We start from the raw sequence: 72,089 nt of genomic DNA on the forward strand, positions 1-72,089 counted from the left end.
CATAAGAATCTAGACCAGTAAAGCACACATGCAAAGAGAAACTTAAGCAGAAACAGGGAGAGAGGGGATACCAATATAGCCCTTAAGAGCCTTAGGGTTGTACTCAAGCTTGAGCAGCTCGACAGTGCTAAACACTGCTCCCAAGTATGAGAAGAAAGTGCACACCTCTCGTTCCCGCGTGGGTAAGTCCTCGAGGTTTCTGGATTTCTTGAGCCCAGATTCCTTCACCCAATAAAGAGGGAACCCATCCAAGAGGGTGAGGTCTGACTTACTGCACCGTATCTTGAAGAACTTCCCTTTGAAGCCCTTATACGATTGCTGGAAGAGGGTCAACAATACCCTTCCAGTGACCCCATTGAAATTCACCCATAGCTTCTTCCCTGGACTCTTGGCCTCAAAAAAAGAGAGGAAGACATCCACCGACGGCGTATGGCCAAAGTGGTCGCAGAGAATGGAGAATGCCCTAACGAATGCCCAGCTGTTGGGATGTAGCTGGGCAGGGGCCACATTGACTTCAGTAAGAAGGGCGTGCTCAAAGCCAGTAAGGGGTAGGCGAAGTCTAAGTCTCTTGAAGACTGTTGAGTAGACGAAACAGAAGGGTCTCTCTGGGTCCGACGACTCGTCAGAACACACAGGTTCATCTAACCTACAGGGCACGACCCTCACGTATCTATCGTGCTCCTTCCCAAAGACGCGGGATTTATGGCAGATTCTTCATATAGGTTGCTATGCTCGCAAGGGAGGTAAAGCTAGAGGTTTCGGCTAAGAGATCGTCAGGTTCCCAACGATATAAGGATTTATAGTCGAGAGAAGGAGTTGGGTTTGGAGTAGGTTTCGGTGGAGCCATCTTAGGAAGAAGAGCTAAAAGAAGGAGAAGGAAAAAATAAGAAAAAGGCAAAGTTCAGAGAAAGAAATGGTGCACTTCAAAGCATTCGAAAAGCAGAGAAACACGAAAGCGAAGAACAAAAATCATAAAATGCAGAAAACCTAAATAGTCCCAGAACAGTTAAGGCAAATTAAGAACGTCGAAATGGTAAAGCAAAGGCAGTTACGAAATTAAAACCATACCTTAGAATGATTACGCTTCGAGGAGTTGAAGTGAGTAAGGAAGGGAGACATAACATTCTGAGAAATGAAGGGTTTCGAGAAAATGCTTAAGAGAAAGTAATGGAACAGTGAAAGGAGCGTAAGGTTTAAGGGGTTTAAGTTATCAGAGAAGCGCAAGCGGCAACGAGCCTCGACCGTTGATCTTGCCACGTGTACGTTGGACAAAAAGTATGGTAAAATGTCACCTCAGCGCACTGTGCACGTCCTGTCGCTCGTTCGCCACGTAGGTCATCGTGGGCGATCACTTAGCCTCTTTGTTGAAACAAGTTATAGCTCGAGCCTGGGGGGCTTGTGTACTGGACAAACGTTAGACATCAGCGTCAAACATCGGCATCAGACATTGACATCGGACCTTGATGGTTTGGTCGCATTAATGGGCCACGTAAGTGGACCCCCAGAAATAATGATGAGTTATCACCTAGACGTAAGAATGACCTAAGTCATGGGAGAGTTCATGCATGTGGTGTGTATAGTACGTTCTGGTCTAGCATAAGTAAGTATCCCTTGGAGGCGCCCATAGAACATATGGTCCCACATCATTGGTGCATGAGTTGGTACCCTAGCGGCCATACTGTTAAGATTTTGCACTCCAGAAGAGGAAAGTCCTGTGCAGCGGCTACGCTAAGATTGTACAACGCGTCACAAGATGTCTCGCCAGTAACCCTAATTTCACTTAAGGAAAGATTCTCGTGGGACAGGGAGTTGACCTAGATACAACGAACATAAAGGGTGGTAAGAACTCTAGAAAGGTACGTTGTTTCTAAGACTGAAACTGCTTTACATACTTATTGTTTCTTAGTCTAGTATTGACTAGATCATCGGAGTGCAATCAATAGGTAGTGCCCCCTCTGTTTCAACGGAGCCACCCTTGACCACCCAAGGAGAGAGCAGAAACCACCAAGAAATAGAAGGAGTCACCATCTGCTTTTAAAGTCAATGGCGGTTGGATCAACCGGCGAAAACAATATTCATTCCCTTTTTACAAAAAGAGAGACTCATCTATTTATAGCCCCAAGTTTGGGGTAAGAATGTTGTCCAATGAAGTACAATTATCACTTAATCATGATTTTTGCATAATTATTGTATAATATTCGCTAACCAATTTCTCTAGCAAGACATGGTGCAAAATAAACCGATAAGTCGAATGACTATGACACGTGTACACGAATGTTCGACCTTTCGGTGATACATTTATATAATAATAATAATTTAAATTTGCAACATAGATAATTTATAACAATAATAATTTAATTTTATTAAAATAATAATAATTTTACAATAACAAGTATAATAAAATATAATCAACAAAAAATTAATTACAATAAATAACAAAGTAATTCTTTTTTCTACACAAGTAGAATTAAATATATAATGTAATTAATTATTTTCTCATAATAAAATACATTAAAATCGCTTGAATTATTTTTCAAAATACATCATAAAAATATCATAAATATTTTAGTTTAAAGAAAACAGCATACAACATATTTTTTTTAAATGGTGCTACAATTCTCTTTTTATTTTAATAGAATTCAAGAAAGTTAATTTAATTGTGCCTACAACAATTTACACTACAATTTACATATAAAGTAACAAATTATATGTAAACCAAATTACTAACATATATATTAAAAATATTTTATATATAGTAAAAATAAATTTACCGTAACATATTAAACCTTTTGGGGAAAAAATCGTATTTATTGAATTTAGATATTGACAACATAATATATATTTTTATTACAAAATATACACCCAAGAGTAACTGTAACAATCACTATCACATTACAAAATCATTGTATTAGACATTACATAATTTTTAAGTTTAATCAATTTAAATAAATCTAAACAATAGCATGCTATAACAAAAGAATAGTGTGACAATTTCTTTTATCAATTTACTCTTTTTCAAATAATTTAATTTCCAAAACTACATTATTAATCAACTTTTTTATATCCATTTCTTATTCTAATTCTAATTTTTATGTACTCAAGTAATTTAATAATCCTATTTAAAAAAACACATGATTTCATATTTAGTAAAATCAAAATTCTATTATAGTTAATCCAATATAACATATGTATGTCCACATTTTTTTATAATGTATATAATTTTGAAGGTTAACTTATCATATTATTTTACTAAATAATCACAAACGAATTCAGATGTCCTTTCTCTCAGTTTTCATATTTGTCAAACATGATGAGATCACAAGAGAAAGAAAGAGAGAAGAGAGAAAATGTGGAATAAGACATCACCAGATTTATTACTGTGTTTCATCAAAATCATACATTACCCCCTACAACAGAATCCAGTGTTTCAAACAGAAAATATCCCCCGACAAGAGAAAACTTCTAAAGATACAAATTGTGACACATAACATCACTGCAGTTGTATCAAATAATCAATCAAAATGAAATCATCAAAAGCAAAAACAAAGATAAAACCTCTTCTGATGTAACTGCAGACTGTGCTAGTAGATCAAAGAAAGGGGGAAATTATGACAGAATCTACTTAATATATTGAGAGACCCACTGGAAGCCATCTCCATATCCCATTTTCCGGACAATGCTGCACATGAACACTTCCAGAGGCCGAAGGTTGGACTCTGTGAGGTTGACCTTCCCCTTCCCTGTGGTGAAATTGGTCAGCCCCAGATGATAACGTAGCTCTTCTTCTGATGCAGCATATGGAATGTCAATCTTGTTCCCTAGCACAAGAAATGGAACATTTGCCAAAGATTCATCCGAAAGCAAGGCGTCAAGCTCCTTCTTCGACTCCGTGAACCTCTCTTTGTCATAGGCATCAACCAGGTAAACTACTGCATCCACCTGGAAAACCAAAGTGATTGTGAATTTGTGAATTCTAAAGCATTTTCAAATAATTCTAAGCACCATTCTAGTCATTGCACATCAGGTATTTGTTTACAAACAACCATCATCAATAAGTTATAGCTCAATGGAAGACTAGCCATGCACGACACACTGGCAGAAAATAATTGTGAAACAAAAACGTATATACTCGAATTGGGAACGTTGATAGGTGATGATTTAAACAACACTTCATAATAACCATCGAACTAACTGCATGTTTATCTTACTGAATATCTCTCTGCCCTTGCGACTGAGAGAATGTATCAACTTAGAATTTTCACTGCTTCATAACTATATTGATCTACTTATTAGGAAATGTAATACCTAAGCTCTTCCAGAGATCTATAAATTCCTTATTTGTGTGCTCTTTTCTTTCTAAATCATCAGGAATGTGTTAGACATATCAGGAAATATACTACTAAAACACACCCTACAATGTTGACACAAGTGTTGTCTGTAAAATGTTCACAGTCAATATTTACCTCTCATGAATCAGATCATAAACACAATATGAAATCTAAATCAGTGAGCCTATATGAAAATCAAGATAGTTGTAAGTTGAGTTAAAAAAATTACATCATATCTTCAACAAGAGGAATAGATGAGACAAAGTTGTACGAAGCCATGATCTGATATAAACTAGGAAGTTTAAAGGGTTTCAGAACAGCAACAACACATCAGCAAAATATGACAGGAAAGTGGAGTAGAGAAAAAGCAACTCGTATAAAAAGCTGGCAGGCACATCAAATAGGAAGTGAACAATAATGAATAAGCCAACCGTACAGCCACTGGATCTACAAAACATCAACAAGTCGGCAAGTCCAAAGACCTTCCATTTAGGAGGAGAGAAAACGTTTGACCAAGAATCAAACGACAATGTTGCATCACATCCAACAGAAAGCAAAACAACACTATGAAATTATCCAGAAACATTTGAAAACATGCATATGTATAGCAGGGGGAGTAATTGGTGACAGAGGGATAACAAATGCCCCCTCGCCCCCTGAAAAAATCAACCCCTTTTCTTCAGAAGAACATAAGAAATACAATTTTCCAGACGCAAAATATAAAGATTTGAAAAGAGAAATCACAAATCTACACATTCAATTCCAACTGAAAGCAAATAGTCCCAAGGCGCTAACAACAACAATGCATAAGTATATTACATAGTAGGGGACACAGATGATATCCAAGTAGGTCCAATTATTAATGTAAGGCATACCAAACCAAGTCTCGTTTTTAACAAACTAAAAAAACCCATTTGCATATTACAAAAAATTATCATTGAAAAGGAAAAGAACAATCCGAAATTGATAACCCAAAATGATTGAAGACATTGACCTTGGCATAATAGTCTTTCCAGACTCTACGGGCAACTTGATGACCCCCCAAATCAAAAGCCTTAAACTTGATCTTCCCAATGCTCAATTCCTCCGAAGTGGGGTGTTGGGTCGGCTGGTGCTGAACTAATCTCTGCAATTGCATCGAAAAGATAAAAACTTTTTTCAGTAAAGAAAAAGAAAAAAAAGGGTATTTATTTGATGCGAGGGAAAAGGAACCTCGTCTTTGAGCATGTGAAGGAGGGTGGTCTTTCCAGCATTATCGAGACCGAGGAAGAGAATCTTGGCTTCTTTCTGCCAAAGGCCGAGGGAAGCTAGAATTCCATAGAACCAGTCGAAGAGGAACATGCTTGAATTGCAGATGTAGGTGTGGTGTCGGTGTTGATGTTGGGGAGAAAAGAAAAGTCCCAGATCGAATAGGAGAAGGGAAGCTAACCTAGATCCCACCGAACCAAGTCTTAGATTAATTGTCTTTTTAGGCAATTAATTCAGCGTTTCAAACGCATGTGGTAGGAATGCAAATGCTCCTCTTTTTTCTTTTTTTCTTCCAAACACCACATCTAACTAAGAACACGAGGGAGGGACCCATTCCTCTAAAACAACCTCTCTCTACTGTTAACTTTTTTTTTCATTCTATGCAAATAAAATAACATTATCAATATTACTCCATTAAATATTCAAAACAATAATTTTTAATTTAAATTACTAAGAGGTTAAATCTATTTAATTATTCATAAACTATTAAAAACATAACTCCTTCGATTCAATCAAATTTCTTACTTAATTAAACTCAATTATGCTAATGAACAAACTTCAAACTTAATACAAATTAATCGTTAAATTATTTTAATAATATAAAATTGATATGTGATTTATTCGATAAAATTATGAAATTAAAAACAAAAAAAAATAGAAAATATTTTTTTTAATATTATTCCCAAAACAACTTCAGATTTAAATTAACTCTCAGGCATTTCACAAAGCATTCAAATAAAAAAATATTGTAATCCTTGGGCCCCAAGCATCTTGTTCTCATGGGCCGAAAGCCCATGTATTCCCTTACCGTAACCCACTCCAGTTGCGATAAGCAAAGGGTACTATCGTCATTTTTTCAGTGATCTTAGGGTTTTGCCTCAGCAGGAGGTAACATATATAGCTATCTATTCTTCATCAAAGTTCTGTTCCGCAGAAAACCCTAGCGCAACCGGATCTTCACGATTAGGGTTCGATTTCTTTAATTTCATTCGCCATTTTCACACTTTGTGTTCCCTCTTCGTTGTGTAACTTTTGTGCATTGAATTGCAGAGATGGCAAAGTCGAAGAACCACACCGCTCACAACCAGTCCTACAAGGCCCACAAGAATGGCATCAAAAAGCCAAAGAGGCATCGCCACACTTCCACCAAAGGGGTACTCTCTTCTTTCACTATTCTGGCTTTTTCTTTCTCGACTGATTTGCATTTACGTATTTTCCGAAATGTTTTTTTTTTTAATGGTTTATTGTTGGCAATAACTGTAGATGGATCCCAAGTTTTTGAGGAACCAGAGGTATGCGAGGAAGCATAACAAGAAGAGTGGTGAAACAGCCAGTGAAGAAGAGTAAATGTCACTCTCCGATGGGGCTAAGATGAATCTCTCCTTTGATTTGTTATCGAAGCCTCGTGTTGATTTGTGTCAAATTTATCTTTAGTAGCATAGTCATTTTATGAGTTAATTTAATCCAGAGAATTCAGTACTTACTCTTATAGCATCTTTGCTTGTTTTTGTTATAAGACTTTGAAATTTTATCAATGGATTACTATTCGGTTGCTTATGCTTTCTGTAACTGCTGTAGTCTTGTTCACCTTTAATATTATGCGTGTTAATGTTAAACTTTATCTGGGCAGATGAAAAGATTATATTTTGCATATACTGGAGGAGTTTGATTATTCGTAAGGAGATGCTGTGTTATTTGTCAATTTCATTAATAGTTTGCTTTGTTATTATAAAGCTGAGGGAAGAATCGTTCATTTCAAATTGTTATTTGTGTCATGTTTTCACTCTTCAAGCTAAAGGGTGTTTTGATTCAGGGGAATTTAGTTTGATTCCACTCTTGAACCAAGAGTGGTATGATATTAAAGGATGAGATTAACCATTAAACCTAGGCTAGACAGACTACTGCAATTTTTGTATTAATGTTGAACAACTTATTTTCATTATATTAAGTTTGTTTGTTTTTATAATTTTAAAAGCTTTTGAACTACCAATAGATTTTAACTGTAGTTTTGAATAAGTTTGTTCACCTCGATTTAGTCTTTAAAGTATTATTTTCTGAAATCCTTAATATTTTTCTAACACTTTATCCATTTGACTGTAACCTATTCCTTAATTTTATCATGATCTCTTATGCTTAAATTTTTATGCCATTCTTCCATGAAATTTTAGTTAACAAACTTTTATATACGCTAACCTTTATAATTATAATTATTTTAAATAATCATCTGTACTTACGTTGAAGGATTGTTGTAGTGTGGAAAAAACAAAACCAATGGAAATATATTAAAGATTTATCACACTTTAACCAACCAACGATTTATAAAAAACTCAATTGTGATCAGGACTTAATTTATGCTTTGGAGAGGGTGGGAGTGGAAACGTAGGAAAAGAGGCGAAAGAGAATGCTAAGTTTAGGTTGTTTCGATTAGGAAAAAAATGAGTGAATTTGAATGAAAAATTTGTAATAGATTAGATTGATATGTAACTAATAAAGATTATATTTTATATTGAATACTACTAATGTGCCCTAGGATAATTTTAGAAAAAATATTTAAATAACATTTGAATAGTAAATAATCATGATAGAATATATATAAGAGAACCAAATTAGCATAAGCTAAAAAGAGTTCTAAGTGTAATTCTGAATGAGTAAAAGATAAGGAGCGAAGAAGCAAATGAAGTAACACTGCTCAAGATTCGGTGTAAGGGGAAAAACATTTGGAAGGATTTGCCTCTTATGTTGTGGCACAAAATTAAGGCAATAAGGTCCCACTGAAGAGAAAAAAAAAAAACTTATTTCGTGGTACAAAATTAAGGCAATAGGTCCACTGAAGATGAAACAAAGTTCTTATAATTGGAGGCACAAATTTTATTATTTTACTTACATATATAACACACAGGGTCATAATCTACTTTTTTTTCTTTCAATTATAAGCATGGTAGTAGAATCGAGATACAAGTAGTGTATCGGAGAGCTGATATTATGAATCGTAAATCGTTTCGTATAGTGAATTGTAAGATTCATAAACATTAAATTTTTTAATATATACTTAAATATATAAGATATGTATACATACAAGATACAATAAATTATATATATATATATATGTACCACACAATTTCACCAAAAAAACCTCTAAAAAGATAATGTGGTGCATACATGTTATTAAACAAATTCTGTCTATCTTTTTTTATTTACTCATTTTTTAAAATTCACACTGATTCACACACAATACGGAATCGTTTTGCGATTCAGCGATTCTTCGTGCAAATCGCACGATATATATAAGATTCAGGGACGAAAAAGATTCTTCACACGATTCGTATCGTGAGAGGGTGAAACCGTATCGTTTCGTACGATACGTATCGTGAATCGTAAGATACTAACTACTATGATTATAAGTGTAGATGTAAATATTCTTTGAGATAATTTCGTCATTCAACATAAATATATAAACTTTCATCTCAAATTGATTCAGTGGTGACAAAATAACTACCCACCCCGTCTTTCTCCTCTCTCAAATCAGCAAATCCAGACAATCTCCGTTCGAGAGTCTTTCAATACCAGTAAACACCTCAATCCAAATACAGGTTTAATATTTGAAATTGCTAATCCTTCCTAAAACACTCCAGTAAAATATTTTTGTCAAGAAATGTATAAAAGGTATTTTGTGAAAGGTAAACAGTTTAAGTAGATTTGGAAACAGTTGATCTCTCAAAACAGAATATTTTTTTTATTTTTTAATGCTTAAATGACAAATAGGTGGGAAAAATACTTTGAAGACAACATTAATTATCTACTCTTCATAATAATTATCTTAAAAGTTTGAATGTTAATCGGGGCCCTTAGGTTAAGGAATTAAAAAATAAAAAAATAATGATGCAGTTAAAAGTATTTTTTGTATGATTTCGTAAAAAAAATTAATCAGTGTCCGTCTTTGAACTCGTAATTTTATTTTTTTATGTAAATTATCGTGTGTATTCTTTTTATTAGATTGCAAAGTAAATAAAGTACACACACCTTTGAAAGTAACAAGTTCTTTTTTTTTACACATTTACTAACACACATTAACAATACTATTTAACTTAATTAATATTTTTTTTCATTTAATAAAGAGTTTTTTTTAGAAATTACTCTAAAATTATATCTATTAAGAATTTATGTTCGAGTTTAATAAAAAAATTGCGTTCACATTTATAGATAAAATTATTTTGAAATAGTATCATTGAATAGGGTCTAGGGAATTAAAACTTTTTTTTTATATTTGTCTTTTTTCTCATATTTGAATCTAAGGGAGTAGTATTCTGTTTAAAAAAAATTATTAATAGATCAAATGTTACATAAGTAATTGAGAGGAAGCATTTAGGCATTTTAAAATGATTTTGTTGTTCTTTTCATCCATAAGAATTAAACAATATAAGGGAGTTTATAACAGTTCACATACCTACTCAATCAACTGAGATAAACTAATACGATTTTGCTAATTAATATTTTCAAATGCTTAAATAAAATATTTAAATGTTTTATTTCTCTTTTATTCTTAATCTTGTCTTTTGGGATTATTAAGCAAGACTTTCTGTAGTTGAATCTGATAATATCATGAGCAACTTTTAACAAGTTACAAACGAATAAGTAAATGGGAGAAAGTTAATGCTTATAACTCATAAATCAGAGTGGTTAAGTGTGTTTGGAACAATTGTAATAATCATTTATTATATCAATAATAACTATATATAATTTATAATCAAATTTAGTTTTTGTTTAAATTTGTTGAAAATGAGTTTAAAAATATTATTTTCATTTTGATAAAAAAAATAGTTTTAAATAATATAAGGTTAAATGTGTTTAGCATCCCGTAAAATACAAAATATATTAAATGTGTCTCCAAATTATTTTCATATTATCTTCGTCCTCTAAAATTTACTCTACTATTCCTTTTAATGTATGGCATTTTTGAAAAAAAAATATTTAATTTATATTTACAAAGTTCAAGATAATATTAATTATTTTTTTATCAGTTGTACTCTTACCTTTTACTATTAGTTTAGATATATATATATATATATTTAGTGATTTAGTGTGATACAGTGATGAAAAAGGGTAAAATCTACTAAATAGTTTATTAAAGTAAAAAAAAAAAACTATTGCATTTCTTAATTTCTCAACAAAAATAAAAACTTTAAACGACACTTGAAAAGGAATCATTTGTCATTCCATCATATCATATGCAATACCAATAAATAAATATTACAAACTGATACTAATGACAACATGGATATTGAAAAAGACAATAACCAATTCAAATCTTTACGTGGTGAATGTATCAAATAGCATAATTTCACCAACATCTTTGAAGGAAAACTGTTAATGGTACACACGGATTCGGAGCAAAGCTAGAAGCACCCTAAAAAAATAGGCCGTTCTCAAAAAGGTTTTCTCATTGACCATAATTAGATGAAGTAAACTAGTTAAAAAAATGCAATAATAATGAAGATAAGCATCTTTTACAGGCACTGAGAATAGCAAGTAGAAAAGAAACCAGTACATCTATTCTTGGGCGCTTATCCATTATCGGGCCATTATTGATCTCCCTCCTCCTACAGTTCCCCTCTTTTACAGGATTCTGAATGTGTTGTCTTCCTCCTGAAGATGCATTATATTTTGGAAGTCCCTAGTACAATTAAATTTCTTCAAAATTTTATCCTTTGTTTGGGAAGATTAGACTGCAACTTGTTCACTTACTGGGCTAGAAGCTTGTGCTTTAACCTGCCCCAGTAATATAAAATGGAACGTATTAATGCACCGACCATAATAAACTAGCTGTCTATGCAAGTCTAAAGGTGTATGTTCTATATTTCAACTCTTAACTCCGTAATAATAATCCCCCCTCCTGCCCCCCGTTTTCCCATATCTTCTGTTAAGCTTAAATCAAATAGAAAAATTCGCAACTATTAATTCACTTACACCAACTATGTCATTGTTTTAGGCAAGAATGGAATACAAAATATCAACGATTAGCTTACCTTTGCTGATTTGAATAGTTCATCAAGAACCTCGGACAAGGTTGGATGTGCATGAACTGCAAATTTTATGTCCTGCAGTGTACCACGAGGTTGAAATTACCAAACAAGCAGCATAAGAGTCGAAGACTTCATGGCCATTATTTATTAATAACTAAATGCCAGGCACATACATAAATGACAGCAATGGTAGAAAATTTTACCTGAATACGTGTCCCTAATGCTATAGCATTGGATGCTTCATGGATGAGATCTGCTGCATGCAAACCAAAAATATGAACTCCCAGTATCTCTCCATTGTCAGGCCTGTATATCAACTGCAAGAAAGCATAAATGATAATTAGCAATGTCAAGTTGGTGAGAACAGATAAATAAATGCATCCACAGAAATGAATGAGTGTAGAACAAGTATTGTGATGAAATGAGTACGGCACTTCTAAAGTGACTAATAGAGGGCTCGCCAAATTTCAGAACTTTTATAAGCTTCTATACGGGAATAGCATTAAAAGAGGAAAATACAAAATTATAACCTTGGCAAGTCCCTCTCCTTCGTTTTCTGCTAGGGCCTTTGTGTTTGCTTTAAAACTTGTCTTGGCAACACTTACTTCAAACCCCTCTTTTTCACCTTTTTCCCTTGCTTGAGGCTGCAGATTTTATGTTTGATCACAACACGTAAGAATTCAAGTAAAGAACTACAAGTAGTAATTATATTGTACAAATAATAAAAGGGGGAAAAAGGATGAAAGAGTAAAAAGAATGGAAAGAAATTTAACCACACATGAAAGATAACTTATTCATTATATTATGTTGCAGTGAATGACACATCAAACGAAACAAAATTATGATATACCTCTGTTAATCCAACCATGCTGATTTCAGGATGAGTGAAACAAGCAGCTGGGATGCTTAAATGATTCAGCACATTATCTCTTCCAGAAACTTGTTCAACCACTGTTGGACAAATTTTTCATCAAATGATATTGAAGCAAAAACTAGAACTTGTGGAAAAATTACATCAGTTATCACTTACCTGAAATTCCTTGTGCACTGGCAGCATGAGCAAGCATCATCTTGCCATTTGCATCACCAATACAGAATAAATGTGGCACCTGTCATTCCAAATCCTGTCAGTAACAATAAGTCAGAGAGGGATAATTCGAGAGATTGAGGCAGACCAGTTTGCCATTTGCATCAATTACACGCATGCGCTCATCCACAGGAACAAAGCCACGCTGTGTTACAACATCAATCTGCAGGTACAAGTTACCAAAAATATTTGATTACTTTGTCAGAGAAAAACTCCTAATATCAAAAATACATCTCTGATAATTGCTTACATTCTCCAATCCGAGATTTTGGGTGAATGGAGCCCTTCCAGTTGCTATTAGTGCAGCATCCACCTGTAGCAAAGCAAAGACGTCAATTTGCAATTAATCTGAAGTAATTAACTGTGCAGGTAAAAGAAAAGGGAGAACAATCTTCAGCTGGTTACATCCTAATCCGAATTAGTTAAGGAAACAGATCATAACATATAATGGAAAAAAATTACTCCTAAGTAAACATCAAAGATACACTGTAATATTTTTTTGTCAATGATGTTTATCGTCTATATGATGCAGCCCAAAAGTTGACATCTCTTAACACTGACCATGATTACATAATATCCTTTATTACACAAGCCCAAGCAATAGTGGAGGAGTTGAAGATGTTCCTAAAAGCTAATTCATGGGAAGCAATAAAGCAGAAACATGATCGTGCTCATGGTTTTTATTCTATGGTCTATGAATCCATACTTTAATCATGTTCATGATCAAATTCTGACTGGCCATGAGATACCTCCAAATGAAAGTTTAATTACATGACTTCTTTGTGTGCCTACTCTTAAAAAGAATGAAAATTCTGTTGAATCTACTAAATTCTTCTACCATGGTGTCTAGTTAGGGTAGATGTGGATGTGGAAGTCAAGGTCGACATGGTGGCAAAAGTGGTCGACCTCAGGAATTTTTGAAGATGAATATCAGGAATACCTTCAGCTTAAATCCAGCAGCCAAGATAAACACTCTAAACACCTATTACCTCAACTACTTGTTTTTCTCAATATGTGGATAATCAAGGTCCATCGATAATTAATTCAAGAGCTTTTGATGGCATTCTGGAAATGATTTCTTGTTCACGTCAATATCTTCCCAAAATTTCCTCGTCAAATTACTCTAGTAAATGGATGCAAGCTGCTTTCTTGTAAATAGAATGTTTTCCTCCTCTCTTTAAAATAAAATTCCTCGTTCTATAATTTTTTCAAATGAACCTTTATCCTAGCATTTTTTGTTGTATTTGTTTTGTTCATGATGTCTCTCCAAGTTTGGATAAGCTTCCAGTTCAAGCTATAAAATGTGTCTTCCTTGGATAATTGAGTCGGAAAGGGTAACAATGTTATTCTCCAAACACTAAATGGAGAATATATTGCAGATGTTACCTTTTAGAAAAAAACCTCCTTCTTTACCTCTTCTTTACAAGGCTTCGACACTTCCAATAGGTTTTACCTGTCACATCCTTTATTTCATTGTCCATTGAAGGTAATATTATTTCTTGGAAAAGTATGAAACAAAATGTTATTGCACGGTCTAGCTGAGATGCAGAGTGTAAAGCTATGGCCAAATCACTTGAAAATTGATATGGATTAAGCAGTTACTTTAAGAGTCAAGATTTTGTGATATTCAACAAATGAAGTTATAAGGCAACAACTAGATAGCCCTTCGCATTGACTCTAACCCCATGTTCCATGAAAGAACTAAACATAAAGATTAACCATCATATTATTCAAGAGAAGTTGTAGGGCAAGGAATTTTAAACTGAATTTGTCCACTCAAATGATCAACTTGCAGATATGTCTTGACAAAGTCTTGGAGATGGTCTTGAATTCAAATATATGTTCAGAACTTGGTGCATATAAATTATATGGTCCAACTTGAAGGGGGGGTGTTAGATTTAAACCTTAAAAAATATATTATGTCCTTTTTGTAATTGTAAAAAGTTGTTTTCTTCTCCCCCATTCTGAATTGTAGCCCACTTGTTGCTCTTTTTTATTTATTAGCTGAGTGACAATGTGAGCAACTCAGACATTTTTTTTCTCAATATCAGAACTAACTGACCACCAAATACAAAAAAAAATGCAGCACAAAGGAGTCAAACAGCCACAGTATGATGACGGGAAGAAACAATGAGGGAGATGGTACAGTGAGACAAACAATGGCATAGGTGGAAGGAAAAAGGGCAGCACACACACACAACAAAGGCTAGCCAGACATATTCCAGTAATTACTTTCATACTGTGGTCAAATTATGAGGTTTAGGTAGGGAAACACAGATAACATTACTGTGATATGGTGTATCATAACATGATACAATATACTAAGTACTAGCTCCTATTTATACTTATAATAGACTTCTAATTTTAATTGAATTGAGTTAGAATGTAATTGAATATAATGAAACATGCAAATCACTCCTAAGAGATTCTAAGTAGTAATAATTATAATATAACATTTTATAGATATTCTATGTTCTAAAAACAATTAATAATTTTCTCTCTTCAGTGGGAGAAATGTTAACAATTAATAACAAATACATAAACCAAAAAGCTTTCTAGAAAAGATTAAGTTACCTCCAAAATGTCCTTTGGCTCCTTAGTTTTTGCATCAATAAGTTCAATCAAGACAGGTTTTCCATCCCTTGCAGGTGTGATCTATATACAATAAAATGAGGAATGTGGTGTGTCAAAGTAGCCAAACAAAACTATATAAAATATTACAATATGTAGTTACCTTGGTTGCGAAAACTCCAGTATGATAATCAATATTTCGGGGATTTATAAGGACCCTTTGAGCCAACTTACTAATTTCAGGATCAAATCCGGGCATAAGTTGGTCCAAAGCCTCTACAAAAGTAACCTGCAGAATACCAATTATTACTTTACTTATCTTTTCAGTGATAAATTGGGGATCATAAATTTTACAAATAAGGAAGTAATATAAAGAGTAAATATTAATTAACGTTTTGGACAAATAAAAAGTATAAACTGCAATATGATTTAACAGCACATCCACAGCTTTCTGATTTTAAATGACGGGATCAATTATCTGTAAATATTTCCAAGAACAAAAGGTAAAAGAAAGAAAAAGTATCACAGAGACATGCTACCTCACTTCCAAGTGCTGTATAGACATCACTGAATTCAAGGCCAATATACCCACTTCCTACAATTGCTATCCAATCAGGAACAGACTCCAGTTTGAGTGCATGGTCACTGGTAATCACAGTCTTCCCTGAAGGTAAATTTTAGGAAATTTTTCACTAAAGTAATTATACCCAATAAATCTATGGAAAAACATAAAGATACAGGGTGTGAATTTACACACGAGCGTCAAACTTGTGTCATAAGTTAGGGAGAAGATTCCCTTGACATAATATAGGACAAATGTTAAAATTTCAAATTATATGAAAGCTAAATTATACATTGAATATCTATACTTATGTTTAATTGGAGGATGGATTAGCATATAAGTTTTCTGAAATATTTAATTGCCAAAGAGATAATTATTGTTTCAGTCTACCTTATGACCATATCCCTTCCCCTAAAAAATGAGTACATATAGGACTGCATGAAGCACTAAATTGACTTTTCAGATTGGAGATCAGAATATCCATCTACCCTGAAGAAATATTTTCTTTATGCAGATGCAATAGAGTCTATTATCCTACCTACCTACTACTATTAAAAATATATCTCCAATTTACAATTCATCACCCCTTTTTCCATTGCATGCATAGGAACTAATAGCACTCTAGTTTCTATTTTCTTGTAGCTGGAAGGCAAGCCTAAAAAGCACTGAATTCGGTAAAACAAAATTTCCGTGGCTATCCAGCAAGGATGCTTGGGATAGCAATAACCCATCACACCCTAAAACTGGATAAGCCGCTTCTACCAGTGTCTTGCCTTAAGGACACAGAATGAGGAAGGAAAACATTGATATGTACCATCAACTTCAATGCCCTTTGGTACAAAAGGAACAGAACCAGTAGCAATGATGATATCTTTAGCAGTTACTATTTTGTTTGAAGAGCCAACTTTCACCTTTTGAGGACCCTGCACAAATTTGATTTCTAAATCAATTTCATTCCAATAATTTCCTATTTTCAAACATTCTAAACTCAAAGTATGTGATCACACTAATATCTATTTAAGTATTTACAATTATAATGCCATAGAAACCTCACAGCATAATACCAATGTCACGTTACCAATATAGTTCCAAAACCAGTAAGTATGTCTACTCCAAGCGCTTTCATTGAGTTGGTCAAATTGTTACGAATTTTTGAAGCAAGATTATTAGCATGATCAGCCACTCCTTGCCTGTCATACCCTGCCGCAGATACCTAAAACGAGCAAAAAATAAAGAAAAATGATCATGTAACTGTCAATTGCTCGACACTTCTACCATGTGATAAAAACATTCAAAGAGTTTGTTGTCAACCAATCAGAAATCAGTGTTGACATGACTTTCAGATATTATAAAAATGTTAACATTCATAAGTTACCTGTTGTATGACTGTATAAGATAATTCTTCTAAAAGTCAACGACCTTGGTGATTGAATGACAGAATAAAATTGTTTTACCATATCAATCTATAGCATATTTCTTCTACAAACTTTACCATGCACCTCTATATGTGATATACAGTGTTCATACTAATTAAATTCATTATTCTAATATCATTGCACAACTATTCGCACATAATACAACGCTCTTACCTGTAAGCCAAAGGACTTCAAGTGATGGTCGCTCTTTAGTTCTCGCATACGACCACTCACTGCCAAAAGAGCTTTCGAAGGAACGCAGCCTCTGTTCACACATGTCCCTCCCACCACATCTCCTTCCACAATCGCGGTTTTCAAACCCTGCAGTTATTCCATTAAAACATTCTCATACAAATGTAATGCTCAACTCAACTCGCTTTATCACACAATCATTATTCCATAACGGCTATCTATTTATGGATTCATTATATAAAGAATAACTACCATATCAAATATCGGATTAGTAACTTAGTAACGAATTTGATTGTCAAACAACGAATTTCGCAATAACAAGTTGAAATGTGTTTATGTTTCCCGAGATCGAACCTTCTCGACGGCATGAAGCGCGGCGCCGTGGCCGCCAACGCCAGCGCCGATAATGAGCAAATCGTAGTCGAACGATTTGGGAGCGCTGCCATTGGCGGAGAGCGCGGCCGAAATTGCGGCGGAGTGAGGGCGGCGAGGGAGGTGTGAGTGGTGGCGGTTGAGAGAAGCAGCGAGACCTGAATCAAATGCCTCACGCCGCAAGCCGCAGAAGCGGAGATTGAGAGGCGTGGACTCGGGGACGTGGAAAGAGTGGCGTGATCTGGAGATGGTTGCGGCGGAGGAGGAGGTGGCGGAGAACGAGAGTGAGAGCGAGGATTGCATTTTGAAGGAAGAGAGAAATGGAAATGGAAATGGTGAAGTGGAAATGTATGGAGAGAACGAGATCTGAGAGAGGGAATGAGTATAAGAGTATAAGAGGGAGAATGAAACCTCGAGGAGTCCGTTGGGAGTTAGGAACAGTGAGAAGGGAGAAGAAAGAGGCGGAGATATCAAAGAGCGGTCGATCAACTACTTTTGTTTACTTTGAACTTTGCGTTATTATTCATTCATAGATTTTCTTTTTTCTTTTTTTCCTCCACTTTACAATTTTTTTTATACTGAACAATTTATATCTATTATCACTTTGCTAATTTAGTACTTATTTTTAATTTTAAAAATTAATTTTGTATTTATTATGAGAGAATGATTGTGTTAAGTTCTCAATAATGCTATTTTTACAAGTTTCGATAAAAAAAAATAGAATGAATTATGAAAAAATTTATGTGATCCTCGCGTAAAATGTATAAATATCACACTCATTCAATAATTGCATTCAAAATGTGGTCCTTTAGAAATTATAGTCTTTAATTTCTTTTGGTTTTTTTCTCATAATTAGTAATTTATTATCTCTTCATTATGGGAAACATAGGTATAAGTAGACTAATTGATCAGAAATTTCTTTAAATTCTACATACCTACTACACCGTTGATCCATTAGATAAGATCAAATTTTTTTCTTTAGTCATATGTTAAGGTTTATGGTTTAATATACTTGTTAACGAAGATTGTAATTTTCAGCATATCCATCAAACTCAAAAAATGAATAATAAGGTGTCAAACTATTATTAGGGTTATTGTTTACTAGTTCATAAAACTGCAATTAAAGTAGTTATTAGGATGAGACGGTGGATTTGAAGAAGAGGAAAAAGGATAAAAGTGTAATTATCTTTTTGAAATGCACAGTATTTCGTTTCAAATCTCTTCATAGGCCATAAAAATTCAGAAAAAAATTGTATTAATGTTTCCCTTCTTTTAATATAAATCTAAAAATTGTTTTGTCATCTTTAAAATTGATTATTGTAATTTTGAATGTTTTATAAACAAAATAATTTAATATCTTAATCTTTGTATTCCCTAAATACATATTTTAAACTTTTAATTATCTTTAAAGTAAGTTAATTAATTTAATTGCTAAAATAATGTTAAGTATAGTAGTTTTTATTAATTATAAAAGATTTTCATCATTTAATGAATATAATATTTCATTTGCAATTAAAAAATAGTGTGTATATATATTGAATAAATTATTTTTGAATCCTTAACATTTAAAAAATATAAAAATTAACGCATAACATAATAAGTGCATTATAGGTCCTCATTCATATTTTAATTGTTTTAATATTTATTATTGATTTTTTTCATTTATTAATTGTTAGAATAATTCTCATAATTTAGTGTTCTTATAATTTAGTGTTTTTATTTAATTTAAGTTGAATGAGAATTAGAAATTCACTATTTAATAGGATAGAATGATGAATTTTTTATTATAATTTATTTATCACATTTATCATAACTTGACAAATGAATACTATAAAGAACACAACCACAAACTTGATAACAAATTTTCAAGGAATACATGCATAATGAACATATCTTAGTGTATCACTTTATGGATCATCCTATTTTTTGAAGATTAACTCTTTAACACCATTCATAACAATCCTCGATAGCATAAGTTCTTGAGATATCAAAGAATCAATTAAGTCACTCTCATGATAGTTAAACATTATAACCATATCATTTTATAGCATACTACTTGTTGCAAATGAAATTTCCACATTACCCTTTTCACAATTGTCATTCATTTATCAATGTATAGTTTCAGTATTAGTATCAAATGATAACAAATTGTCATAGTCTTAAGCATCATATTTTTTTTCTACAAATCACTTTATTTTGTGAAAACTTGTCTCTTTGATCACACTACATGAATTCGACATACTTTCACGAGCTTTAGCACTCCTAAAGCTAGAACACTCCCTTTGACTATCTTTGTCTTCTACTTTTGTTGTTTTAACATACCCTCACTTTAATATTCATTTCAAAATCAGAATGGTTTTCATCACCAAAAAGTGATTATCCAATTCTCACCATCATTTATGTTTTATAGCATTTTTATGAGTTGCATGTATGCATTACCCTCTCATGACTCAAGTATATTATTGTTGGTTCACTTGAGTAAAGGGTCCTAAATACATTTTATATCTAAAGTACAAATGAAAAATTCAATTATGTAATAAACAATATCATTAAAATTATTAATTCACAACCCAACCCATGTAGTTACACTTCTTAGTTAAATTTTATTTTTATTTAATTACCATAAAGTTCATATTAGCGATAAAACAAAATTTTAATCATCAAGATTCTCATGTTGAAAATTCTATGGTAACACCATTATAACAAATTTACATTTCAAATAACGATCAATCATGTTACCTCATAAATCATAAAGATACAATAATTTATTTGTTTAGGTTTGCAATTGCCTCTTTTCTGAAAAAACAAGATAGATATTCATTGTTAAGTAATCTCAAATGATTAAATTTAAATTAGTAAAAACATAATTAACTTTCACAAATAAAACAAGAGTTTAAAAACTTAATCTCCTTAAAATAAGAGTTAATATACCAATTAAAATGAGTATATAATTTTTTAAAAGTTAATATTCTTATGCGAAGTAAAAAGATATACAAATATTCATAAAATTCAAAGAAGTACAATAAGACAATTTATATTGGAAAATTATCACAAAGAATAAAACACTTTTCTAAATCTTCTCAACCTTAAATGAAGATAGACTTTTCAAGATTTAAAGTTATACAATTATCTTTCAGGATAAAATACTCAAATATTTTTTTCCAGTTCCAACAAAATTGTCTTTCAATACTTGTTTTCAAAATCTAAAATAGATTAATGATGAACATAATTTTATTCACACTTATTAGCTTTAATCATAAATTATTGGAATGTAATAATAAATAAATTCATTGTTTTAATCAAGATTCATATAATTGAGTATATTCAGGCCTTAACTATTTTTGTGTTAATTTTGTGTTTTTTTAGATTAGACCGTTTAAAGGAAGTGTTTAGTTTTGCAAATGGGCCAAATATGCAAAAAGTCCAAGTTGCTTCTTTGAATCAAAATAGAAAACAAATTTTGAGGAGAAGAATGAGAAAATAAAATCTACAATATCTCATAAACAGTAGAATACAGTGAAACAAAATCCAAGAATTATGGAAAGTTGGAAATTGTTAAGAGAATCTAAACCATAATATTTTTCCAAGATCCTTGGAGCAGAAAAACCTATAAAAAGACAAAAACTTCAAGGAGAAAGGGGGAAGTTTCACAGAGTTTTCTTAGTTTATTTTCTTCTTTGTAATTCTTTTATTTTTGCCTCTGCATTGGAAGATTAAACATTTTTGGTTGATTTCTTTGTAATTCCCCATTGAGTTATGAGGTTCTGATCAATAAAAGTTTTGTTTTTCAATTCTCTATAGGAGTTGTTTTAATATTCTGAAAAACTAGATTTTGTGAGAGATTGTACTTGAACGCATGATTGAGAGTTTTTCTTATCTTAAATTTTGGTTTCTTAGTTAGTTCGCATTGTTCTAATTAATTTCTTGGGCGCATGATTCAAAAGAGAGGAGATAAGCATTCCCATGGAGTATACACATGGAACAAAGTGGATACTGATTAAACTAGTAGACGCATGATTTACTGGTGAGCTTCAAATTGAATTAGATTGACGCATGTTCAATATATCTTTAGAAGACCTATGAAGAATTCATTGGTGGAAAAACTTAGAGATCAACCGCTTTTTATTTGTTGTTTTAATCTATTTTCTATTTCATGGTTAACAATCACAACCAATTTTATCTTTATTGTTATTACTAACTTTCTTATTTGCAGATAGATTATGAATAGTGATATACTGATTTCACTATTAAATTCGTTGGGAGATGACTTGGGGTCATCTGACCACAAGTATACTATTATCTTTATAGTGTTAGATAAGTCTACGCTGAAATCATCTTAATTTGACACCAAAAGGACAATTATCAATTAACCATTATTTTACACGTTGTATATTCAAAATAAAATAAAAATATGATTTTATTTTCAAGTTTTAGGACATGTAATCACATCTTCAAAAATAAAAAGTTACAAAAAGCAATAGAACCAAATAAGTATTATATTAAAATGAATGATTATTTTTGTATCATAAATTAGCTTCAACATGAACTTATCTCACAAGTAATAAAAAAGAAAAAAACAAGAGTAAAATTTTGTAGTTGGTTCCGATTAAATTTGATTTTACGAAAAAAAAAATGGTTAGATTTTAAAAAAATGCTTAAATAAAGGAATTGTTCTAGTTGAAACAAAGTTGAAGTCACTATCTTACATAGTTTGACTATAAAACTTTGTCCAATTTTTTTATAAAAACTATAAGGTTGAATTAGCTGTCAAATAGCTGCTAATAGTGGTGGTCAAGCCTTTGATGAATGAAAGAGAGAAAACTTTTTGAACTTAGTTTAAAAAATTCCCGTTATTTTGCTGAGGTTTTGGAATAAACCCTTTGGAACATAACGAAAGTTAAAAAAACTTTCGTTATTTTGTTGTTTTTTAAATGTGTTGTGTTTTTTTTTCAACGATTTTTTTAATACATATTTTCTAAAACAACTGAAAAATGATAAAAGACAGATTTTAAAATTTTGAAATTTATAATTAAATGTAATAAATAAAACAAAACAAAAAATCTTTAATTTAAAGGTAAACTAAAGTAAACATAAAAAATATTATTTGTTATCGCTTATAAAAATAGACATAATAAATGAAAAATTGATGAAAGAATTATTTGTGAGAAAGTGTATTTCTAATTTCAGGAGATTACTCAATTAATGGTAAAATGAGTACTCATCTCTAGTCGATGTGGGATCTCCAACACACCCACTTCACGCCGAGAGTGACAGCTCGTGCGTGGGATAACATATTATGGGTGGTCCGATAACGACCCGATAGCGGGTGGCCTGATAAGTCCAACAAACACTTGCTAGGATAGGCTTGAAAATGACTCTGATACCACATTATGAAGTGGACTTTAAGCCTAATTCAACCACATAAAACCGGCTCATGGGGTGAGGTTTGCACCCACTTATATACAATAAAATGTCCTAATCTCTAGTCGATGTGGGATCTCCAACACACCCCTCTCACGCCGAGAGTGACAGCTCGTGCGTGGGATAACATATTATGGGTGGTCCGATAACGACCCGATAGCGGGTGGCCTGATAAGTCCAACAAACACTTGCTAGGATAGGCTTGAAAATGGCTCTGATACCACATTATGAAGTGGACTTTAAGCCTAATTCAACCACATAAAACCGGCTCATGGGGTGAGGTTTGCACCCACTTATATACAATAAAATGTCCTAATCTCTAGTCGATGTGGGATTTCCAACACACCCACCTCACGCCGAGAGTGACAGCTCGTGCGTGGGATAACATATTATGGGTGGTCTGATAACGGCCCGATAACGGGTGACCTGATAAGCCCAACAAACACTAGTTAGGATAGGCTTGAAATGACTCTGATACCATATTACGAAGTGGACTTTAAGCCTAACTCAACCCCATAAAACCGGCTCATGGGGTGAGGTTTGCACTCACTTATATACAATGAAATATTCTCATCTCTAGTCGATGTGGGATCTCCAATCTCCAACAAGTACTACTTAAAATTTTCACTCATGAGAGTGTGGACTTTCTCAGGTGTTTCTATAGCCTACATTTTATAGATACACTTTTTTCTTTTTTTAGTTTCATATTTTGTTTGTCTTGGTTTTGATTTTTAGATATATATAATTCAGTGGTAGCCGGTGGAGGAGCACTTGAAGCAGCTTTGTCAGTTTATTTGGAGTACCTTACCACAACTTTAGGATATAGGGAGCAATTGGCTATAGCTGAATTTCTTGAGTCTCTATTAATCATTTTGGAAGTTATAGAGATTTCCATGCTATAATTTTTTAGTCAGAAACCTACTTTCACCTCCAACATCTTTAGAAAACGGAATTAAGTTTTATTCACGACATAAATCGTGTTTCAAGAATCAGTTATGAAATGAAAAATATATTAAACAAAATAAATTATGATAATTTAATAGGTAATTTTATATTTCAAAAAATGAAATGAAATTAAATATATAACTACATATCACAAATTTTACTGCACAACAATTAGATTAAGTATATTATTTAAAGAATGAAATCGAAAATAATAGTTAATTGTTACAAAATAATTATGTGTTATTCTTATCATTATCTAAGTATACTTATAATTGTCACTATACTTTTCAGATACATTAAGTGTTGTAAAATAGAATCTATAATATCGTAAAAGATAGAGAATGCAGTTTTGATTCACGAACCCTAATGCGGTTTTGATTCACAATCTAATTCTTAGGATTCAATTTCGTAGTTGTGTGATTTGCGGAAACCTTCATGCAAGCGTTTCGTTTCTCTTCTATACTCATGATTTATGCAAGGACAGGTTCTCCGCGCGTAGGACTCAGACCTTCGAAGACTCTGTTCGTCTTGGGAGGTTGGGTAGCTGGAACGTGAAGTAGTGTCACCAATGACTGGAACGTGGGTTGTGCCAGTTTTGAGGCTTTTACTTTTTCTCACTATATAAACAAAGGTTTCCCTCATCTAGAAACACATCTTCATTGTGTCTTCGACATATCACACTCACCGTGCATCTTTTTTTTCCCCTCACCTTTTCACCTTCCTCTCTTTCTCTCTGTTCATTAATTCTTTTATTTTATTAAAAAATATATTTATGGGTTTATTGGGTTCTTACTCTTTTAAGAGTAACTTGCTAGTTCTTATCCTCGGAAATTTTTGAAAAGTTTCTGTTATATCTTGGGAGACTTGCGTAACTGCGAATAAGTCCTTACGGACAATGATCACTCACGTCTTGGGAAATCAACTTTGTGTTTTAAAGCCTTATTTACTACAATCGTAAGGACTTATGACTGACAATACAGACAACAACAACAACAACTCTGCTCCGAAAATGTCAAACGTTGTTTCCGCAATGCAAACCATTTTTGGACGTCTCAAAAATTGAAGTCTTCACCGGTCTGAATTTTCTGACGCTGGTGCGTGGCCACCCTGTTGGACATGTACGAAGTTGCTTTTGCACTTACGACTTCTAAACCCGACCAAAGCACGACTGCAAAACAAATTGATGCTTGGATCCATGCAAACAAGGTATGCCGTCACACCTTATTCAGTGTGTTATCTAATGATATGTTCGATCTCTATTGCTCTTAAAAGGAAGAAAAATATATTTGGGATTCCCTTATCCTCAAATACACTGCCGAAGACGTCGTCAGACAAAGCTTCGAGATCGGAAACTACTACCGCTAGGAGATGATTGAAGACAAAGACATTAAAATCCAGATAAACGAATACCACAAGTTGCTTGAAGATATCAAAGCTGAAAGCATAGCCTTGCTTGATGAATCTGTGTCTGAACTCTTGATCGAAAAGCTTCCGCAATCTTAGATTGATTACAAACAACAACTGAAGCACATACACAAATAGATATCACTATCAAATTTGATCACCCACATTATAATTGAAGACACAAACAGTAAAGAGTGTGTTGTTGCAAAGGCCAAAACTTAGTCTGCCAAAGCAAACATGGTATAAGACAAACTGGCTCCAAAAAGTTACGAGAAAAAATCTGATAACAAAAAGAAATATAATAATAAATTCTCTCGTCCCAATGGAACTAACCCCACTTTCAAGAAAAAGGGTAATTGCTTTGTGTGTGGAAAACCATGTCATCAAGCACCCCAATGCAGACATAAGGCCAAAAACCACTATCCTCCTAAGGAAAATATAGCCGAAGGAAAGATACAATTGTGGCAGTCGTTTCACAAATAAATCTTGTGACAAATATGAGCAAATTGGTGGTAGACTCTAGGGCTACCAGACACATCTGTGCAAGCATAAATGTGCTTACCTCTTACGCAAGTGTGTGGATGAAGAAGAACAAGTTTATCTTGGTGACTCTAAGACAACTCATGTCCTAGGAAAAGGAAAGGTTCTTCTGAAACTCACATCTGGTAAAACTCTGACTTTGAGTGATGTGCTACATGTGCCATCAAGTAAAGTTAATTTGATCTTTGTAGCATTATTAAACAACGTTGGGGTTAAAGTGTCATTTGAATCTGACAAGATTTTTATGACAAAAAATAATGTTTTGTGGGGAAGGGATATCGTGATCAAGGTCTTTTTGTATTAAACATTTATGAAGTTATTAATGAATCTGAATCCTCTGCTTATATTGTTGATTCGTATGATATATAGTGAATTATTCATATCTTATGAAATTGCAACAACTAGGATTAATCAACATGTATGACAAACAAAATAGTAAATGTGATATATGTGTAGAATCGAAAAAATAACGAAGAAAACATGTCATTCTATAGAACGTCAAATTGAACATCTTGATTTAATTCATACTGATCTTGCATATTTAAAACAAACCATGTCTAAAGGTGGTAAAAAGTATTTTGTAACATTTATAGATTATTTTTCTAGATACACCAAAGTATATTTAATTAAACATAAAGATGAAGCTTTTGACATGTTCTTAACTTATAAAGCGGAAGTAGAAAATCAATTGAATAAGAAAATTAAAAGAATTATATCATATAGAGGTGTTGACTATGTTTTATTTAATGATTATTGTGTTAAATAAGGTATTATTCATGAAGTAACCTGATTGTATTCACCTGAATCTAATGGAGTAGATGAAAGGAAAAATATGTCTCTTAAAGAAATGATGAATGACATCCTTATTAGTTCTAATGCTTCTGATAATCTATGGGGTGAATCTCTGCTTTCAGTGTATTTTTTGCAAAATAGGATATCACATAAGAAAAGTGATAAAACACCCTATGAGTTGTGGAAAGGATATCAACCTGATCTGAAATACCTAAGAGTATGAGGGTGTTTAGCTAAAGTAATGTTACCTGATCCTAAGAAAAGGAAAATAAGCTCTAAAACATCTAATTGTATGTTCTTAGGAAATGCGGAACATATTGTTGCCCATAGGTTTCTAGTTCTTAATATTGATACAATTGAACGTAACACTATAGTAGAGACGAAAAATGTTGAGTTCTTTGAACATAGCTTTCCTCTAAAGAGTAGTGGTACATCTGAACAACCTATAGGCAGTGTTAGTGATACCATGAGTGAGAATGTTAGGAGAAGTAAAAGACAGAGAAAGGAAACCTCATTTGGTTTTTACACTTATCTAGTTGAAAATGATCCAATAAATTTTTTAAAAGCCACTGGTACTCCTGATGCTAAACATTAGGATAAGGCCATTAGGACTAAGCTTGATTTAATTAAGAAAAATAACAAGTGGACCTTAGTAGATCTGCCTAAAAGAGCAAAACTCATTGGTTGTAAATGGATCTTTAAGAAGAAGTATCATCCTGATGGATCCATATAGAAATATAAGGCAAGATTAGTTGCTAAAGGTTTTACTAAAAAACATAACATAGATTACTTTGATACTTTTGCCCCTCTTACTAGGATTTCTTCTATTCATGTGTTGCTAGTCTTAGGATCTATCCATAAGTTAGTAATTCACCAAATGAATGTTAAAACAACCTTTTTGAAAGGTGAATTAGAAGAGGAAATTTATATGACTCAACCTGAAGGATGTGTAGTTCCAGGTCAAAAGGAAAAAGTATGCAAACTTTTAAAATCTCAGTATGGTTTGAAACAAACACCAAAACAATGACATAAAAAACTTAACAATGTTTTAATTTGTGAAGGTTTTTCTATCAATGATGTTGATAAATATGTGTTCTAGATATGAAAATGGTGAATGTGTCATTATATGTTTGTATGTAAATGACATGCTAATTTTTGGTACATGTAATGATATTGTTTTTAAAACAAAATTATTTCTAGGATCTAAGTTTGAGATGAAAGGCATGGGTGAAACAAGTATGATTCTAGGAGTTAAAATTATAAGGAAGGGAGATAGTATATATCCTAAGAAAAATACACAGAGAAACTTCTTAAGAAGTTTGGTTACTATGCCTTTAAGTCAGTGAGCACCCCTTATGATGCTATTTCTAAATTAAAGAAGAAGAGAGGAAAATCTATTCCCCAAACTCAGTATGCCCAAATAATTGGGAGCTTATTGCATTTAATGAGCTTTCTAGACCAGATATTGCTTATGCAATAGGTAGATTGAGTAGGTACACTCAATGTCCTAGTCAGGATCATTGGGATGCGCTTGTGAGATTCATGAAATACTTGAGAGGTACAATGAATTATGCCATTGAATATAGTGGATTTCTCATTGTGCTATAAGAGTATAGTGATGCTAACTAGATCTCTAATTCAGATGAGACAAAATCCAATAGTGGTTATATATTTACACTTGGGGGTGGTGCAATTACATGGAGATCAACCATACAAACTATTATTGCAATATCAACAATGGAATTTGAGTTTGTTGCTCTCGAGATAGCTGGTAGTGAAGCTGAGTGGTTGAAAAACTTCTTAGCTAGCATTCCATTAAGAATGAAACCAACCTCATCTGTATCAATGCATTGTGATTGCCAATCGGCAATAGCTATAGATAAAAATAAAACTTACAATGAAAAGAACAAACATATATAGTTGAGATATAATTTAGTGAAGCAACTACTAAAGAGTGGAACAATTTCTATTGACTATGTCAAATCAAAATGGAATTTGGCAGATCCTTTGACAAAACTCCTAGGGAGAAAACTAATTATAGAAACATCAAGAGGAATGAGACATAAGCCACTTGCAAACAAACAAGTGATGGAAACCCAATTTTTGTGATTGGAGATCCCATGAATAAGGTTCATATGGGTACAAGTCACTTGTTAGTTCTACTAGCACTAATATTGATTTAAGATCAACTTTGTCCATTCCTGTGTTGTGTATGAAAGTGCTAGATACTGCATTATCGAAAGGATAAGCTTTGTGGTTAAAATTTTGAGATAAAAGAGTTTTAATGATTTACAAAGTTTTAATGATTTTCATATCCCTTATGGGTGGTGTATGATTTGCAACATACACTTGATGAAATCACTTATAAGAGTGTAAAGTGGGACTACTTGCATAAGATCTTGGCAAGATCTCTATAGCACTCATGAATATCGGGCACGCGCACGGCCTAATAAGCGCAACACAAGGATAACAACAAGTAATGTGGGGGTGTATTGTGATTGATAAACCTCTTACACATAGTAAGTGTCTTGGTTCATATAGCTTGCTATACCAACTACACTATGTGTTAAGTTCGTCAATCTAAGACTGGTTCATATAGCTTGCTATACCAGCTCTGATGCATTACATCTTAAATGAACCCAAAATCTTATTTTTCTTTCTTTATCTCTATGTTTGATCTTTTTCAATATGTGGGAGATTGTTGTAAAACAAAATCTACAATATCGCAAAAGAAAAAGAACGCGGTTTTGATTCAAGAACCTTAATGCGGTTTTGATTCACAAATCTGATTCTTAGGGTTCAGTTTCATTATTGTGCAATATTCAGAAATCCTCGTGCAAGCGTTCCGTTTCTTTTCTACACTCACGATCTATGCAAGGGCATGTTCTTCGTGCGCAAGACTCGGACTTTCAAAGACTTCGTTTGTCTCGGGAGGTTGGGCAGCTGGAACATGGAGTAGTGTCGCCAATGAATGAAACGTGGGTTGTGGCAATTTTTGGGGCTGTTACATTTTCCCACTATATAGACAAGGGTTTCCCTCATCCAGAAACACATCTTCATTGCCTCTTCTGCATATCACACTCACCGTGCATCTTTTTCTTCCTCTCACATTTTCACCTTCCTCTCTTTCTCTCTCTTCATTAATTCTTTTATTTTATTATAAATATATGTTTAGGTTTATTGGGTTCTTAGTCTTTTAAGAGTAACTTACTAGTTCTGATCTTTTGATTCTAAAAAAATTTCGGAAAGTTGTTGTTGTATTCTGGGGGACTTGCACAATACACCGCAAATAAGTCCTTACGGACAGTGATTACTCACACCTCGGGAAATCAATTTTGTTCACGTTTTAAAGTCTTATTTACTACATTAAGAAGATAACAAAATAAAAATAGGAAGATAGAACTTTGATTCAAACATTTCCAAGTCTCTCAAATTTTGGATGTGAATGGGATGCAGAAATCAAAGCTGCAAATGCCACTAATGCTTCGATTGTATGCTTCTTTTATGTGACAAAAGCGTCCTCATCCTCTCCTCCCTTATTTTCTTTACATATTTGGACTTTTAAATCATAATGGTCTCATTCACTCATTGTGATTAATTAAACTAGACTCATTCATACATGGACAAGGCGTGCATTATAGATCCTATTGTATTCACTCTCATTGGACACTTGCTTAAATATAATCTGTTAGAAAAGATGGCTTTAAACTAGAGGGGGGGTGAATTGTTTAAAGGGGTTTTCGCAAACTTTTCAAAGCTAGAATGAACTTATTTCAGAAACCAATTGATTCAGCAATTTAGTTAGCCAAAACAGCAAGCAAAACAATGATATCAGGAAAAGCAATCGGTTGTTTCTTCGAAACAATTGGTTGTTTATACCAGCAAACAACAAACAAACTGAAATTAAAGAGTTAGGGATAGAAAGATTGTACACATATGTTTATACTGGTTCACTCCAACTAGAGTTACATCCAGTCTTCTCAGAAACCCTGAGGATATCCACTAAGCAATCACCACTTGATCACTTACACCACAACCAAGAGAATGACCTTGAACACCTCAAGAAACACACTCTCCTTGGCCAACACTAAGATTGCTGATCTTGAACACCTCAAGAACACACAACCAATCTCAGCAACACAAACAAACGAATTGTTCAGCAGTTTACAAAGATTACACTTGTTACAGATGGAAATCTGAAATCAATACAAGTAGAATCCCTATTCAGCACCTTGATCAATCTCTCAACTCTTTAGCAATCTCAGAATACTTTGAAAAACTCTTTTGTGAAAACTTTGTTTCAAGATTCTTAATATATCAAAACTGTTTTTCAGAATATATCTAAGAATATAGTTTGTTATCAAATCTTTAACAAACTCTTAATTGCATTAAAATAGATTGGTCAAAGCATTTAATGACTGGAGCGTATTCAGTTAAAGCATTTAAAGCTCAGTCAAAGAAAACAATTTTTCTGTTATGGTTTTAAAACAAACAATCGATTGTTTCCTCGAATCAATCGGTTGTTTTGTTACTTAACAAAATACACCATTCAAAAACAGTTTTCAAACTTTCTCAAAACATCTAAGTGTAAACAATCGGTTGTTTCGACAAAACAATCGGTTGTTTCAACTTAGTTTGAAAAACATTTTGCTTTGTTAAAATTGAGATGTTAATTGCTTTGAGATTTAATCTAAGTGTTGATTACAACATTGAACTACCCCAGAACAAGACTAAAGCCAGCACAGCAACAACAAGGAAAGCAGAGGCTTCATCATCCTTCAAAGGATTTGGATTCTTCAAAACATTGAACACCACATGGTTCAACATAATCAACACATGTTGGTGAAAGGATGTGAGCAATCTAGGCCAAATTAGCAACATACAAGCATGTTAAGAGACTACCCTACACAATTTCGATTATTTGAAATAGTGCTTCTGAGTACTGCCAAGTAGTTACTACTATAATTCTATAATTTGTGTGCCACTATGTCCAATAAAGAAAAAGGCATTTAGAGTTGAGTTTGAATGGACGTACCATAGTAGCCAACCAACCTTAGCCTCATTAGAGAAAAAAAAAAGGTTAGGTGACTTCAAACAAAATAGAAAAGTAATATCTCAAATAAAAAAAAAAGTAATGACCATATTTGACCCCATTGTTGAGGATGCCTACAATATGGTGGGATTCTATCCATTTAGACCCTTTTGATACACCAGTGATGTCTCAACTTCCTTAACTCCTACCCAAACTGCTTATTCTCAAACCTCAAATCTAAAACTACTATCAAATCAGCCTTAAAAACAGTCAAAATTCGCTTCGAATTTGCTGGTTTTTAACGTTTACTTATTTGGGAAAACAAACGAAACAAGTAACAATAATTAGACACCCGAATGCATTTGAACTAAACTTTACACTACTCTCCACACGAAATACTATTCTAATTGTGATGTGAGTTGATTTTAGGATGACATATTTTATGGCTTGCACTTTGTTTATGCGTTTTTTATTTAAGCATAATATGGTGAGAAACCCATAGAAGATTGTCACTGCACATGAACTTAACCAAGTGGTTAAATAAGTGTGAATGTTCTCTTCTAGAGGGCAAGACAAAACACAATTATATGGTGTTGATGATGATGAGGTGAAAAATTAAACAACATATAATGGAAGGAAATAAGATGGAAATTGAATAGGAAAAGAAGAACACAAGAACATAAAGAGGAATGAAAATGGCGTTAGGAAAGAAAGGAAAAGATGAAGAGTTAGAGAAAGCTTATGGATGATGATGGTGGTCACGCCACTTAAAATGGTGGGAGACTCCAAGATGAGTGGTGAAGAGCCATCACTTGAGGTGCACTACTCTCAAGATAAGACCCAAGAACAATTTAGGATACAAAACTCACTGATCACTCAAGCAGAGTTTCTCTTCTATTCAAAATTCAATGTGTCATTACATGAGGCAAAACACCATATTTATAAGAGACGGGTGCCTTGGTGGGCAGGACAAGAGGAGAGAGGGGAAGGGAGAGGAAAGGGGCGACCTAAGGTTTGACTATAGGTTAATGTCACCCATTAGGCCTAGTTTATAAAAACTAGGTTAAAAACCATACTCCTAGGTGCATTGTCATGAAATGTGGGCTTTGGCACAAGCCCAAAATATACTGAGTGCACCATATTCTAGTTTATTCTTCTATCTAAACCCCCAAAGTGAGCCCAATTTATTTACATAAATTTGTTTTGTGAAAAGACTATAAGGAAGAACATTTGATATTCTGGTTTATGTATGGTTCTTCTTCTACTGGGGCTTTCTTGAGATGACTGACCTAATTGTAAAGTGTTTGTTGTGTCCTTAGTCATTTGCTTGTCGAGATGGTGTGTATCAAATTGTCTTACAAAGTAATGTGTATTGATCAATAGCAAACAATAATGATCATATCATATATCAATAAAATTTATCAATATCTGTAACCCTTGAGTAAACATTAAAAAATGTAAGGGGATAAACATGCAATGGATTCACACATTTCACCTTAAACCTTCTACATCCTTTATATCCACAATCATAAATCCTTTCAATCCAATGCAAAAGCTTTGTTTTTTCAAATAGTCCCACTCCCACCACAACCATTCCATGGTTGTGTACTCCCTCGTTCTCCGCTCCCTCTCCAATTTCGGCTTCTTTAACGCTGGCTTCTTCTCTGACATTCCATCCATCCTCCATTCCATGACGCAAGATGGCGTCGTTCTCGATCCCCACTCCCTCAACCTCCTCCTTCATATACAACAACTAATAAATTAAAAATATTTATAGTACATGTATAATATGGTTTCTTCAAACTTAAGGTAACACTCTTAATATTAAAAAGATACTTGTTATGTAATAATAAAATTAAGAGTAATTTGTTTAAAACTTTTTTTACAAATAAGATTAGTTATGACATAACTTTATCCATTATCTTTCTTTATATTAGCGAAAATACAAGCGTTGTTGTATTGACATTTTTTTATTTTATTATGTATATATAGTTATGTTTAATATTAAAAGTTAAATAAAAGAGGTTATATGTATCTATTATATATTTAATAAGATTTATTAAAACTAAATCCATGAATTAAATATATAGAAATGAGAAAAAAAAATGTAATAACTTTATTGCCGCTGTTAATGATGTTACATTTGATCAAATACAAATATGTGATTTCATCTTCGCAGTAACCATCTCTTTTCTTTCCATAAAACAGTCAATGAGAATAAATAAATAAACACTCTTGTTTCCATCTTCATATTTGTGTTCCTTCTTTGAGTCTTCTTTATCTTCTGGATTAATGACTTCTACACATTGGTATCCAAAAAGTCTGAGAACTAAACAAAAACATGTAAATAAGTTTAATAAAGCATTTATCTCTTTTTAGTTTTAAAGACTTCAAAAAAATTATCTTTGAAGACAAAAAAGAAGTAGTGAATGGTTAATGTTAATAAAACAATCATTTTAGTGCCTCTTGTTAAAAAAAACATTTGAGTCTTTAATAAAAAAAAGATTTAGGGGGAAAATAATGAAGAAATAAACAACAAATGCTATGTGAATACTTGAAACTGAAACGCAAAAAACAAAACGTGGGTAGGTTTACATTTGTGGTGACTTGTGAAAAATAAATTGAAAAATGAGAGTGAATACCAAAAAAAGAAAATGATAGAAATGTCCAAGATAATAATAAAATGACAAAAACCTCTTATTATATATTTTTAAAATAATAAAATAAAACATTAATATAAAGATAAAATGAAAAAGTAGACATGTACACCAAAAGAATGGTTAAAAAGAAAAAGGAAATCCTTTTTATATATAGATATAAATAGAATATTTTACAAATTTATAATTATTTAAGTTATATTAAAAGAAACATACATACGTTAAAATTCTTTCATAACCATAAAAGTGGACATTGATTTTATCTCTCTCACACAAACATATATATATATATACCAAACTTGTCATTATACACTATAATATTACAGTCAAAAGTTATTTGAAAAACAATATTACTGTCAAAAGTTATTTGAAAAACAATATTACAGTCAAGTTTATTTGAAAAAACAATATTACAGTCAAAAGTTATTTGAAGTAAGTAGGTAGTTGATTATTTATGATTAAAATTATTAATATATTTTTAATTAATTATTTTTTCAATAATATAAATTATCTTTTAGTTAAAAAAACCCTACTATCTAACATTTGTGATGCCAAATAAATATTAGATAATTCTAAATTTAACCTATAAAAATATTAGTCTAAAGTATTGTTGTGAACTAAGTTATTCACTTATTTGGTTGTTAGTTTCTTAAACCCTACCTTAATCCATCCTCATAGTTCATTGCTCATATAATTTTCTAAAAAAAAAATACTACTTTGTTAACATGGTTCTAACTCATGATAGAAGAATATATGATTCTTCTTATATTTAATTGATATAGTTTTAAGGATAACTAGATTTGATCACTCTTAACATATATGATAAATAATCTTAATTAATAATTTATATACATAAAAAATATTAAAAATATTTTAAAAAGTATAAATAATATATATATATATATTAACTTATAATTAAGTGAAAAAGTCATAATATGTATTTTTTAATTGAAGAAATAGAAACAAATCAGTTATATTTTAAATGATTTATTATTTATTTTAGTTTTCATTTTTTCACGCAGTCCTATTTTTTTCGCAAAGGTAAAGGAGCAGTGACGTGAAAGTTGAAAACACAGGAACCATAGTAGCGTGACCGTGTAAACGGTCTGCGTTCGCTCGGTTAATCGTTTTTTTTTATAGTTTTTCCAAAATTCCAAACAGTCCTAATAGCTATGCCATGTGATTAAATTGCGAAAGAAAGAAGCGCGCAATCGCACGGATCGCACTGAAGTCAATGGTCCAGTAGTAATTTTTGCGAAACCTAAAAGGGCATTAACGTGATTCCACGCTATTAATTCAATACGTTAAGAGTTTTGCACTTCTCTATTTGCTTAATCGAAGGTCGGGGACAGTCTTGCACAGAGAAAAATATTTAAGGGGAGAGAGAGAAGAGAGAGAGAGAGAGAGAGGAGGGAGAGGAGAAAGTTCACGCACGCTGCTATGTTGATGGCGGTTAGGGTTTCCTGCTGATCCCGCGAAACTTACTTCTTTTGCTGTAATAGTTTTCCTTCTCATTCTCCTTCTCCTCAAAAACCCTAATTCGAAGCCCCCAAGATTGAGTGTGCCCGTTCTTGCATCAATTTCGAGGAGCTGCGATGGGAGCGCCGGAGAAATCACAGGCTAACACTAATTCGATGCAGGCAAGCTTCTCTATTGTAATTTGAAACCTTATGTTTTCCCTAGAATATAGTCTCTGCAGTTTTTTCGCTTTTTCGATGTTGTTTGGACTTCGCGTTTCGATTTAATTTGTTCGGTCCTGCCGTGCTTCCTCCTTTGCGTGGTTTCTTAAACAACTTATTTCGGAAGTTTCTATGTTGTATGCAATCCGTTTTTTTTTGTAGTGACGGATCCTTATGCTTTTGTGTGGTTTGTATTGTAGCAAGTTCATCACATAAGGTATTGACTTTGAATCGTCTAGGACTGGTTACCAATTGAAACATGGTTCGGTCCTTTTTGGTATTGGAGAATTGGGATTGTTCGGTGCCAATTAAAGTATCCAAGCAAGTAGGCTAGATATACACTTCTTGTTATATCAATATCGGGTTATAATTTATTGGAAACTGTCCCCTGGAATTAGGATGTTAGAAATTGAAATGAAGGGTAAGAATATAGTTTTTGCTTTCAGACCTTGTCTTGGAGGTTATCACGGTTGGGCCATGCTCTTTTGAGCTGTAGTTATTAGACAAGGATCCAGCAGTGTTGGAATGTTTGATTTGAGATACTTGAATATGCGCTGACTTATTTGAGCCTGAAATGAATTTTTTATAGATCCCAGAGTTTTGGCTGCAATTTGGTTGGATAGTATTTTCCGTTTGAATTTTTATAGGAGGGGTTAGAATTTGGGCAGTTGTTGTATTGTCACTGCGCAGTGGGCTAGTTATGGTTTTGTGCTCCAATTTATGGTCTTCTTATGATTTGTCGCTGTTAGCTTGGTTGGTGGTCACTAAATGTACAAAGCATTTTTTTTTCCAGCGAGTTACTTGCACTCATTTCCCTTTTTACTTTTTTCAACCTTTTGATTGTTAATACCCTGTATTCAGCTTGCGGTGTTGTGTTTGGTACCACCTTCTTTTCGGAGTTGAAATTATACGCAGTTCACTGTATCAATCTTTGACGTGAATTGTAATACCTTAAGCACATCAAGAGAAGCCAATCGGAAAGACTAGTTCATTAGGTGGAGTCTCATGGCTTAATTATTAGTTTGGTACATTGAGCTTCCTATCCTACTCAATATGAGACTCATAACAGGATACTTGATAGTGTGTTCTTAATATTGTTGATTGTTTCCCTAGTGATTAATGGGATCCTACTTACCTCTAAAAATATACTCATATATCCGTTTTTTATTGTTTCTGTGGAATTTTAATTGGATTTTTATGTAGTTGTTTGTCTTTTGGCTCGTTTTCCTTAAGCTACTTGTTCTGCTCATGAGTAGTGGTCAGTTGTTTAGTTTACCTTTTTTAAGAATTTATCAATCAATTTCATTAATAATCAAAATTCAATTGTTGTAAACTAATAAAACTGATTTTATATTGCAAAACACTCTCATTACAAGTGAGGAAAGAAGATCCTATCTGGTATTAGTATTCTCATATTAGGTATGTTCAAACTCTGATTATATTAGAATTTAAGTAAGTATTAACAAAATCCAGAATACGACATTCAGTATCCTTTGAGTCCTGCATTGAGTAGAACGGGAAGCTTGATGTAATAAACTATTAATTAAATATATTAAAATATTGGTACCCAGTAGTATTATATTTATCTTTTCAGTGCTTGAATGTTGGTTTTATTGCAAAACACACCCTTAGTACAACTGAGGAAAGTAGTTCAAATGGTGTTCGTGTTCTCATGTGAGGCATGTTCAAACTTTTTTTTACATTTCAGTAACATTTTTTCTCGTGCCAATTTACTCAAACAGTTAGGACTATTTGAAAATAACAAAATTGTCTCCTTTGATATTTACAGCTTAACTTGAAAAGATACCTGAGTACTTTTTTGAGAGAATTTATTGCAAATGGTGTTTGTTGATAAATTAGGAAGCCCAAACATTATCCACTTGGTCTTCAGAACTGAAGACAGGAAATGAATAGTTTTGGACTGAGGATGCATAATAATGATAATATTGATTTTCAGTGCTTCATGCTTATTAACTACTATCAACTTGGAAGAAAGATTATTTCATAATACTGTATAATTTCAGTTTATATTTCCTTTCTTCTTTGCTCGTTCCAATTTTGGAAGTGTGGGCATTCTTGTTTTATTTGGCTCATACAAAACATTTTCCTTTTTGGCCTTTTTTCATCTGCTAGTTGCTTCACATTCTTTATAGCAAAGCATTTACATTGTTTTTTTAATCAATTCATTATAATTTAAATTTCACAGATTCAATAACATGAATAATATTTTCACGAGACAGCAGTTGTCTGCTTAAGATGTATGCATGTAGTTTATTGGTTTTGTTTGTACTTATATTGTAATATTGTAATACAATTTGTGTATTTTGAATTTCTGACATGCAATATGCTCTTATCAACCTTTGCTTCTGTATTGCTTTGCTATAGTATGTGGTTATGAAGGAAGTATGATAATTTCTTTTTACTTAATCTATCTCCTAATTGGATTTCAGCGTGTCAAGGTATATCGACTGAATGATGAAGGGAAATGGGATGACCAGGGTACTGGTCATGTCACTGTTGATTATCTAGAGGTTTGTAAGTCTTGTTTGATTCTTTGAAGCTTTAATTTGTGATATGACAGCTTGGTTAATGGCATCAGTTAATCCGAGTAGCTTGCTACACCTAGTGGTAAAAAAGCTTTTGATCATAAGATCCTAAGATCCTACAAATTCATGATCTATTGATCTTATACACACACATACATATGTTTGATTAATAAGAAAACACAGACTTCAAGTCATTGGAAAATACTTGCATAAACTTAAGTTCATAATCTATAAGGTTATAACTCGAAGCTAGTAACTCAAAGTATGACGTTTTTGAAACTCAAGAACACAAATTAAAGTCTATAAATAAATATATATATATATATATATTATCATATCTAAAATGTTGTTATAGTAAAAAAAGTGACCTTCCATTTGATATTCGTTTGGTCCATCATCCTAATTCTCCAATTAGCAGCATCACTGATGTTCTTTGCACCTTTGTCTTGAACTGTGTTGTTATCTTCAATTTGGAGCATCCCCATCCAAGTTGTCCACATCGAAACTTTGTTGTCTCCATCATCATTTTCCACAATTGAGTCATTGTTGGATGTAACATCATCTAGATTTTGCTTGCTCAAGATCATTCCCTTTCCTAACTTGCCTTTTTTGACCATTATTGATTTAGCATAGTTAATACAACACCATTCACTGATTCTTGCTTTGATCAGTTTCTCTTTTGGTGTGGACCTAAACAAAAGCAAATGGAATTAAGATTTAAGATGAAAAAGATTAGAGTAGTAGGTAATTTTAAAAAGACTAACAGAGGATTGTAATGTTCACTGTTTTCAAAATGTTAACATATTGAAACTCAGTTATGTTCACACCAAGAGGAATTGCAAGTATACATGTCAAGCTTAATTTCCAATTAACTTTTTGAAAATACGAATGTTCATCTCCATAAGACTCCCATGGTCCCACCAATTTGTTGGAATCTTTTAAACTATCATTCTTGATAAAGGACCACCAAACTGAGTTGGTCCTTCTAAATGTCAAGTTGGATATCAAACCTTATGTTGTTTTCAGGATCAACCCCATCCTTGTCAGACAATGTATTCATATAGTCACACCTAGATTATAGTGTTGTTGAGGGTTAATAAAATAGTCTGCAACATGTGAAGGATTTTGAATGGAAGAAAGTTGGGTGCACCATGATCACATGGGTGGACTGTTAGTCTTAAATGGAGATTAGACTATAAAATAGTTTATGTCAAAAGCCTTTGCACCTTCAATTATATGTGAACTATCTTCTTAAACCTCAATTATGCTATAATCCTGTCTGTGAAGCGGGCTAAACCATAATAGCTAATGAATGGACTGATTACATAATCCAGCATGTCAATTTCACCAATTTCAGATGCTGCATGCAAGACAGCTCACATAAGACACTGAAGATTGTTGAATTGCATAACCCCTTGATCTGGTGCATGATTTAAACTACCATGGAGCCTTTTATCTATCATTGAATCAGGAAGTTAAAAAATTATCTCTTTTTAAATACACATTATTTTGAAGAATTGGTGAAAGTATTAATTTTATTGGTGAACTCTGCTTTCTTGTAATATCTGAGGACCAGTTCATCTTCAGATTTCCCCACGATAAAATATTTGTGATGTAGAGTAATATGGTTTGGGTATTAACAAAATATGTTCTCATTAGATATTACTGCATGTAAATGCATATAATTTATACCTGTTTTTTTTTTCCTTTTCTCTTTTATTAGACAAACTTTGAGATTCCTTGCATTGAAAATAATTGAAGTATAAATCTTAATGCAGCGATCAGAAGAGCTGGGCTTATTTGTTTATGATGAAGATGATAATGAGACCATACTTTTGCATCGGATCAGTTCTGATGATATTTATAGGAAACAAGAAGGTAGTTGGTAGCTTTTATGCTTCCTCCCTCTCTTTCTCAATAAGGGGAAATTGTCATTCATATTTATCTTGAAAATAAGGGGTTGTTGTGTTATCAGTTTGATGGATGCTTTTTGTTCTTCAGATACAATCATCTCATGGAGAGATCCAGAATATGCTACAGAACTGGCACTTAGTTTTCAAGAGCCTAGTGGTTGCTCTTACATATGGTTTAAAACTTAACTTATGATTGTCTATTAAGTTGCGTTTTTCTGGGTTTTGTTTCTGCTGCTATATATTGAGCTTAATTAACATACATGTTTTGTTTAGGGACCATATTTGCAACGTGCAGAGGAATATGCATTTTAATACATTAAATAGTAAGTAATGCAAATTTAATCTCATTACTAGCTAGCTCTCTGTAGGATGTGCTTCTGTTTTGTGTCAATATTTGAGAGTTCAAAAGATCACCTACGCAAATTATTTCCCACGAGCTAGTTTTAGCTTCTGCAACAAAGGAATGTAATATATACTGCTGATTGGGTTGTTTATGTACTTGTTTATGGGTTTATTGACTAAGTTTGATTATTTATGCTGGATATCAGGTGAGCCATTTCACAGTGTCAATAGTGAACCAAGGGAGTTGCCTGCTGTTGAGCTGTCAACACTTCCTTTGATTTTAAAGGTTTGGACATGATGTTAATCTTACTGTGTTTTTCTTAAAAAGTGGGTCTTTAAACCTAACATAATATAACAAAACCAGCTTGTAAGGAGAGGTTTGCACCCATTTGTATATTATAAATTGGTTATATTTATAGTGAATGTGGGATCTCCAACATTTTTTGTTTATATCTTTCTAGAATAGTAACTATACACGCATGCATACCATTATAACTTAATATATTTTCATTGTTTGTTTCTTTTGGTTTGCAGACTGTGGTTGACACTGGCTTTGCAGATCAATTGCGGCTTACAGAACTAATATTAAGTGATGTAAGCTAACATAAAATTCTGGTAATTGTGCATGTTTTGTCTTCATTGGGTACACTGGTGACCTTCAATTTGCATAATTTGGTGATCTCTCCTCTCATTCATTTAAGTCTCAATCTTTGATTGCAAACCTGTGCTTTTCGTACAATGATTTATAGATTTTTTTATTGATGTTTTGGTTAGAGAGTTTACTGTAATGGTGCATATGACAGACCCAGGACAGTCTTTATCCCAGTTCCTATATATAATCAGACTCACTCTAATTTTAACATCATAGTTGTTCATATAATGCATGTCATAGTTGTGCTATCATATCATGCTGTCACATTGAGCTGCACCCCCTACTCTTCTAGTATATATGTGTGTGCATTCTTTTTAATTGGTGTTTATATTGCAGCAAGAGTTTTTTCAGAAGCTGATGGAAGTATTCAGAATGTGCGAAGACTTGGAAAATATTGATGGCCTTCACATGATTTTCAAAATAGTCAAAGGGATTGGTCAGTATTCAATTTTACACCATTTTTATTTGGATCCTGATTTTGTCAATTATGTTTCATTAATTCTAGTGATATGTTTCTGCATTGCAGTTTTGCTAAATAGTCCAGCAATTTTTGAGAGAATTTTTAGTGATGACTTTATAGTGGACATTATTGGTGCCCTCGAGTGTAAGTGTTTAATCTTTATTTCATGTCTATTCTCTGTTGTTTTGCTTTAATATTTTATAATAATTTGTTGGTAGAATTTAGGGCTAATAGAGGTTTAAATTTGATGTAAGTGATTTAGACAATTTCTGAACCACTTGTTTTAGCAATATGCAGATGATCCAGAGCTTCCCCGTGTTCAACATCATCGGAAATTCTTAAAGGAGCATGTTGTTTTTAAGGAGGTATGACATGCTATTTCTTTTTTATTTTTTGGAGAGCTGCAAGTTAGGTGGATCTTTACTCTGTAGATGTCATAGGAATTTTGTTCCTAATAATATGTTGCCTGTTTTCTCTTGTAGGCTATACCTATAAAAGATCCTGTTGTGCTGTCAAAGATACATCAGACATATAGAGTTGGTTTTTTGAAGGTTTGGGTTTTCATTATTATGCTTTCATGGCTGATTGCTTTCCTCTTCAATATGATTTTTACCTTCCCTTCTCACTTTCAGGATGTTGTTCTGGCGAGATTATTGGATGAGGGTATTGGTGCAAATCTTAACTCCATAATACATTCAAACAATGCCTATGTAAGATTTGGTTGTAAAAGAATGGAGACATATCATTAGTTTTGTGAATGTTGTCTTTATGTTTTTTGCGCTGTTTTTTTTAGGTTGTCTCTTCATTGAAGGATGACAGTACATTTATCCAGGAGTTGTTTGCTAGGTTAAAATCAGGCACCACAACTCAAGAATCCAAGAAGAATTTGGTAAGCCTTGTTGAAGATATTGTTTTATCTGCTTTTCCTTTTTTATACTCATAAGAAAGCTGTTCCTCCTTGTGGGCCTGATCTCTTACTACTATGATATGAGTGATTGAGGGGGATTGATTTTTCATAACATTCCCTTCCACTTGCATTTTGTACTGTAGACATAGATCACCATCCCTTGAGTTTGGGTTCTTTCCCTTTCCATCCCTATTATGACCCCTCATCTAATAAACAAACTTATATACAGCAGTGCTACTGTACAATTCCATCATGATGTTATATCATATTTGAATTTGTTCCTGCTTGATGATGTATCTTATTACACATTTTCAGTCATATGGTCTTATCTGGTTAAATTTTACATTTTCACTTGTAAAAGAAATAGAATCCCTGTAAATGGTCTATTTCTGTTTCATTTACTCCCCCTAATCAGCTTATATGGTTAAAAACTTTGGAAAATATAGTTTGTCTTGAGTCATGTTTTCTATAGTTAATCAATGTAAGTACTACTGGTGTGGAACACCTTGTGCTTCACTTTCAGATTTCCTTGAACAATGCATGTCCTTTGTTGCTGGCTACTGTCTACTCTAGTAAAGGTTTTCCTATTCTACAGTCTTCAGCTTGATCACAAAACCAAGTATACGAACCTGTTAAGTTCAAACCATTGAAGAATGTGTTGCTATAAAGTGAAACCATGTAATCTAAAGTGTTTTTAGTTGCAGTGGTTGTAACCAATGCTACTAAACCCGACTAAGCTTGGCCTGCTGAACTGGTTTGACTATGAAACAGTTCAATGACCGGTTCCGTTTAGATACTGGACCGGGTGTGCTAATGAATCGACAGTGATGTCATCAATCCATACATAAACTGAATTGAACTGGTGCAAATTGTCTGAGCCCACTGGATATTCTTGGGTTCCAAGCCCTTCTGCATATTGTAGTCATAATGGTCAGATATAACTTATAAGTGCAAGCATGTGCATGTGAACCAGATTTAACTAGTGCAAACTACCCCTGACAAAAGGGTTTGTCATGGTGCAAGGCCTTTTGCAGTCATGTTGTTTTCGTTGTTGCTTGCTACAGTCACAGTAAAACATAAGTGCAAGTATGTTTGTAATTGCATTATGCTGTAGGTTGGTTGTCAAGCATGTACGAGTGCAAATACTTGTAGGTTCTTGTGTCTTACATGTAAGTACAACAAGCAGCAACAACAAGGGCTTATCTCCCTTGGAAATTTTGATTAAATTGATCAAATGATGCCATTCAGCACAAATGAAACGAAAATAGTGAAGTGCTTTGTTTATTCTTCACATTCCTTTTCTTCCAAAATAGGCATGTAAATCAATATGCAGCATAGTAACTTCGTAGATGACCTTGCTATCTGAATAGGGTCAATGGTTTACTTTCTTTAAAATGAATCATGTCTATGTAGTGATTATCATATATATTGAGGTTATATGCTATCTTGTATGGCTATATTTCTATAGTTGGGCAAATACTGCCTTGTTTGATGCTCATAATTTCCCATAGATTCTTATTCTAAATAATGTTCTCCTCTTATGTGGTGTGAACAGGTTTATTTCTTGCATGAATTTTGTAGTTTGAGCAAGAGCTTGCAGATGGTCCAGCAGCTTCGGCTTTTTAGGTATGTTACATTTGAATGGTTTCATGAGATAGCTGGTTTTTCTACTTGTCTCTTAAAGAATGAATTTGGTTTAGCATATTAAATGAACATATGCTGCTATCTTTCCTTCCATTTGTTTTAGAGTTATTCAGTAGCTTTTAGTGGAAAACATTTTTCCTTAGTCTTCTATGAAGTATGTGACGGTGAGCCTAATTATGGTTTTTTTGACTAAGCCCTAGTAGAAAACCTGAATAACAATTTGCACACTCGGCATGGTATTTTTGTAGTCTATTCATTAGCAAGCTTTTACATGCCATATCACAACTTATCTAGCAAACTTTTGATACACTGTGATAAGTCATGTCTGTAGTAGCTTTTAAATGAAACTATTGTAGGTAATTTTTTACTACACTTTTCTGACTCGTAATACTTGTAACTGACTCATGCTGATTACATTTGTATTGCCATTTATTTATTCTAGATCCGGGCACTTATTTAATCCCATTTTTGATTTCAAATTCTGAATGTATGCAGGGATCTAATGAATGAAGGCATCTTTGACGTTGTCACCGATGTCTTACAAAGTCAAGACAAGAAGCTTGTGCTAACTGGGTATTGCTCACTTGTCATTTTGATTTGTGTAAAATTCACTTGATTATTATATTTTGTACATTCCATATGATTGCTTTCTAATATGAAATCACTGTGATGGTTGCAGCACAGATATCCTCATTCTTTTCTTGAATCAAGATCCTAATCTCTTGCGATCCTATTTTGTTCGACAGGAAGGATTTGCTCTTCTAGGACTTTTGGTATGTTTTGTATGCAACTGAGTTCACATATTTCTTCTGTGACATTCATATACATAGATTTATCAGAGATAAAAAAGCTTATAGGTGAACCTATATATAGTGTTCTCTATTGCTAAACTGCAATTCTAAAACCAGAAGTCAGTGGTTTAGTGGAGTGTTTTGTTTGTTTCTCCTATTAGTGCTGCCAACTGTTGTAGGACAAATATGTGTATTCTATGATGGTAAAACTGATGTAAGACATCAAAGAATGAATACAAGGTGTGTTATATAGTCTTACTAAAGGTTCAAAACCAAAGGAAAGAAAGTAATGACTAATCAGAGGGCTGTTTTGGTAGCATTAACTTTCAACAGTTACTGTAGAAAGGAATCTGAAGTTTTCAAGCTTTGAAACCTATAGTGAAGTTTGATTGTGTTTTTTTTTTGGTTTTTCTAAACTGTTTTGCAAAATAATTTTACAATTTTTTTGAAAAAGAAAAAAAATCTGTTTGACAGTTTGAGGTTGCAGAAGTGTTTTTTTTTTTTTCAATTTAAAGACATTTTTCTGATTTCTATTTTTTCAATAGTACAAAACTTACGTACAGTATCTGCGATACCATAAGTGCTGTTCTCCAATCAAATTTGGAGTTTTACTTTGATAACTTAAAGTTTATTAAATGTATCACATATTACTGAGGTGAAACTCTAAATATGATTGGAAAACAATATCTATGTTACCTATGGTACTATACTAAGTTTTTTCGTTTTTTAAAATAGTTGATAAAAGTATTATGCCAAACTTTTTTTTAGTTGCAAAACCTAAAAACTGTTTTTGCTGACGGCTATTAAAGAAGCCCTAAATATCCTTGAAATTGGTATTGTTTAAAGATTAAAGGACATCTTACAATTTTAAAATCATCCGAGTAGGATAGTTCAGTTCAGTGGAATTGGTTTCTGAATCCTGCGTTTGGAAGCAACTCAAGATTTGAAAATTCAGTTCTTCCTAGAATCGGTAAATGAACTTTTTGAAATTTGAATATTGTTTCATTTCTGACTTGGGGAAATTCTGGCTCTGACTGACAACCACATTGATAAGGATTAGAAGAGGCCTTCTTTCCATTGATCTAATCCTTGGTTCATTATTCTTCTATTAAACTTTCTACTTATTCTTTAACTCTGCCGCATCTATGGGTTGCAGATTGTTCTGTTTTCCTGTGAGATATAAAGCCCCAATCAGATGTTCCAATTCCAGATATACATAAGTGGCTGGAAATCCATAATAAGTAGGATACCTGTTAAGTGATTCATTGCAGTGATGTTTCTTTGAGTTTAGTTCAAACCAATTTGGGGGAGATAATATATAGTTCCTTGGTTTTAAATTTAGTGTGGAAAAATGCAGTTGCCGACGTACATACTCTCGCGTGCACAAACTAATGAAACTGTAATGCTTCTGCGTTTTTGATTGCATTTCTGGGAATATGAAAAATTCTGAAATTTAATACATATTTGTTTAAATAAGTTATCAAAACGATTCTGAAGTTTGTTGTAACTTTAATTAGTTATGCTTTAGATTATGTTTGTGTCTTCATGACCTTTTCTTGTTAAAAAATAAAAATTAATAACATGTATTGAATTTTGAGTAGTCTGTTTTTATCTGAGCATTTACATATTTTTATTACAAACTACTTGTGTTGTATCCACTACCTTTAGATAAAGCAGCCACACCATGTCCTTACTCTGGAACTAATTAAAATCTAATTATTGGGAGGCATAATATTGAAGAGAAAAGAGTTGTAACGAACTGACCGTGTAACAACTAATCACAATGGTTGTAACAGGCAACTAACTAACTAAATCAGTTACAGCAATGTTATGGATACCCTTTATTTGATACAATGGACTCGCCCACCATATGTGATTTATGGATACTATCCACTTAGTTTCTATATTTACTAGTTGATTTGTTATATATCTAGTTATGGTTTATTGGGAAGGCTAGCCCATTTCATATTTATTACTTTTACACAGGTTAAAGGAATGCTAACAGATTTTGAAGAGAACATGCACTGCCAGTTTCTTGAAATTCTTCGCAATTTATTGGACTCATGCACATTGTCTGGATCTCAGGTTCATGATTTCTGCTATTTTCTGGAGCCTATCAATTCTTACCTTGCTGCTTGGAACTTCTTGTTGTATGATCCATATTTTTCTTGACTGATATATTTATGTCTGTGTTCCTTTGTAGTTGTTAATTTTTAGTGCCTCATCTTTGATAAAAAATTTATTAAAACTCAATTCTTTGACTTAAATTTTACATTTATATACTTTTTTATGGTGGTATTTTATTGTGATGAATTTCTTTGCTTGCTATAGTTATACTTCAATAAAAATTAATAACATGTATGAGGGGGGAGGGTGCATTTTAGACCTTACTGGTGGTGGTAGCTTTTCATTTGGAGTATGTGTTTGCCTTTTCTTTTCTAGATTTCAATGTTGTGTTCTAACTGATAGTATATTTAATCATTGGAGAATCTAGTCAGTTAAAATTAAAAGTCAGGCTGAAGTATTTTAATGGGAACCAAGTCTTTTTTCTTTCCTTGTTGACGAACCGTGATCGTGTGAACAGAGTGTGATTATTGACCTGACGAGCTTCTCTTTCGAGTTGTCTAAAAAAAGTGAAAAAAGGGAAGTTACAAGTTAAAATGTATAATAACAAATTTCATTTGGAGTTGTATATTATTAGAAAAATTTGAATAGTAACAGTCATGTTGACAGTTTCAGGGAGAAAGTGAAGAGCAGCTAGACTTTATTAAATATGTTAAGAATTGATATTTGAGAGAGAAAACTAAGCAAAAATTTTATGGAGTTGTAATTTTTTCTTGACAAAAGGAGAGAACATTTGAGTGGATCCATGTCAATTAGACACTTGACTGGAGTACATAAGTGATGAAACCCAAGATGTAAACACATTTGACCTATTTTCGTAATTCTCACTCCCTCTCTCAAGCTGGAGGAGACAAGAATTATGTGTGTACAAGCAATTTGAGGTCCTCTTAATGACTTGGTGAATACATTTGTCAATTGTTCATTTGATTTTACAAAGCTAGTTGTAATATTATTTTCTATTAAGATCTTCTACCTAATAAATTCACAATTTATTGAAATATATTTGGTGATCATGGGATATTGAATGAGGCAATATGATAGGCAAGCCGATTATGATCAATGAAACATACCAAACCTCAATTCCTTAAGCAACCATTTGAGTTCACATGTAGCAGTTTAAGCACTGCAGTGAGGCCATTAAAGGGAAGCCGAGAAGGGTGAGAATTGGCATGTATAACTTTCTCAAGTTCTGGAACTGCCTCATCTGAAGGGTGCAGTAATTGGGATGACAGGAAAATATCACAATTCTGGACTGGGTACATAAGGATTTTCACTTAACAGAAATATTTCAACTTTGGCATTTGTGGGCAAAAAATAGATGGAGGTGGTTGCAATTTTGGTGTGTAAAGCCCCATTTAACATACTAACAATTGATGGAAAATTCCATCTGTTGCATCAATGTGAAAGAGAAACAATTAAGATGAGTGATTTGGGAGATACTGAAGCCCTAAATGAAGATGGTGAGGTTGTCTTACAAACAATGGGAGATATCTATTGTGATGGATTGGTTGTTGATACAGGTACAAAAACCTCTTTCGAGATGATAATGGTTTTTCTCTTGGCTGCGTTTGCAGTGAGCTTGGGAGGTTGCTCTATACACGTGCAGCAGAGTTGTGAATTTTTCATGGTTTAGAATTGGCTTGGTGTAGAGGCTTTTGTAAGATTGTGATTTATTCGGATTCTCAGATTGCCGAGGTTGTTAGCTAACAGATTTTGTCACTTGTACCCTTGTTACACCTTGGTTAAAGTTACCCTGTTAATCAATTTAAGGTGGTCACGGGATTTGCCATCATGTTTTATGTGAGGTTTATTAGGTTGCAGATGCCTTGGCTATGTTTAATTGGGTCTTGAATTTCCAAAACTTAATTGCTGATGTGCCTCCCGATTTTTTCTCTAATTCCTTCAAGGCATTCTAGATGTTTCTTGTCTTGAATAAATTATTCAGTAACAATAAATGAGTATGGAGAGTTTATTGATATCGAGGTGGATAAACATACCGGGGAAGAATTAGTTTCATACTTTCAGCCTTACGGACAAGGCAGATTTTCAGCAGGAGGTGACTGGGAATTTAAATTTAAGGGCATCTATGATAGTTATTGGCAGTAGGAACAGACAGATAGTTATATACTAAAACATGTAATACTAACTGTTTTAAGGGGTTATTAGAATATGATGACTGTCATGTTGATAGTTTATGGAGAAAGTTAGGAGCAGTTACATTTTATTTAATTTATAGTAGGGAGGTGGATGTGTTATCTTTTAATTTGGACAGTGAAGTCATCTAAGAATCTTTTTGACTATGTGAAAGCAAATGCTGCTGTACTTCGTGATATAGAAATAGTATTTTTCAATTTATCAGCTGGTGTTATATCAAATTTTCTTGCTTTGCATTTTGAAGTCAACATACTAAGTTTTGTTTGTGCAGGGATAAATTTTGAATGTTGAATTATATTTTATATTATATCTGCTGAATTGTTGGAAAAACTTGTCGGTTAAAGTTTCATGTAAGATGAAGTCTATTTCTATGTCTGTATGATGGGTAATACTAGAACTTGTTTTATTGACATTTTAGTTTTCTCTGACAGAGGGACACTATTATTGACATATTCTTTGAGAGGCATTTGGGGCAATTGATTGAGGTTATAACAGCATCTTGTCCTTCAGAAAATACTGCTGATGAAAGTGACAAATCAGTAGGTCCTGGGCGAAGTGCTCATCGTCAGGATGGGACAAAGCCGGAGATACTATCAAACATATGTGAATTACTATGCTTTTGTGTCCTACATCATCCTTACAGAATAAAGTACTTTCTTGTTGCTCTTCAGTATTAGTTGATTTTGTACTGTTAAGCATGAAAGTTATGTTTATGGTTTGCTGTTTTCAGGTGTAACTTTCTTCTCAATAATGTGTTTGAAAAAATATTGCTATTGACCCGGAGAGCAGAAAGATACTTAGTTGTTGGTGCTGTCCGATTTGTTCGAACTATTCTCTCGCGCCATGTAAGTTTAAATTACCATGACTTGAAGAATTAATCTGATTATGTTACTGTTCAAAGGGGGGGGGGGGGGGGGGGGGGGGGGGGGGGGGGGGTGTTGTTCCCATATGTAGACCAATGCCTGTTATTACATTCTTATGATAGAGCTAAGTTAAAAGTTTCAAATCTGTCCAAATAAAAGGTGATTGAGAAATAAATCTGGACACAAGTGCAAGAAAATAAAGGACAACTTTTACTGTTTCATTATGAATTGTGGAGATAATGCCAACTGGTGCACGAAGGCAAGAAATTTACTTGTTTTTGTGGTAGATATCACAGTTTTGTCAACTGCCTTGATGGCCTGGTTTGGCAATTTAGGGGGTTCTGTCTTTTGTATTGTCACCATGACATCTGCAATGGCAGCTGTATATCATGAAACTGACTTGCTGTAAAAGCCTGGAAAGAGTTTAATGTTTTTCTCATTTAAATATACTTCATCATAATTGTAAAAATCACGTGATTTGTGAATTGTATTGAATGGTTCCTTATTTTCAAGGTTAATGTTTTTCCTTAAAAAAACAGTTCATTTCTCTGCTTTACTTTTATATCATCTAACAATTTGGTGTGTTAAACTGCAGGAAGAGCAATTGATAAATTATGTTATTAGGAATAATGTTCTCAAACCAATCATTGATGCCTTTGTTTCTAACGGCAATCGCTACAATCTGCTCCATTCTGCTGTTCTGGAGCTTTTTGAGTTTATTAGGAAGGTGTGAATCTTTAATAAGTGTTGTGGATCTTAAGTGCCTCAAGAAATGTTGAACTGATACGTTGCATTGTACAGGAGAATCTGAAAGTATTGCTGAAATACATAGTTGATTGTTTTTGGGATCAGCTGGTGAAATTTGAGTATTTGGCGTCCATTCACTCGCTGAAAGTAAAATATGAGCAGGTAAACCTTTTTCTTTGAGCATGACATGTGGGTGAAACACAGGCTTGATTTTATGTGCTTGCTTGCAGTGTTTGGATAATGGTGGGACAAAAGATGTCGTTACTGTTGTGGACCTTCGTAGACGAAATGATGAGCGTGCTCTGGAGAGAGAAGAAGAACGATACTTTAACGAGGACAGGTACATTATCTTCTTTCTTGATAATTCTAGGAGATTTTCAGTTGCTTATATAACTAGCATGGGGTCTTGCTTTTCGATTATTTGATCAGTGATGAGGAGGATATTGCTTCCGCATCTGTTCCCCGGAATCAGAAGGGTCACCAGCAACCTAATCTATCCAATGGAGTTGCTTCAAGCTATTCACAGTTAAGGTAGACTTCTGTTTCTTAGTATTATGTTTAATTTTCTGTAGTCCATATGCCATAAAATTGTTTGTTCATCTTGATTTTCAGTCCAAGGTCATTGGTTGACTATGAAGATGATGAGGACGATGAAGATTACAAACCACCACCAAGGAAGCAGCCTGAAACTTCGGAGGATGATGATGGGGTATTGGAGTCTCTCAGGCTGAAGAGGAAGTTACCTTCAAAAGATAAGGAACCTGAACTTGTGAAGAAACAGAAGTTATCAAAGAATTCTAAATCTAAAGATAGTGTCTTTGCTGCCTTGTGTTCAACATTGAGCCAAGCTGCTCTACCAAGTAAGAAAACATCAATCAGCATTCAGACAAGTTCTCGAACAGTTGAGGGGAGGATGGGCTCAAGTGAAAATAATCAGGGAGATGTACAAAGTATTTCTAGAAGCAGTTCCGATAATAGCGACATTGCAGGAGAAGAGAATCACATAGAGACAGAGGCTGAAGACTCTAGAAGCTTTTCCGATTGCTTGCATGCAAAATCAGATAATATACAATTGGGTGGAGAGGAACGACCATTGGTTGCCCCAAAGTCCTCACCAGAGATGGCTGTAAATGGATCGTAAGCTTTCACTCATGCATGAAGGCAGATTATTTGTTTCATTTGACGTCTAGATTTGCTGGTGGGTAAGTGGTTCTGACTACATACATAGAGCTTTGAGACGAAGGAAATTTACCTACAAGGGGGTAAATTCTGCTTATGCGTTGCATCGAGGACGTGGGAATACTGTACAGTGCCACTATGAGGCGGGGAGATATTAATACAGCAACGTGGGTGGATATGCTCCAATTCAAAAGTTTGCTATTTTGGGCCTTTGACCTTAGTAGTTGTTTTTGTATGACATTCCTGAGAAATAATTTTCTTAATTTTCCCGTCCCCCAAATTTACCTCTTCCAGCTCATTTATTTTCAAAGTTTCTGTCAGAGTATCCAAGGTGCAAATGAGGGGTAATCATGTTAAATTGTATCCCTTCTCAGTGTTTGAACTTCATTATTGAGGGCACCAATATCTTGTCCTACACAGGTCTTCCATGTGTCTTTTTTCCTCCTTTATTTCGGTGGTGGGAAGACGTGCAGTGAGTATCCAAGGCCCTTTTTTCACTAATGTAGGGAATCGTCAACCGTTGTAAATCTATTAACCGTTGAGTATTGCAAAGAACTCTTATGCAGTTTTTCTACATCGTAACTGGATTTTACGTTGCTTGATTATTGGTGTTTGTTGATGCTGCGAACCTTGCGTTGATCTTGTATTTTCTTTTCTGTATTTCGTATTATGCCGCCTTTAGTGCTGAAACTGCAATTTTGGAATAGCCCAGTCTTTATTCTTTAATACTAATGTCTTTTTACATTTGGATTGGTTCTGATTACATGATAGATCATGGTGGACTGGGTTTGCGATTCGTAGTAAATCAGTAGTGCAACCAAAGCTATGAAGCTCAATTCATGATTTGCTTTTCTAGAAATGTAAAGTGGTCGATTTGGGGTGTTCTCATTCTTTATGATGAAGGCCAATAAAATTTGCTCGAGATGTGTCTAACCAATGTTATCTGTAAGCTACATTTTCTTTGTTTCTCGGTAAACAGTGTATTGGAATGTGAGTTAGTGTATTATAAGGGCATCAAACCTCAGTTCAATTTAATGGAACAAAGTCCAAACATGCGTAATACGTGAAAAATAGTAATGTCTTTTTGTTACTGACAAAGTAACTTATTAATCTGTTCACCAAGCACTCCCTGCCCACAAGATACAAACTGTTCTAGTCCTGCATTTGTGTGCGATACTATCTATAAAAAGTGTTGATCCTTTCGTTTAGGTGATATACCCAAAGATAGAAAAGTGCACATGATTTAGTGGAAGGATATAGACCTGCACTTTATAGGTTGTTGTGGTTAAGTAGAAAGATAATCCCGGGTCTGAGGTAATTTTCTAAGTTCAGAAACGTTGGTATCAGACATCTTTGGAAGATATTTGTGAAACTTGGAAAGATGTTCAAGCAGGTACTGTCTAAAGAGTGGTGAATGGACTCTCGATCCACGTGGCTTATACAAATTATACAAACTTTGGAAGACAAAGACCTTGTGTTCCTTGGTTTTTTAGGTTTATTCTCTCCAATGAAATTGCAACAACCTTCGTTTGTACTTTTTTAGCATTATTATTTTGCCTGATATTCTTAGTGGAAACTCATCTCAAACGGAAGTTTCTCTATGAAAATAACATATACTCTTCCATACTGATCTCTTAGCCTCTAAAGACCAACTTCATAGAATCATTTAACATTGACCAATAATTAAAAGAATGATTGTACCTTTGGATGATAGCTAGTAAGACTTTATTAACAAAAGAAAGTAGGAGAGACGGCTAAAGATACGTCTCTCTTCGATTCTGATCTATACTCACAAGTGAAACTAAATCATTTTTGACGTTGCATGAGGGAATTTTGTCTTGCTAAAGAAGTTTGACAAATCTTAACTGAACCCACTTTTTTCCTTCTTGACTGTGGATTTCAAATATTGGTTCAAATGGTACCTTCAATAATTGACCTCTTATCTTTGTGCTTGCTGTCTGTCAACTATGGAAGAGTAGGATTGAAGTTGTTTCCTAAAACAATCATTTATCAATAACTCACTTTACTCCTCTGAAGTAATATATGCTTATTCCACAGTTAGCTGGCTTCCTCCTTACAAACAATATCGTCAAAATTAACTATAATATGGTAGTAAATTTCCAAGGTTATGAGACTAATATATGTTATTTTGTCTTTCTACCATAGTCTTAGAATTAAACTTTGAGTCATAGTTTTCGGGTTAAATTCTGTCTTCAAGAGGGTTTTTCAAACTAGATTTTTGAATGTGACTCTTTAGGTGTAATTAAATGGTTGCATATTGGTTTCTTTAGCTCTAGTGCTTGTGATCGTGATCAAGGGTTATGACTATGGTAAGGTCATATAGAACCATACTTTTAGAAAAGTGAGTCAAGTGGTCAACATGCTTATTAAGCTTGATTTATCAATTCGAAGTTAGTTCTTTTTTCTTTTATTACTTTGCAATTTTTTTTATTGATGTATGTTTTACCTTATTTTTTAAAGATTTTTTGTCTTATTAAAAGAAAAAGTCACGAGTTTTCGAGACATAATTTTTTTATTAGTTTTTAATATAGTTTTTTAAGGAGGTAAAAACTTGAAGACACATTTAGAAAAACATATGTCTTGAAAACACTGACTGAATCCGAAAGATTTTCCCAAATTGAAATTAAGTCTCATTTCGTAAACACTTTTAAATGAGATTAAACTGATAAAAAGAGTTAATATGTGTCAATATTTTGTACTTTAATATTTGAATATTTGAAGTAAAACGGCTAAAAGTCCTTTCTGCTTGCGTTTTTCATGTTAAACACATTGATCAAAGTTATTATTTTAGAATTCAGATTGGAAGTTAAAATGCAAATGCAGCGATCTTTTGGAAGGCAATCATTTCATAGACTTCAAGCCCTTCCTTGGGTTTGAAATGATACATACATATAGAGAATTTTTAAAAATAATTAAAATTAAAAATGTACAAGAGTATTTTGTCTTTTTAAATTATAGAATTTTAATCTTTATTTAAAAAGGAATAATTTAAAATTTCTCATATTATCTTATTTATTAAATTCATATATTTTTTGTTTTTTTATTAACTAAATATTTATGAATTTTTTTATATTATTCAACTTTCTCATTTTTATTCGTATTTTCACACTCTGTTAATTGAAAATATTATTTCTTAACTAATTCATCTACTCACTTATGTATAAGTAATATTTTATTAGATCTTTAGAAATTTTGATGTATTTGTAATGTTTTTTTTTGTTATTGATATTAAAATCATTAAATTTATGATTTGGTACGTAGATTGATTAATTTTAATTAAAATATATTATGGTAAATGTTATTGATAAAAATTGTGCCACATGAAAAATATAGTGTATAAAAATGGAATGAGATTTTGAAAATATACTATGTAAAGTTTTGAAATTGAGATAATGTTTTATTTGATTTTGATAATTACAGATAAGCAATAAGTTTACAAACAATCGTATTGATTTTGAAAAATAGTTTACAAACACTTTTTTAAGTGTCATATTTTCTTTTATAATTTCTAAGTTTTTTTCTTCTTTTCTTAAAAGATCATCACGTTTTCTTTATTTATTTATGATGTTTATAAAAAACAAAAATTTGTCAAATACTTGTATATTTAGCTAAATTACTACTTTAGTGTCTATATTTGTATAATCCAGTAAATTTAGAATTTCAATTAAATTCCTTAACTTTTAAATTAATATAAAATTGATTTATTATATTTAAAGTTCTTGTCGATTGACGAAATTGAGGAGCTTATAATAGAAGTTTTTAATAAAATGGGAAAAAAATTCAATAAATTATAAGCACAAGGATAAAAAATAATAATGTAACCATAACTTTTCATTATAAAATATTTGTAGATTTTAAATTATTTTTTTCATTTTTTGATTGCGCATCTTATGTATTGTCCACATAATGTTTGCATTCTAATATTTTTTTGAAAACTATTTATCAAATGGAAATATTTCACAAAATTTTCTGAAACTTTTTATATAAGTTATAAAATTAATTTTTATTTTGCATAAATTTATAATAAATACTTTTATTCCAATATAATAAATATATTTTAAAATACATTATTATATTTTCTATATTTTTATAATTATTGTATTTTAAATATTTATGAGAAAAAACATAAGTCAATTCCCACGTTTTTTCCCAGTAATTACTCTAGCAATTTAACAAGCATCACTCTTTCTCTCTCACTCTCTAATATATCTTTTTTCTTTCTCTTTTCTCTTTCTCTGAACTCTGAATCAAGTATCGGAATCGGCGCATAGTGAAGGTGATGAGGTGGGTGTGTTAATTTTTTTTTTTGCTTCAATTTTTCGATGGTTCATTCCAAATGCTGTTTGAAAACGATTAAAAGAAGGAATATTATGTAGGGTTTCGATTTGTTCGATTTACTTTTTGTTACACTGTAGAACATTAGCCCTATTCTTTTGATTTTCGTAAGTTTGTAACTTGAATAAGTTTTTTTCCTGCTGTAATTACAGATGTTGGTTTTTCATAAATTGGAATTAGTTATCGGAGAATATTGATGCAACGAAGTTTATATCTCAAATTTGAGGACATATAAAACATGTCAAGTAAGAAGGAAGAGAAATCTCAGGCTGCAGCTGAAAGAATCAAAGCTGCGGCTCTGAGTGCTGCTAAGGGCCTTAGCCGTGCCCAGGCGGAAAGGGCGGCGACCGCGGCGGCTCGAAATGTCAATGCTTATGGGCAGAAGGAAGAAGGGCCTAGCAGATGGCAGGAGAAAAGAGAAGCTAAGAGGCAGATGTATCTGATGAGTACTGAGAAAGCTGTTATATTGGGTGAAAGGAAAGACTTTAAGCCTGCAATGTCGGCTTCCGGTGGGGCGGCGCAGTGCCAAAAGTGTTTCCAAAGTGGGCACTGGACATATGAATGCAAGAATGAAAGGGTTTATATTTCAAGACCTTCTCGGACACAGCAACTAAAAGACCCTAAATTGAGGGTGAATGTGTCAGAGACTCATGATTTGGATGATAGTGTTGCTGATGATGCTAAGGAGGAAAAGGCAAAAGCAAGTTCCAAACAAACCAAAAGGAAACATAGGTCTGACTCTGATTCTGGAAGTGATAGCGAGGATTCGGTTTTTGAGACTGATAGTGACAGTGGGTCATCATCTGTTACGGGATCAGATTATTCTTCTGAAAGTAGTTCAGATTGCTGTTCATCTTCTGATTCAGAGGAAGAACGAAGACGGAGGAGGAAGAAGAAGCAGAAGAGAGGAAGACGCAAGAGGTACAGTACATCATCGGAATCATCTGATTCTGCTTCAGACTCTGATTCTGATGATAAAAGCAGCCAGAGAAAGAAGAGGCATAATCGAAGGCGCTGAATGAGACTTAAGAATGTGTGCAACAACTAAGGGTTTGGTGAGCGAGGGGACAACCAAGTCCATGTATACAATCATCAAGTTTCGGCAGATATGTTGCTTGTTTATGATGTCCTTAATGTAGAATAAGCTTTGATAGATGCTAAGTTGTGCTCTTTTTCTTTTATCACTATGATCTCTTGAAGAGACTTGCAAGTTAGGTTTAATCTATCAACATTTAACTTTGTGAATGTGCTCTATATTAAAGTGAGATGTTTAAGCACTTGGATGGCCTATTGATCAAATTCTGTCATACTCAGATACTCACTTGCAATGTAATTCTTGTGTAGTTTTGAGGGTTTCATTACAGATTCTTGCACATTGGCTAACTCTGAGGGCTTTCGGGTATCTAGACCTCTTTAACACCCCTAACTATGAACAAAGAAGCTTTTAGTTTTCATGCTTGTGGTGGATCCCTAATTTTTTGTTTTACATTCAATTGTAGTTTGTCTTGTTACCAACTTTTGTTGATGGATCTTCCTATCTCCGGAATCCTGTGGTTTGTCTGTGTCAAGGATCATGCTTAACTGTGATGTAAGTGATAAAATTGTGGATGTGATCTATTTTATATTGAGATGCTTAAGAACATGGATGGTTTTTGCAATTGATTCAAGTTTCAAATGTTGTCATACTCCGATGCTCATATAAAGCTAAATTCTTGTTTAATTTTGAGGCTTTCGTTACTGAGTTGGTTCTTGCATCTTCTCTATCTCTGGAGGTATTTTCCTGCATCTTCTTGCCTATGGCAAACTAATTGACCTTGAGCTTATTGCTTAATCTGTTGGCATAATATTAACCCAGCTAGCGCTTGGTTTTCATGCATCAGGTGGATATCTTCTGTTTTGTTCCATTGTCAATTGTAGTTAGTATTGTTATGTTACCTACTTTTTTGTGGATCTTTTTATCTCCGGAAGCTTGTGATGTGTGTTAGCGTTTTGGGTCATGCAGAGCTATGATTTAACTGAAGTTATGTTGGGGCATTAACTATTTCTTTTAAATGGTTGTGTTTTAATTAGAGCTCAAACACTACTCAGCTAGCAATTAGACGTCATCAAGTACGCAATTCACTTGTATGATCATTAAAATTGTTTCTTATAAATATCTTTTTGTTGCTAAACTGTACCAAAAATCTTTTTTTATCAATAAAAGAATCGTATTTATAATGATATAGGGATGTCCACTCTCTTATATAATAGAAAAAAGTAAATGAAGATATAAAAAATGGTTATGTTATATTAGTGAATTGGATAACATAAATACTAGGTAACCATTAAACCCTCCTCAAAGTCAATCTATCATTCACTTTATATCATCTAAAAAATCAATCCTTATGCTTCCTTTGTATTAAAGGATGGATTTAAGGGAGTGAAAAAAAAAGATTTAAGGGAGTGAAAAAAAAAGAGTGGAAAGTGGTTTGAATTAAGAAAAAGAGAATTGAAAGTTTGTTAGTGATTTGATAGATATAATAAATTTAAAATAATTATAAATAATTTAATATAAATTTTAAAAATTAAAATTAAAATTAAAAGCTTCACTTGAATGTGTAGATTACTGCAACAAAACAAAAACCTTATCACAACATTGTTTAGTGAACCTGTATTTCTAAACCTGTCTATAAACTCATTTCATCACCTCTGCTACATCCTTTCAGCTTCATACTAGTCTTACACCCTCTTGTTGAGGCAAAGCTAACTTCAGAGGCATGATCTTGTGCAGTATATCCATTGAATAAAAGGGAAACAAAATTTTCAATTCACCTTATTACACCATGACCAACAACCAAATTTTTTACACCATTTCAGCAAACACACAATTTTGAAATACGTTATGCTCTCTCCATAAATTTCAAATTGTTGCATATCACAAAAGTTTCCACTAAGTTGTTTTTTTTTTTTTTTTTAAATTCCTTCCCCAAATCTATGCAGGTCCAAATATTCCTGCATTTTGGTAGGTGATGTTGTACTGAAATTTACCAAATTTGGCATTTGTTCCACACCTTGTAGGCTCTAGAACAAGAGAACAAAACATGATTTGTGGATTCTTCTACCTCTAGACATAAAGGACATAACAGGGTTGACTCTGCATTTAAAATCTTCCTCATTTTCAAGTTGTCTCTGGTAGATAACCTATTTCTAAGCATTCTCTGAGTAAAGCATAACACCATAGGGAGAAACTTGGAGCATACTTTTAAATATAGGATCCAACTAGTGTACCCATAGCTCTGGTTTAGCTAACTTTGCATATCTCTTCATATTCTTCACCAACACTATCTATCCTCTTTATTTATATTATCTTTTCTTGCTATGTTTGAGACATAAGATTTTGTAATAAAAATTTCTCTAACTCAAATTATTCCCTCTTCTAAACAAATTACCATTCTCATGTATTTTTTTTTATCCAAGTACCCATGTTATTCATCACACTACTTTCTTTTCCTGATACTTGGTATAGTCTACTGAACTTTTTTGTAAGAGTGTTATGTCTTCCTAAAACTTTGTTCTTAATCTCATCTTTCTATTAATCATCTTATCATATCATTTTAGTTGATTTTGTTATGCACATATTCTCTCTATATTCATAGTTCACTAAAATAATCTCTTTACCATCATTTTTTTTTCTCTGTGTGAACTATGATAAAAAAAAAGTTAGATATGCTTTTTAGTTCTTCACACGTTAATTAAGTGTTTTCATTCTTTCCAATTTAAAATCTCTCTATTTAATTCTTATAATTTGAAAAAAAAATGTTTTAGTTTATTTAACTGGCTTATATTTAAATGTTGTCCAAATAAATATTTTTTAAAAACAAACAAAACATGTGATTACTTTTTGATAAAGATACAAACTTAAAAGTAAATTCTCATGTAAGTAATTTGTAATTATTAATTATATAAATATTATTTTTAATAATATTTATTACAAAGATGTTGGTTATTAATTCATATTTTGTTAGTCTTAAATTATTTACCGTTGGTATTGCATTAATGGTCAGTTTACAGACTGTTGGTATTCCTATTTTATAGCTTCTATTGTAATGTAATTTTATTATATATATTATTGAAGTAAATCAAATGTATGTATCAGTTCAACAGTTTTGCAATTTCGCGCAATTATGTGCAGATGAGAGTTTTGTTTGATTATCATGAGTTATGGGATGTCGTTGAGAGTGGAGTGTCTGTATTAGCTGATAATGCAACTGAGGCGCAACGAGTAGCGCATCGTGACCAGAAGAAGAAAGACAAGAATGCTTTGTATCTCATCCATCAAGGGATGAATGACGAGACATTTGAGCAGATAGAAGGAGCAACAACTGCAAGTGAGGCTTGAACCATTTTGTCAACCAATTATAAAGGTGATGACAAGATCAAGAGTGCGTCTTCAAACCCTAAGACACCAATATGAACTGCTGCAGATGGAAACCATAAAGACGGTTGATGTCTATATAAATAAAGTTTTTGCCTTGACAAATCAGTTGAAGACCAATGGTGAAACACATTCGGAGCAGGCAAATGTGGAGAAGATTTTGAGGTCTTTAACTCCCAGATTTGAACATGTTGTTGCCGCAATTGAAGAGGCCAATGACATTTCAACAATGACAGTAAGGTTATTATCTAGTTCCCTGCGAGCTCATGAGCAGCGAATGAATGAAAATAAGATTGAAAAACTAATTGAACAGGCTTTACAGGCACAAGCCTCAATTGGTAGCTCCTATCATAAACACGGTAGTTCATGAGGCAGAGGACGGGGACGTGGTGGTAGCTATTCTAGCAAATGTTGTGGTGGCCAAAATCATGGAGGCGCTGAGCAAAACAACACTGGTTCCAATCACAATCCAAGTTCAAATAACTTTTGGCGCGGAGAACGTGGTCGCGGAAGAAGAGGAGACATGTATAATAAATCAAATGTGGAGTGTTATAACTGCCATAAACGCGATCATTATGCAAATGAGTGCAGATCAAAAGGTGATAATCATGCTGCCAATTGTGCTCAGAAGATAGTAATCACGGACAAGATAAAGAGGATTATGCAGTACTAATGACAACCACATCAAATGAAACTCCAAACAACCAGACTTGGTATTTGGATACAGGTTGCATGAATCATATGTGTGGTCAGAAGGAGCTGTTTGCAGATTTGGATGACTCATTTCGCACAAAAGTGAAATTCGGTGATGGTAGGTTCGTTTCGGTGACATGAAAAGGGTGAATTCTTATCACATTGAAGAATGGTGATCACATGTACATCTATGATGTTTTCTATGTACCTGATATGAAAAGTAATTTTTTGAGTATGGGACAGCTGACCGAAAAGGGTTACGTGATGCACATAGTTAAAAATCAATTCTTAATTTTTGATAAAAAATGTCATTTGATTCTTAAAACCTTTTTATCAAAAAACTGCATTTTTCCAGTAGATTTTCATATGGGTGATTTCAGGTGCTTGAATGCAATAGTGAATAATGAATCGTGGTTGTGGCATTTACGCTTTTGACACTTAAATTTTCAGAGTTTGGAAAATCTTTCTAATCGAAATTTAGTGAATGGTTTACCCCATATTCATCACCCTGATGAATTGCGTGAGGCTTGCATTTTTTGAAAGAATCACAAGATACCATTTGTTAAGGAGCCTTGGTGTGAAATTTACTTTGAAGCTTGTTCATACAGATGTTTGTGTCCCGATGAATATATCATCAATTGGAGGTAATAAGTATTTTTTAACCTTTATTGATGAATTTTCAAGGAAAACTTGGATTTATCTATTGAAAAGCTAGGATGAGGTATTCCTTGCTTTAAAATATTTAAAGCATTTGTTGAAAGACATAGTGGTAGATTAATTAAAATGGTGCGTAGTGATGGAGGGGGTGAGTCCAAGTCTAATGAGTTCAAGGGGCACTGTGAAGAACTTGGGTTGCAGCATAACATAACATGTCCCTACACACCTCAACACAACGAAGTTGCCGAGAGAAAGAATAGAACAATCATAGACAGGACGAAGAGCATGCTTAAAGCGAAAGGTATGCCAAATTATTTTTGGGTTGAGGCCATAACATGTGCGGTATATTTGAGAAACATATCACCCACTCGGAGTGTTCCTAACACAACTTTGATTGAGGTATGGAGCGGATTCAAATCCAATGTGCAACACTTGAAAGTATTTGAGTCAATTACTTATGCTCATGTCCCCAAGATCGAAGTTGGATGATAAGGCAGTGAAGACCATTTTCATTGGATATAAGCATGGGGATACAAACTATACAATCCAATGACAAAGAAGGTGATTGTCAGTCGTGATGTTACATTTGTCGAAGATGAGGAATGACAATGGAATGCAGCAACTGAAATGGATTCAAAAAAATGATACATTTACGTTTTGAACGATGATGTGGAAGATGGAGTCACTCTTGAAGCACCTGTAGTTCAACCTGAAGCTGTAATTCAACCTGAAGTTGCAGCTCCAATTGCAATTATGATGGAACGACCAAGAAGGCAGCAACGACAACCTGTACACCTTTAAGATTACGAATTAAATCTTGATGATGAAGTTGATGACAATGGAGAATTGGTTCACTTTGCTTTTCTTGCAGATTCAGAACCCGTGAGACTTGCAGATGCCATTCAACACCCCAAATGGCGAGAGACTATGAATGAAGAATTGATGGTGATTGAGAAAAACAATACATGGAAGCTCACTAATCTTCCAAAAGGACACAAAGCAATTGATGTGAAGTGGGTGTACAAGATTAAAATGAAAGCAAATGGTGAGATTGATATATACAAGGCAAGGTTGGTGGCAAAGGGATTCAAGCAAAGAGAAGACTATGATTACGAAGAAATATTTTCTCCTATAGCTCGAATGAAAACGGTGAGATATGCAGATAATGAAGAACCGTAAGAATGAATTACCTGGGATGCCTGCGCCCATAAGAAATCACGGAGCCACCCATTAATGGTAATGGAACTCGTCATTGCTTTAACTGCACAAAGGCAATGAAAAATTCACCAAATGGATGTCAAGTTTGCGTTTCTAAACGACCCACTTGATGAAGAAGTTTATGTAAAGCAACTGCCGGGTTTTATACAATCTGGCAAAGAGGAGAAGGTGTACAAACTAACTAAGGCTTTATATGGTCTTAAATAGGCACCAAGAGCTTGGAACATAAGGATTGATTCGTTTTTTCATGCCACTGGATTCAAAAAGTGTGCATCAGATCATGATCTTTATGTAAAGACTAATGATTATGTAGATTTGCTAATTTTATGTCTTTATGTTGATGATGTGATTTTTACAAGAAGTAATCTTAAAATGATTGGTGACTTCAAGCATATCATGATGAAGGAATTTGAGATGACTGATCTCGGTCTTATGTCCTACTTTTTGGCCATTGAAGTCATCCAAGGAGACGATGGAATCTTCATTCATTAGAGGAAATTTGTTGTTGAGTTTTTAAAGAAGTTTAAGATGGAGGATTCAAACTCAGTTAAGACTCCAATTGAAACGGGAATTAAGCTTACGAAGGAAGGTGATGAGCGAACTGTAGATGCAACATACTTTAAGTATTGTTGGGAGCCTTAGATATCTCACGTGTACTAGACCCGACATATGTTATGTTATAGGATTGGTCTGTCGATACATGGAGTCACCTCGACAAGTTCATTTACAAGCTGTAAAGAGAGTTATGCACTACATAAAAGGTACTACAACTTTTGGTCTATTTTACTCTTCATCTAAGAAGATTGAGATCTTTAGATACTCAAACAGTGATTGAGGTGGAGATTCAAATGAGAGGAAGAGCACAAGTGGTTATTGTTTTATGATCGGAAAGACTGTTTGCTTGTGGTCATCAAAGAAACAATCAATTGTTGCATTATCTATTTGTGAAGCTGAGTATGTAGCAGCAACAAGTGCTTGTCAATCAGTTTGTTTCAACAATATCATGACTCAAATTGGTTTTAATCTAGATGTTCCAATCAAGATCTATGTTGACAATGTCTCTACAATTAATCTTGCGTTCATCAAAGAAGTAAATACATTGATATTCGATATCACTTCCTGCAAGACCAAGTTGGGAAGAACATGATCAAATTGGAATACTGCAGATTAGAAGATCAGATTGCAAATATTCTCACTAAGCCATTGAAGATCGATGCTTTCACCAAGTTAAGAGATGTGTTGGGCATGAAAGTTATTCCAAATCAGACGGAGGATATTGGTTATTAATTCAGATTTTATTAGTCTTAAATTATTTATCATTAGTATTGCATTAGTTGTCAGTTTACAAGACTCTTAGACATTACAACTTGAGATCTCAGCTAGGCTGACACCTCAAGTAACAACAATAATTTTCCATCACATGAAAAAAGTATTATTAAAAAAAAGAAAAAAAGAAAGAAAATACAAAAATAGGGAGGGACTAGACCAAAATCCATATGTTAACAAAAACGATACATAGGTAGACTATACCTATTCATAAAGAATTCTAAGAACAAACTAGACGAACATGTATTATACCAATGAAAATATTCTCTATAAATAAATCCTAAATTAGCCAATTTATCAACATACACATTCCCTTCACGAAAAATATGAGTAACCCTAAACCTAATTTTCCCACAGTAATTAAGACAAATATTTCATCGATTACGAAGCATCCAAAGAACATTTGTCCTAGCAGTAAACGCATTATAAACCAAAGCAAAATCACATCCCAGCCAGACATTAGTAAGCCCCATCTTTTGAGCTTCCTCCATAGCTTGTATAACCCCATAAAACTCTGCAATCAAAGCAGTTTGAACTTCAAGAAACGCATTAAAAGGTCCAATAAATTCCTCCACACTCCCACGAAAAATACCTCCACAAGTAGCAAGACCAGGATATCCCCTAGTAGCCCCATCAGTGTTAATTATACCCCAGCCGGGTGAAGGAAACTCCCATCTAACAGGAAGAGAGGACGTAGAACTTTACCAATATAAGTGCTAATACCAAAAAACTTAAGCATATTGAAATTGAAAATATCATTCTTCATTGAAGCTTTAGACGAATTACCCAATAGACAAGTTAAATCTTTAATAACCAAAATAGCCCTAACAACCTCAATCTTATCTCGAAAACGAGCATAATTCCTCATACGTCATATCATCCAAATAGAAAAAGTTATCACATCAACCTTAATCAATTTAACTAAAGGACTACCATCACTCTTAATAAAAGAAAAAAGATCATCATTATTAAAGAGAAATGATAAGTAGGAAAAATGTGTCCAAAAAATTCTAGTAATTATAATTTTATTATATGTATTATTGAAGTAAATCAAAATGGATGTATCAGTTCAACAGTTTTGCAATTTCGTGCAATTACGTTCAATCCGTTTCAACAACTTTTTGTCTTTTGTTATTTGCTTAAAAAGTAAATTCTCATGTAAGTAATTTGTAATTATTAATTATATAAATTTGATTTTTAATAATATTTATTACAGAGATACTAAAACAAACATTTTTCAAAATATAGAATTAAAAGACCAATTATAAATTTACAAAATATAAAATTAAAAGACTAATTATAAATTTAGAGAAAAAATAGACTTATCCTAAACTGGAGTAACATATTTAAACTTCATCCCCTGAAATGATGAAGTAAGTAATCCACATAACATATGTTGATCATATAAACCTTACTACCTCTAATTTCACCTGATTTTGAAATTTTAATTTATCACACCAATACATATCTATTAGTCAAAATTGGTGTGAGAAAGTAGGTCAATTTTTATTTATATAAACCAATAGATGGTACTGTACCGAATACTTAAAAATTTGTTAAACTTATAAATATTATTTTAGTTTGAATAATGGTTACTTCATGGAATATTATTTTATTAGTAAATATGCATTTAATAATTGTTTATATAATAAACATGTTAATTTTCTGTGTAAAAAAATATTTTCAAACTTTGAATTAAAACAAACTATCAATATTCAAATCTTAGACATTTTTGTTATTCTTTATGGTTTAAATGTTGGTCGTTGTTTCAAAGTTTATATATATTGTATAAATTTCTTGTTATATAGTATCTTTAGTTTATCAAAACTAATTAAAAAATAAAATTGACCATACACAATAGTTTGACTTTGTATAATTACTTATTCATTTTTATACTTTAATCATTAGACTAAAATAAATTTCAAATTTTAATTAATAATCAGTCTTTTTTTAGTTTATATGTAATATCTATAATAATATATAACGAGATTCTTATTGTAACCATTTTTTTGTGTGTATATATATATTTTTTAATTTTATCCTGAAGAAATACAATTAGTTTAGTACATGAGTTTAATATTTTTTTTTTCTAATTTTATCCTGAAAAAATAAAAAATATTAATTTAATAATTTTTCTTATTATTTTAATAATTTTTCTTTCTCTTAAAATTACCAGTTACAATATCTTTTAAATAACTTATTCAAATTTTTACTTTCTTTTCTTCCTTCATTTTTTGAATGCACATTCTCATTTTCACTTTTTTTTTTCAAATACACATTCTTATTCTTATTTCATTTTCTATATTTTGATTAATTTTTGCAAAAACTATTCTTTTACTGGGTTTAAATTCAATTTTTATCTAATTTTGTTCTAATTCTTTCATCTTCTTCACATATAATGTATTTTATACATATATTAAAATATTATAATATTTTAAAATATAAATAAATATTTATAATAAAATTAAAAATACATATACACATATTTATAATAAAATAAAAAAAATACGAATACCATGTATAAAATAAATAATATAGTTCTTATAACACAAAGGGTTGAAGTTGAACCTTTTTCTTCTTCCCTGAATTTGGATGATTGTAAGATGAGTACACTGAGATTTTGTCGCAGATGGTTGTTACCATTTTTCCCTGTTCCCACTAGATGTGAATTTTGTTATACATATGTTTTTTGGTTATTAATGCTTCTTCGTCTTTTCTTCTCCATTTCGCAGCAACAATGTTCTGTACCCTACAGAGGACAAGGAGAACAAGGTTCTTCTCCACGCTTGCCGCTACTGCAATCATGAGGTTCTTCTATCTCTCTTTCTTTACATTCCTAATTTCTTCGTCAATCTTTCCAAGCGAGTCCATGTTGCGATTCGTTTTTCTTAAACCCTAACTAGTTCTACTAGTGAATGATAATCCCGTAGTTTGGGAATGAAATCAGTATCATATTGTTGCTTTAGAAGATGTCCTCAAACCTTAAAATTTTTTATGCTCTTAGGAGTCCCACATTGAGAAAGATAAGCTAATTGCCTTGATAATTAAGCCTTGAAGTTCTCTAGCCTAATGAACTAGTCTCTTGGGTTGGACTCTCTTTTCTGTACTTAAGTCCTAATAATTGGTACTTTTGTTAAGAGATAATATACTACGAGAATTGCTTCCTATAAATTGGATTAAGGTGCAAACTAAATACTGGAGAGAGTGAAGCTATCTAAGAGAAAAGGACTACACCGAGTTAGTTTTCACAAAGGTGGAAAAGTTTCTGTGGACCTTTGCCCTTAAAGGGGTGACAGTTATTGGAATCCACATCTTAAGTTTCAAATTCTTCCAACTAATAGACTAGTTTTTTTGGTATAGATCTCCTATTGAGCTTAAGTCTTAACATAATGCCTTCAAACTGGAAATTGAATTTAGGAATCACTAATAGGATTGACATTTCTTCTATTTTTCTGTTAGGTCCTAAGGAAAGCTTCCCATACCGATTTAATGTGTCAACGAGTTTTTCTTGTTTTCACTGACAATTGACTTGTATTTCTTTATGTTGAAGTGCTCATTTATGAATTTTAGTCATTGAATATGAATGTGTGCTTTTATAAGTATTTGTTAGTTTTATATTTTAAGTTTTATTGTTGATGGTGAATTCTGTAATTCACAGTAAGGTTCAATTCACAATTTGAAAAATAGATCTTTTGCATCTCGATTCAACTACTATGTAAATACTTATTTTGAGGGACCACATACAGTTATGATGTTATCAGTTAAGTATGGATATGCCTGTGTGATCAGTTTTTCTCTTTTGAGCAGGAGATTGCAGATAATAATGTTGTCTATAGAAATAAGATACATCATTCTGTTCAAAGGCGCACTCGAGAGCTGGAAAATGTAGCTGCAGATCCAACACTCCCTCGCACCAAGTCTGTTCGCTGCTCTCAATGCAACCATGGAGAGGCTGTTTTTTTCAAGGTTAAGTCTTACTGACTGTGGAAGAGAAGATCTATTTTCATGCTTATGAGTAGAATGTTAATTCCACATGATTAGGATTTCCACTGTGCATATTTTCAAAGGCCACTGTTCATCCTAGCAGTGATGTCTCTTCCTCCTTGGTCATGCAACTTTATGGGTAGTTCTTTGGGACATCCATTGTTCCATCTATCTGTGTTACGTTTTTTACCCCGTGTGGCCATCCTGTGTATTTGCCTCTCCTCGGGTCGTCTTTCTAACTTTGGTACAAGGAGATAATTATTGTTAGGATTTTTTCCGGTTGCATTTTTAGGAGTTTTTAAAACTTTTGTATCATGTTTATTTGTAACAAGGTTGGATTTACTTTTTTTTGTGTTCAAATAAATTTATATTTTGAATCTTACCAAGAGAGCATTTGTTCAAAGGGAATAAAATCATCAAATCCATAACATTATTTAAAGGTCTGTAAATAAACTTAAGTTTGAGAGATGGTTAGAATATATCCAGTATTTTACAATAGCTTAGCACGTCTTTAAGAGATGTTTAAAACATTGTTGAATCAATTATTCATCTGATTGAGAAAGCTTATATAAGTCATATTACACTAATACTTAGTTGTCAGTACAAGTAAATAGGACTGCTGGATTAGTATTTGTATCACATGTGCAGCATCATTATATATTATATCAATGTAATAGAATATTATCGAGAGCCTCCTTGTTTCTTCCTTCACTGTCCAATCTCTGTAATTTCTTTAGTTTTGGGAAGCTTGACTCGTTGTCAGCATAGCTTGTTAGTGATCTATGATTCATAATATAGGTCCATTGCTGAAATGCGTATCGCAGGTTTTGCCATTTATAGTTTTTAAAAGTTTCATTGCTGAAATCAGAAGATGCAATATCATGACCAAATTTCTCAGAATAATTTTTACCCAATAATGAAATTAGTTATCTTAACTGAACACTGGACAGAGAACCCCAATGAGGCGACTCCTATTATTTGTAAATATTCATAAATTACTTAAGCCATTTAATTCTAACATGCCATCTACTCACAAATATTAATACATATATGATGTGTAGGCGAAAGAAGTTCATTGAAATGTTTTGATCTTTTGATGTAACATTGAAGATAATACACTTTTCATTGCAATTTAAAATTTCAGTCGCATGTTCAAGAATAATGAATGTCTGATCACATGTTAGGATAAACCTTTTGTTTCCAATATTCGTAACCAAAAAAATCATCTGCTTATCTTAATCTGTGATTTGAAATTCATCAAGAAACCATGTTTAGTTAATTGGGGGTGTTCTGAAATTTCTGAATGTATGTAGGCAACGGCCAAAGGGGAAGAAGGCTCGGCACTCAATTTTGTTTGCTGCAACCCAACTTGTGGCAACCGTTGGAGAGACTAGAACTCTTCATATTCAACATTGGGGAGTTTAGCATATCAAATTCATCGTTCTTGGATAGGTGAGAAACTTTTTTGTATATAAAACTTGACTTATGTGAAAACGTTCACAATTAGTAGTTCTTCTCACACTTAAATTCCTTAATCAACTCTGGGTTATGAATGAAATTTGCATTTAGTTTATTCGAGCTCCAAAACATTTATGCAAGGGTAATCCAATGATAAAAAAACAAAGTCTAACAAAAAGTTGTCATGAACTTCATGTTTGGATTGATTGAAAGGAATATGAAATAGGTTGAAACAAAATGATAATGTTTTATGATTTGGATGATTTAAAATTAGGAGTGACCAAAATTGATACATTTTTATCTCATTTACAGATTATATTGAACTTTAACTTTTGTTTTAATTAATTCTTATGCTTTACTCTATAAAGACACCTAAAATTTTAATTTTATTGTACTTAATTCTTAATTTTTGCCATTTTTTATTTCTAAATTCATTTTGTTATATGTTAATGCATAAACAATGAATTATAATAAATAGAAAAAATATTAATGAATGAATGAACTTAAATGAAAATTATTTAGTTCGAAGCTGTCTGAAAAATATATTTATAAAAAAATAGTAAGTTTACAAAATAATTAACTAGATAAACCAAATACAGAATCCATTTTGATCAATAAGATACATTTAAGAAGACTTTATTATGAAAAAAACACAGCCGGATCTGCTAAGTATTAATAAAAAAGTACATTAGATTTTAAGAAATAATAGATGAGTCATTAACTATTTATTATAAAATAATTAGATGAATTTCCACTATTTTTTTTTATATTTTTGTAATAAATAAATTAGATGAGCTTAATCGAATGAAAAATATGAAGGGTGGATAAATAAGTTGTTCTCACTCCTATTTAGAAAATAATGTTATAGAATGGAGGCAAAATAAAAATAAAAATAAAAATATTTCATTATATTGTACAGGAGACATTAGATTTTTTTTTTCGGGACTTCTTGAAAGGGCGTATAACTTTTTAAGTTCTTTATTTTATTTCTGTAAAATTTATAATTTATTAAAAAAGGTTTTCTAGTTGATCTAAGTAAGGCTAATTTTTGAATTTATGAATATGTTTTAGTTTTTCAAGAGTTTTTTTAATAAATGTTTAATTTTCTTTTATTCTAATGTGTTTATTCTAATGATTCCTATTTTTTCCTCCTTTTTTCCATTAAATATACGAATTTAAATGGAATGCATAACATATTAAACAAGTAACATAACCACCCAATAAATAATGTAAGTTAAATTAGAAGTTTCCTGCATTTTCTATACCTAAAATTATTTTGGATTAAATATATTTTATCTTATATTATAACACAAAATTGATTTTTCTCATGGTTTAAATGTTAGATTATCCAAATCTTGTAGTATAATATGTGAAATATGATTATTAGTTTTTTTTC

At 32.7% G+C, this 72,089-nt stretch overlaps 6 protein-coding genes across 7 annotated transcripts; 4 read left to right on the forward strand and 2 right to left on the reverse strand.

Annotated features, from left to right (window-relative positions):
• Positions 1-3,350: 3,350 nt before the first annotated feature.
• Positions 3,351-5,932, reverse strand: LOC137806998 (small COPII coat GTPase SAR1A). Its single transcript, XM_068607408.1, has 3 exons — positions 5,541-5,932; positions 5,323-5,454; positions 3,351-3,939 (listed from the first exon to the last, which is right to left on the reverse strand). The coding sequence occupies exons 1-3, from the start codon at positions 5,667-5,669 to the stop codon at positions 3,619-3,621; spliced, it is 582 nt and encodes a 193-aa protein (XP_068463509.1). The 5' UTR covers positions 5,670-5,932; the 3' UTR covers positions 3,351-3,618.
• Positions 5,933-6,421: 489 nt separating this feature from the next.
• LOC137806999 (large ribosomal subunit protein eL29z) lies at positions 6,422-7,145 on the forward strand. The gene is made up of 3 exons (XM_068607409.2): positions 6,422-6,544; positions 6,627-6,730; positions 6,840-7,145. Exons 2-3 carry the CDS (start codon positions 6,629-6,631, stop codon positions 6,921-6,923), a joined length of 186 nt encoding a protein of 61 aa, XP_068463510.1. The 5' UTR covers positions 6,422-6,544; positions 6,627-6,628; the 3' UTR covers positions 6,924-7,145.
• Positions 7,146-10,854: 3,709 nt separating this feature from the next.
• On the reverse strand, positions 10,855-18,358 carry LOC137807000 (dihydrolipoyl dehydrogenase 2, chloroplastic). 2 transcript variants are annotated; one of them, XM_090300615.1, is made up of 16 exons: positions 17,778-18,313; positions 17,406-17,552; positions 16,895-17,029; positions 16,631-16,739; positions 15,794-15,918; positions 15,418-15,543; positions 15,258-15,338; positions 12,934-12,996; positions 12,772-12,846; positions 12,627-12,705; positions 12,447-12,547; positions 12,127-12,240; positions 11,800-11,913; positions 11,600-11,671; positions 11,319-11,342; positions 10,896-11,247 (listed from the first exon to the last, which is right to left on the reverse strand). In XM_090300615.1, exons 1-16 carry the CDS (start codon positions 18,096-18,098, stop codon positions 11,041-11,043), a joined length of 1,893 nt encoding a protein of 630 aa, XP_090156741.1. In that variant the 5' UTR covers positions 18,099-18,313; the 3' UTR covers positions 10,896-11,040. The 2 variants fall into 2 exon arrangements, with proteins under 2 accessions (XP_068463511.1, XP_090156741.1); XM_068607410.2 differs by having other exon boundaries at positions 10,855-11,342; positions 17,778-18,358.
• A 17,302-nt stretch (positions 18,359-35,660) lies between these two features.
• LOC137807001 (uncharacterized) lies at positions 35,661-53,192 on the forward strand. The gene is made up of 24 exons (XM_068607411.1): positions 35,661-36,226; positions 38,716-38,796; positions 40,590-40,689; positions 40,813-40,897; positions 40,998-41,047; positions 41,273-41,352; positions 41,601-41,660; positions 42,055-42,154; positions 42,245-42,322; positions 42,476-42,543; positions 42,661-42,729; positions 42,811-42,888; positions 42,972-43,067; positions 44,641-44,711; positions 45,225-45,302; positions 45,409-45,502; positions 47,507-47,605; positions 50,230-50,447; positions 50,529-50,643; positions 51,257-51,388; positions 51,463-51,570; positions 51,639-51,748; positions 51,838-51,939; positions 52,021-53,192. Exons 1-24 carry the CDS (start codon positions 36,182-36,184, stop codon positions 52,547-52,549), a joined length of 2,646 nt encoding a protein of 881 aa, XP_068463512.1. The 5' UTR covers positions 35,661-36,181; the 3' UTR covers positions 52,550-53,192.
• A 3,555-nt stretch (positions 53,193-56,747) lies between these two features.
• Positions 56,748-58,301, forward strand: LOC137807002 (uncharacterized). Its single transcript, XM_068607413.2, has 2 exons — positions 56,748-56,892; positions 57,096-58,301. The coding sequence occupies exon 2, from the start codon at positions 57,182-57,184 to the stop codon at positions 57,959-57,961; it is 780 nt and encodes a 259-aa protein (XP_068463514.1). The 5' UTR covers positions 56,748-56,892; positions 57,096-57,181; the 3' UTR covers positions 57,962-58,301.
• Positions 58,302-67,834: 9,533 nt separating this feature from the next.
• LOC137807003 (DNA-directed RNA polymerases II, IV and V subunit 9A) lies at positions 67,835-70,808 on the forward strand. Its single transcript, XM_068607415.2, has 4 exons — positions 67,835-67,883; positions 67,984-68,059; positions 69,059-69,217; positions 70,549-70,808. The coding sequence occupies exons 1-4, from the start codon at positions 67,855-67,857 to the stop codon at positions 70,627-70,629; spliced, it is 345 nt and encodes a 114-aa protein (XP_068463516.1). The 5' UTR covers positions 67,835-67,854; the 3' UTR covers positions 70,630-70,808.
• The last annotated feature ends 1,281 nt before the right edge of the window (positions 70,809-72,089 follow it).

The sequence above is a fragment of the Phaseolus vulgaris genome, chromosome 3, assembly GCF_051622355.1.
Source record: "Phaseolus vulgaris cultivar YP4 chromosome 3, ASM5162235v1, whole genome shotgun sequence".
Taxonomy (NCBI): domain Eukaryota; kingdom Viridiplantae; phylum Streptophyta; class Magnoliopsida; order Fabales; family Fabaceae; genus Phaseolus; species Phaseolus vulgaris.

Coding starts and splice junctions, on each gene's coding strand:
- LOC137806998 (XM_068607408.1), bottom strand. CDS start 5,669: ATGTTCCTCTTCGACTGGTTCTATGGAATTCTAGCTTCCCTCGGCCTT. Junction 5,455..5,540: donor TTCACATGCTCAAAGACGAG/GTTCCTTTTCCC, acceptor ATGCAATTGCAG/AGATTAGTTCAGCACCAGCC. Junction 3,940..5,322: donor GGAAAGACTATTATGCCAAG/GTCAATGTCTTC, acceptor TTGGTTTTCCAG/GTGGATGCAGTAGTTTACCT.
- LOC137807000 (XM_090300615.1), bottom strand. CDS start 18,098: ATGCAATCCTCGCTCTCACTCTCGTTCTCCGCCACCTCCTCCTCCGCC. Junction 15,919..16,630: donor AAAGGGCATTGAAGTTGATG/GTACATATCAAT, acceptor ATTTACCTTCAG/GGAAGACTGTGATTACCAGT. Junction 15,544..15,793: donor ATACAGCACTTGGAAGTGAG/GTAGCATGTCTC, acceptor GGTATTCTGCAG/GTTACTTTTGTAGAGGCTTT.
- LOC137807001 (XM_068607411.1), top strand. CDS start 36,182: ATGGGAGCGCCGGAGAAATCACAGGCTAACACTAATTCGATGCAG. Junction 40,690..40,812: donor TATTTATAGGAAACAAGAAG/GTAGTTGGTAGC, acceptor TTTGTTCTTCAG/ATACAATCATCTCATGGAGA. Junction 41,048..41,272: donor GCATTTTAATACATTAAATA/GTAAGTAATGCA, acceptor GCTGGATATCAG/GTGAGCCATTTCACAGTGTC.
- LOC137806999 (XM_068607409.2), top strand. CDS start 6,629: ATGGCAAAGTCGAAGAACCACACCGCTCACAACCAGTCCTACAAGGCC. Junction 6,731..6,839: donor GCCACACTTCCACCAAAGGG/GTACTCTCTTCT, acceptor CAATAACTGTAG/ATGGATCCCAAGTTTTTGAG.
- LOC137807003 (XM_068607415.2), top strand. CDS start 67,855: ATGAGTACACTGAGATTTTGTCGCAGATG. Junction 67,884..67,983: donor CTGAGATTTTGTCGCAGATG/GTTGTTACCATT, acceptor TCCATTTCGCAG/CAACAATGTTCTGTACCCTA. Junction 69,218..70,548: donor GAGAGGCTGTTTTTTTCAAG/GTTAAGTCTTAC, acceptor GAATGTATGTAG/GCAACGGCCAAAGGGGAAGA.
- LOC137807002 (XM_068607413.2), top strand. CDS start 57,182: ATGTCAAGTAAGAAGGAAGAGAAATCTCAGGCTGCAGCTGAAAGAATC.